Source organism: Rhea pennata, chromosome 2 (genome assembly GCF_028389875.1).
Source record: "Rhea pennata isolate bPtePen1 chromosome 2, bPtePen1.pri, whole genome shotgun sequence".
Taxonomy (NCBI): Eukaryota; Metazoa; Chordata; class Aves; order Rheiformes; family Rheidae; genus Rhea; species Rhea pennata.
In genome coordinates this window covers 60,744,278-60,816,366 of record NC_084664.1, presented here as the reverse complement: position 1 = coordinate 60,816,366, position 72,089 = coordinate 60,744,278, and the positions used below count along the sequence as shown (strand labels likewise).

Genomic DNA, 72,089 nt, shown 5'->3' with positions numbered 1-72,089 from the left:
TAAAGAAAATTTCTCATGAGTTTCTTTACCACCATTTACAAAGTTCACAGTTACGATTATCAAGTAAGTTCCTATCTTCCTTTATTTTGGCACTGCTGGTTCTCTTCCATTGGTTTCAGAGTTTCTGCTTTGTGTAGGTGGTTCTGCTTTGTATCCAGTCTCCGCTCTGTATAAATGGATCTGGTTTCTGCTTTGTATAAGTGGTTCTGGTAATATTTTGATCCAGTAAAAATAAAACAACTGATCAAAACTTCTGTTGACTTCATTGGTGCAATAGCAGGTCCTTAATTCATTTAATTACAGTCAGGAAAGAATCATAAAAATGTGATGCTATCCAAAAACCTGAACTTCATTTTTTGAGGTATAATACTGGTAATGCATTCCTATTTTCCTGGCTGTGTATTACAAACTAGCAGCAATTTAAACATTTATAATAACAATTTCTTCAAAGAAATCACTTGTGACCCACATTTGATTATCTTTGTATGTATTCTCACAGACTGCTAATGCAACAGTCCTGTGTGCTGGGGTAATACATAGGGAAAGGGCCATAAGAGGGGCCAGGTTCACATGCTTTCCATAAAATGTATCTATATCTCCTTCGCAGAGCACATGAAGGTCCTACAGAATAAGGTCACCTGGGCTTAATTTGCTATGAATTTAAAAGCCTTGTCTTAGACACTTGAAATTTGAGCCCAAATAAACAAATGTCCCAGGTCAGGGGGTTACTTGCAGCCCTGCGTGTGTACAGACTGGTACACTGCGTCTTGACAGAAATGTGCACTTTTGCTCAAATTGATCTCTGGCTTCAATTCAATTAAAAAATTCCAGGGTTAACCAGGTGATTTAGCTCTACCGCTCTCAGTGACATTAACTTATTAACATCAAGTGACATTGGCCCCAAAGTGTGCGCTTAAATTACATATTTGTAATTCACTCTTTCATCCTCATTTGCAGTGATTTATTTAATATAATGGGGATGGGCCAGAAGTTTCTCACTGCTTTCATTAATCACGGCATTCTGAAAATAACAGCTTCATATGATGATCTTTTGTTGCACAAAAAAGGTTATAATCAGTTAAACCATGTTTTCCTACTATTCTGCTCTCAGGGAGCAGGGAGAGTGGGGTTGTCCCTGGTCTGGGGAACCAGAGGCTAAGCTAGGACTGAGGACCTGAGCTTCGCAGGGCCACGCCAGGGCCTCCGCGGGTGTGAGTGAGGCTGTGGAGCTGCAGGATACAGAGGTGCTCAACTGGAGCAGCAACAGAAAAGCGTAAGGTTACTTAAACCTGAATACATTCTTGTGAGGGTGGGCAGTGTCCTCCCACCTCACCCGCTGTGGTGACCACCCTTGGGCGGTGCTGCCACATCTCAGATTAGTGCCGTAGCCCCGTGGGGAAAAGGACCAGCACGGTCTGCCTCCGATACTGGTTACATGGGCAATTTTGGAAGCTATGCACGGTTAGTAAGAGGTGGAGGCATTCTGGGGCCATACGCAGCTCTACTATGAAAAGAGGAAACCAGAAGAGATGTAATTTCCAGTTACTGAAGGGATACAGCGTGGTTCTCTCTGCTATTCAGTTTAGATTATGTCAGTAGCAACAAATGCTCCTTAACCAATGGCCTTTTTCCACAGTTTTTAGGCTGACTTCATTAGCTTCCCTTCTTTAAAAGCCAAATTCTCCCTGAATCGTAAATGCTTCCCTGAGTAAGTGGTGAACAGCTTCCTTCACCGAGGGCTTTACTATGCAAAGGCGTTACCCTCGCCGAGGAGCCAGCCAGGGTTTCCGCACGGTCTCTGCAGCTGCCCTCACTTCTCAGCACACATGAAGCAGCTCACATCTGATGAGAGGAGCCTTCCTCCAGGCTGGACTGAAGAAATGCAGAAGGACCTTGTAAAGAAGCCTTAACCATCAATGTTATCCTCAGCTTTGGTCAAGGATGTTTACTGTCCGGGATGGCCAGTAGTGCAATGCTACATTTCACAGAGTTCATATGTAAGAAGATGAGCAGAAAGCCCAACTGTATGATTTAAAAGGGGAAACCATCTACTATAAGTGACAGATTTATTCTCCATGTTAATGAAATCTATTACATAAGGGAAAAATAGGGCCAACTTTTAGTGGATGTTCACCATACTGTATGCTTGGCCATTTGTAAACTCCACCAGACACAGACAGGCATCTATTCCCTTGGCAGTATCCTCAAACACTGAAACAAACACTTCATAAGAGGCACTGTGAACCTTTTCCCCCACCCCCAAGGCTTTTTTGGATCATGTATTATAGAAAGAAGGAAAACAGTGAAACATTCAATTTAAAAGAAATATTTGGAATATCAACAATCACATTTTTCTTTCCAATTTAGTATCCCCACGAGCTAGAATAGCACATATCCAACTAAGAGAATGCAGCTTCTATTTTTGCCCATGAGCTGGGTGGTCCCGCTGGTTAGCGCATTGGTCTTTCTCCTACAAATAGTTTGATTTTAACAATAGCTTTGGGCACAACTGAGTGAGAATGTGATGGGTTCATTCTAACTCTGTACAACATTTACTTTAGTACACTGGGGATATTTGGAAACCAAGAGAAAATATCAGGGTATAACTATTTTTGCATAAATTATTTTTACCAAAATAATGAAAATTTCAATGAATAATTACATTGATCATAAAATTCATGGCATTTCTTGCTCGCTAGAGCTACTGTAAAATTTCCATTTTTTTACAAAAGTTAACAATTTTGTCGTTATATTTTCTTTTCCGCAAGAAACTTGTGAGATTCTTCTTATCTCTGTTATACATAACTATGTACATATTTATAATGTATCTATACACATTTATAATGTATCTAGAAGTCAAGATGAAGGAGGGACAGATGCATCCTGTGTGGGGTGGAAATTGACCCTAACCATTTTCATCCTGTCCTCAAATAAAATGTTTGCAAAAAGTCTAGCATTTAGGGAACATTTCCCTAAACAGATTTATGACAAGAAAGGCTTTGGTATCCTCCTGTCTCCCCATTACCACCTCCTGCAGACACTCTCTGTTGCATGGTGTGATCGTGATGCTTCCCCTTAAAACAGGACTGCCTCTGTTGCAGCTGTCAGTCATGATGATCAATGCTGTGGTAGATTTTAGATATGGACTTAGAGGTCCTGTAAGTCATGTAAGGTGGACTGTAAGTTCTAGCCTGAAATATATTTGAAGCATGACATAGTCTTTTGGTTTTTCTATGAAATAAAAGAAAGAAAAAGCCACAAAAAAAGGCAAGGAAAAGAACTGCCCACACACACAAAAAAGAGGGGGCAATTAATAAAATTATAATCTTTACAATCTCACCTGCTAATACGTTACTAAAACTAGTAATATTTTTAAAGGACCTTAAACGATGACTCTTGTATCTTTGGAGGCCTGAAGTTTGTAAGTCTGTAGTCTGCATTGAGAGCAGATAAAGGAAACTGTGGAGCAGATGTTTGGTGATGTTTGACTGACATTTGGTTAAAGCAGTTGAGCTAAGATAAAGGCTGACCTCTGTAAAGAAAGACATTAAGATAGTCATGTGCTGAGAACCCAAAGGAAAGTTCTTATTCTTTGAATTCTCCCCTCTGAAGAGTATCATCTCCATCGTTGTACTCAGAGGTATTTGAGTAGAATATTGGAAAGTATTGGAAGATCAGGAAGGATGACATCCAGAAATGCATTTCTTTGCTTCTTCATAAGAAGAGAACATAAGAGGAATGCCAAAGGATACATTTCTCTATTTCTGACAACACTTCTCTGAGAACCTTCTCTTCATGAACCTCAGAGGTGTTATTTACATGCACAGTTAATACCCAGTGGAGATGGAGACCTTCAAAAAGCATCTGGTGTCATCAGACAAGGAGCTGGTCCTCCCTGCTGCTGCTCTGAGAGTGAACAAGCTGAATTCTCATCTCTTACCATAAAATACATCAGAAGAATATTAGTATCTATGTAACAGTATACAAATATTATATATTTATCTTAAAGTAGTGGAAAGTACAGTTTGAACCTCTATAATTATCTCACCTCTAACCCAAACTTTATTTGCAAGGTTAAAGTGATAGATCTAAGTTAAAGGCAACTTGATTTTCAGAAGTATTGAGCATCTGCAATTCTTACTAACCTCTGTAACCTCTGTTTCAAGTGGCTGTTTCCAAAAAGTGAAGTAGTATGCAGGTGATGTTGAATTCTGGCCACAAAAATGCATCATCGCTAAATCATACTATTCTAGCCTTTCTAACAAAACAAAAAGCCAGACTTGTTCAGTATGGAGGCATGGGACTCTGCCAAGTTAAGAGACTTAGTAGTAAAGAAATAAAGAACTAGAACTTAGATAATTTTTTTTATTATTATTGTGGGTTTTTTTAAGAAGATAAAATAACCACAAAATGAAACAAAACAAAACCACTCACTGAGATAAAGATTACTGCAATGACTTACACGAGAGAATTTCGGAGTGTTTTCAGAATGACGGACCACAGCCAAGTGTATGTAGATGCATGCAGAAAACACCTAAGTCTGTGTATTTCTATTACATTTTATTGATTTTGTATGTCAAACTTATTATGCTCCAGAAATCTATTTTTTAATTATAGCCTCATATGATAACACATGTCCAATACTGTACACTGTTTTGCAGCAATGTTTCTCGGTAATATGGAAGATCTATATTTAGTGCACAGATATTCATGCATTGGCCCTACAAAACACTACCTGAGAAGGGATTTATGGATAGATATCAAGTGCCTACAATATGTGGTTAACTCATATGAGACAGACTGTGAACACAGCTATTGTCTGCTGCCTGCAAATATTTTTAATATGTCAAGCTGAGAGAAGGACATCTCATGTATTCTTTCTTTATCATGACTTTGCAATTTATGTAACATATACATTGCAGTTGATTTTATTAAGTCCCTCAGTCTACTCATGCAACGTTACACTGCGTATTGTCTAAGTCAGACTCAAACCTTTATTTGCAAGTTTTTCATGCTCATTAGAGAAATATTAGAGAAAGACATTCCTAATTAAACTGTTAATTATATTAATTCACTGATACATGTTTACTAGGGTTCAAGTGTTTTCAGAGGGACAGAGATTACTATTTCCATAATCCTCTTTTCATACTGAGCTGACAGAAATCAGACATTTTATGGGAGTTCTCAGTGTCTACAACTTTGGAGTCAAATGATACTTTTACCTGCTTCTTTTTTTCTTTCAGTTAACAGATCATATAGATTTTTTTAAGGAAATAATTACTGTCACCAGAATATCATAATGGTCTGACTTATAAATTGGTCTTATTGCTTTCACAAGTGCATTACATTGGAAAAGGAATTACTATTATTAATTACTATTATTATATCTTTTAGATACATACACTTTTATTATATTTTTAAAGTAGCACATAAGGGCAAATCACTGATCAGAGAAATATTGGAATTCCCTCATTCAGTTTCCACAGCTGCTGATATATTTGGATAATTTAATTTAAACTAAACAATTTTAGGTCTTTTTTCAGTATGTATTTAACTGGCACTTTTACAGACACAGTAGCAATATATTTTACAGATTCAGCAGTTATATAGTTGAAGAATATTTTTACGTTTGCATATGCAGTCTTCCAGGTAAACAGCCACTGGGTTTTGCCGTCATGTTAGTTACTGCCCTAAAGACTCAGATCTGAAGCCGGCTTCAACTTCTTCAGTTTTCAGATTTCACTTCCAGATCAACAGACATTTGGAGGCTAAAACTGTAACACAACAGGTGTCACTTGAGAAATATGAACAGCGATGTTTGGGAAAGAAGAAGCAAAAACACAGTTTCAGCAATGTGTTTTCTTAATATAGAATTAATTTTATTATGATCTCTGGAAGCTAAATTATTTAAGCTGCAACAGTTTTTCAAATTTTGCTATGTTATTGGTGTTTACTTTCACGCATCTAATGCTCTGAAAGCTTCTAGAACCCAGGACTATTAATCATAGTCATCCAAAACATTTGACAGACTCAAATATTTTGATTCTTTACATCTAAAAGCTAATGCAGGTCTAGACCTATTCTCTTTCAAATATTCATTTAACTATATTCTTGCTCTTTTTCATGTGTATTTTTGGAAAAAAAAACTCAGTTGGCACAAACTATAACACTGGTTATATGCTTGACCTATCTATGTAAAGTTTATAATACTGCTTTTTCCTCAGGAAAACCCTCCAGTTTAATTAGTATAGGCAACAAGCATCAGAAATCTTTGTAGCCTATTATCAGATATCATTTATTTCTATTTCTAAACTATTACCCTACAGCATAAATTGACAATAATATATATTATATAAGACAGTCTATCCTTCAGCTGTATAATCTGCTGAATTCATGGTATTTAGTTTGAGCCATTTTCCTTGACCTTTTGCAATTTAATCAAAATTACTCAGCCCTATTTCATAATTATTTCAGATTGGATACACACAGATAGATAGGAACCACTGATCAATCACAATAGAAGTACAAAAAATATGAAAACTGGTTTGATTTCCTTACACCAGTGTAACATATTACACCAGTAATATGTTATTGCTTATATAGAAGATTTACCAGAGTATTTTGCTTTAATATCATAGCTTTAGTTATCACCAAAGGTGTTTTTACATTTGGGCTGCCAGTTTTGCCACTCTGCCAAAGAAAGCACTCCTAAAATAAGTCATTTTTGCTAGCCAAAAAAAAAAAATGTTGAAAGATAGAAAAAAATGGGAAGGGAGCCTGCAAATATACTGCCAGCATGATCGTCAAATAATGGTATTTATCCAAAGGTTTCAAAGGTAGTTTTAATGCCCAAATTAATTCCTAAAAAGGCCAAAAATTGCTGGAAGATATTTTCATTTTAAAATAATCTGGGATAAATTAGGCAGTCCAAAAAAAGCTGGGATATACTCTCTGTGGACAGAAAAATTCATTGCTACCACCTAATAAATATTATACGCTAAGCAAATCTCTCTTCTTAAGAGACTCATGCTCATGGGAATCATCTTAGTCAAACAACTAGGAAAGGCACATAGCTCTGGAAGATGCTGTTCCTATAAAATTCCCATAAACCATGGTCTTTCTTATAAAATTTATCCTTAAAAATAACCCTCTTTGACAAAACTCGGCAAACCCAAGCCTTTCTGAGGGAGGCTTTTAAGTCTGTAGACTGACTCCGGATAGCCCCAAGCTGATCCAAGCACTCCTTTTCCAATGTCCCATGATGGATAGGAAGATTCTCTGTTTTCTCATTTCTGCTGGCTTAAAGACAGTGACCTACCACAACCATCTCCACCAGCATCTTCTAGGGATGCCCTAAGTGTCCAACCAGCAAGCAACAGCTGGATCTCACCATTCACGAAATAGAAAGCAAAGCACCTGCATTTCCAAAGGTGGCTGTGTTAATAGCTTCATGCCTTTGAAAAAGTACACGTGTTTGACCTTGCAAAAAGTAATGTACTTCGTATAAGGTCCACATTGCAGAGTAAACCCAAGCATTAATAAATACAATTATGAATTTCTTGATAGTTCAAAGAATATTTCTATTTTATTTCTTTCGTCTTCACCCTTCTCTCTTCTTCAAGGTTAAAATTCATGCCAGCAGAGATGACCCACTTAAAAACCAAAACATAACTTCACATGCATCTATTTTATTCAAAAGTGAATATTTAGTTGAGTGCATTTGCTAGAGCTCACTCAAATCTGAGCCTGTTTTCAGTCATTTACAATAAAAATGATTTAATGTGACATTTCCTATCTACTCCAAACTGGTTCCCACCCAAACAAAACTGCTGGTTTGGTCAGTTCTGATAAATGAGATATCTTTGCTTTTACAGCAGTTACCCAAACACAAAGTACCGAAAGCCTTCTCCAGCTCTAGCTAGCAAGATGAGTAGGCAACGCTGTTATGAAAATGTGATCGGACACAGAGGCGCTTCATGACCTGCATCAGTCCATGTCCCTGGAGGCTTTTCGTTCTAATGCTGCTCCTCGCTCTGTGCTCCTGCACGCGGCTGAGCTGTGCTGCAACGGCATCTGTGCCACCACGGGTACCAGAAAGCATGGTTTCATCATGCAGATAAGCTACCAGAATTTCACCTTTAAAGTAACAAGCGCCCACATAACCCTGACCGTTGGTTTAGTGTGCGTTTGTGCATTAAATAGTGAGCAGATGATACTCCGTTCTCCCACAACTTTACTTGCTCCCCATAGGATACAAATAAACTATTAGTCCAGCTGGAAAATAGCAGCACACCCTCTTGCAGCTGTGCTACAGCCCCGTTAGAGGGAAGGCAGAAATCAGTCAGTCTCTTATGCACATGACTGACATACTGTTAAGCTTTCCCTGCTCGTTTTTGAATGATTATTTAAACTGAGGTGATTCTATGAAGTGAGTCATTAAATGTATCGTAACTTCCCGGGTTTTTAAGTGAAACATTTAAAAGTAATGCACTGGAATGATCTGTGCGTTCCTGCTCTTTGCTTGTATGTTTACATACGCAGTGCCTTGGAGAGCTCTCCCAGAAACAGTTCAGTTTTAATTTCCAAGCCAGGCAAGGTATTTCAGTTCTAAGGAGCTGCGTGCTAAACAGCTTCCACTCCGCTGTCATTCTGCAGCTTCAGCGTTACTGAACCTGTCAGGCAAAAATTGCTTTTGAATTAGCTAGGAGCTGCAGCAAAATGAGGATGACAAAAGACTCGTGCTAACGTCAACCAAAGAGGGGAAATGCAGTCGCATTTTTGTACATATATCGAGCTATGCCTTAATGGATATCAGGCTGTTTACTTCTCTCTTCTAGTCCATTTATTGTTTAAAAGGAATAACTGCAAGGCAAAGAAAAACAACAACAAAGGAAAACAATTAGCCAAATGGACTGAAACATGGAAATTCTCCCAGCATCTCTTTCCCATTTTTTGTTAGTTGCTTTGTACATTAATGACTGCTGTAAATATGATCTATATACTATTATCTAAGTATCTTGTAATCATTCATGCATTTATCCTCATAACACTCCTCTGAGATTATTCCCTTTTCAGATAGGGCATTGAAGCACAGAGGACTAAGGTACTTGAGAGCATGATTACCTTCTCTATAATTTAGGTGTCCACTTTGTAGCTGAGACTACATGAAGTGAGACTATCAAAAAGATCCGGTCAATGGATCCCAGGTAACATTCTGACCATTAAAATGACCAAAAACAGGGATCTTATTTAGACTGGGGTCATTGTGAGTTTAACGAATTTGCTCCCAAGTAGATACCTATCCTCTAGCTATCTAAACTTAGAAAGAAAAAAAACAATCCCACTTTCTTAGAAATCCCCTTTCTTAGAAAGAAAAAAATAATAATTCAGATACCTCCATAACAAATGAGTAACTGCAGCTACACTGCTGCCAGCTCTGCAGGTTCCCAAACAACCAAACACATCCCAGTCACATGCCTGATACACTTGTTTGTATACATTTACTCTCAGGAAACTCTACAAAGACACATTTTCTCCAGCCTATTAGTCAGATAATTAATTGCATTAGTATGGCTCTGTGCACAAGGCAGTAGGACCTGCCTCTCAAAGCCAAGTCAAGCACAATATCACGTTAACGTAGCTCCATACATTTTACAGCAGAGCTATCTTTTTCCCCAACAGCTCTAAGCAGGTTTGCTTGCCCATTTGTTGCCCCTGCCTGGCTGGGATCCAGAAACAGCGCATTTTCCCACTACCATTCCCTGAGTGTCTTCACCCAGTTGGAATGGACAGAGCACACCCGTTGTGCTCCATTAGTGTACGTCTCCTCTCCAAGTACCTTGCTGAGTTCACCTGAAGACAAAGTAGTAGCCAATGATGTGCTCCAGAGCCACTGGTACCATCCAGCTCCCAGTACCTTAGATTTCCTATAAAGCAGATGATCTGCTTTTCTTGTCAAATTCACAGAGCTATTTTGGGGTCTCAGCTCATTCTTGCAAAGTTCTTTGTGAAGGAAGTGGAAATACAGATTGGTTTAACTAAAATTAAATAGCTTGTGCCATGTCCTGCATTATTTCCTCAATATTAAGGTAACATTGCATGTTTTCCTGTGTTTCTGCCTAAGAAGTTACTGAGCTCTGTTTTCCCCTTGGGAACAGAAGCACTGCAAATTCTGTCCAAAATGTTTAATTCTAGGAGAATTTGGTATTTTCGTATCTTTAAGGATTCAAGCAGAATTTATGGTTCACATCAGCTTCCAAAAGACCCAAATAATGTACTGGGGCAGCTAAACACCTCCTAGCGGGATCCACAGATGCCATTTAGATAGGCAGAGACATCACCATCTATAGCAGCCATGAGGAAATGCCGCCACAGAACGGGATGATCGTTAGTCTCACTCCCCGAGGTAGCTAAGGACCTAACGTCAGGCAGGTTCTCACCCATGACAAACCTACAGGATTTACCACATCAGGCCATTCCAGAGCACAAGGCATCTCCTCAATTCAAACAACTCTGTAAAGTTGAAAACAGGCTAAGGCCTATTTTCAAATCTCTTTCAAATCAAGGCTTTGGACCTTTCATCTTCAAGATAGAAGCTCTCTGGTAGGGTCTGGTCGAGCTCCTTGCTGAAACTCTTCTCACTCCTGGAAATCCAAACATTCCCTGTTCTTCCTGCATGCAAAAAAGCCCACAGCAGTGAAGCTGACTGTCTTTGCTAGTTGCTTAGCAAGGTTGTCATTTCTCTTCTGGTCCACACACTGCTAGAGAACAAACATTATTTCAAGTCTAAGATGGATTTTGGACCACTTATTTTCTTTCTGTTTGAATCTCTTACTCTCCTTCTCTGAGACTCTGCTGTAACACAAAATTAGCTTGCAATTACAAAATAAGCCAGATTCTTGGCCCCAGGCGTGATTTTCTTGGCAATGCACAAAGCTTTGGGAAAGGTAGCTCTGAACAGTAGGAAAAAAAACACTAGACAGAATTATCTCTCACCAACACATAGCATACATAATGTCAAAAGATCCAATATTTACCGTACTGGGCCCCTATTAATGTATACAGCTGTTAAGAACTGGATGCTGTGGTTGCTTTTTTCCTTACAAATACTAGAAGTGTTTCTGTAGATTTAACCACTGAGTCTGCACTAAATTAGTGATGTCTTTTCCCCTACATTGATTCAACTTCTCTGCCTTGCTATCAAATGTATCCGATAAATAGCGGAAGAACCTACGCCGAATGGAGGAGATGGAAAAAATGAATAAATTTTCACATCTAAAGCACACTGCAGCTACAGAATCCTCCCTCTCCTCAACAGCACAGGTTCATTAAGGAAAATCTACCATATTTATTCTCCGAATCTTACATTTCTTAGGCTCTTCTGAAAAATTTACATTCAATTATATTTTCAGATTATACAAAATTCACTTAAACATGACATTTGTTTAAAGCCAATAATAAACATATAGCAGCATGATGTCATTAATGTGACAGTTTCCTCTCCATATAATTTCCAGATCAATGTGTATCATAAGGAATTAAGTTAGCTGATATCACTCAGGTGCCTTTTGGTCAGGTGAATGCAGTTTCAAATAAGCCAGAACTGGTCAGAATTTTGTAATAAATATGGCAATGAGATTGAAATGAATATATTTTTGAAGAAGTCAAGATTTTTGCCATTTGGTTTTCAAATAGAAGTTTTGTCTTGAAACATGCTTAAATTTAAACTAAAGTAAGGATTTAAAAAAAGATTACATGCAGAAAAGAGAATGATTTGGTTTTGGCCAAACAAAATGTTTGAATGAATATTCTTTTGGATCAAATGAATGGGTTTATTTTTTTTTTTAGTTGACCACTGGTTTTGGTGGACCAAAATATTTTGTTTCAGAAAATAGTAGTTAAATAGAAACAGAATCCATACCACATATTTCACTCTTTTACAAAGAACAATCTTCCAATAGCTTCCAGAAAATTAGAGAGTGTCTTTGGAAAAATACACAGGAAACACCTTACAAAATGAATCATTCTACCACAAACATAATGAAAATAACAAGTAACTGTGTTCAACTCTTGGGAAAGGATGTGAAAACAAAACAGTAGAGCTACAGGTGTTCTTTATCTATCTACACATAAGCAATTTTAATAAAAGTGGCAATTCTATTTTGATTCAGGCCTAGAAACACTCCTCATATGCACAGATCTGAATCTCAAATATCAGACCAGAATCTTAAAGGAGAAAAATCTACCTCACATGGATAGAAAACATAATTATTTGGGTAGTGTAGCTGCATTTTATTTGTGAGTATAAGGTACAGAAAAAATGGAGACCCACTTCTAACAGAATTTGGTCACTCATAGTAATGGGGCATTTGACTTGAAGGCATTTTATGCAATGACAGACAAGAAAAGTTTACAACACAAACACAGAAGTTGTCTTATTTTAGGCATATGATATTTATTTAAATTGTTACATAGCAATAGTTTCATCGAATAAGACTTTTGATTAGATTTTTTTTTCTCTTGCCTCCTCTGTCCATTCCAAGAAAGGTTCATACCTTTTTGATGTTCATACTTTAGTTCCCACACTCTTCACACGACGAAAATCAATTTATGTACAAAATTATTCTCTGAAAGGCACCTCAATCAACATCACACCTTTGTGTTTATCTGTAGGGCATCACTTGCACAATTCGAAGTGAGAGTGAGGAGTGAACACAAGTCGTCAAGAATTATAAAAGAGGAAAAATAAAGAGTCTGGCATATTTAAGTTTCTTCACCAATCTTTAGTGTATCGTCCTAACTCCTCTCGTATTTTCCAGATCTGTGAAACAAGACCTATATCCTTCCCAAAGTTTGTTTGTGAGCCATTCAATTCCATCCATGGCTAGTTAGCCATGCTTAAAGGCATTTATAAGTATTTTACAATATGGCATGACCTAGTCCCTGTAGAGATAGTTACTGACCATATAAATTGTTCTTTTTGCCAATGAAATACTTCCAGTTCTTGATAATGATGTTTGTAATTAGCTTCCAGGAAAAGTTACCACTTGGTTACATCCATATTCAGTTCCTTGCTGATGATCTTCCATTCAAGTCACAAGGTTCACAGATGAAATCCTCAAGTGTCCTACATGCAAACTCAAGACATATCACCTTGCCAAAGTTGATGCTATAGCACACGTACATACAATTACATACAGTTTTGGAGAACATACTTTACCAACCAGCTTTAACTGCAGGAAAGTAACTTTACCTTTCTTGTAGCTAACAGGTCTATTTTCCTGGGGACTATTCTGCTTCTCAGAACTGCCTGTGAAATCCATGCTGATGGCTCCTAATGTTAGCAGAAAGCTTTCTATCATCAGCACTGATGGCCAGCTCAGAAGCAGTGACTTTCGGCAATGGCAGCAGCTGTTTGAACACAGGATCGTCCTCTCTCTCTTAGTATCTCACAGGTTCCATATCTGCAGATCTGAAATGTTTATATTGTTTCTCTTTTTTTCCTCCACGTTAAGTTTTTAAGGAGAAAGAAATGAGGGGGGAAAAAAAGCCCAGAGGATCAACTTAAACCAGGATATCACTTCTTTTACTGCACCATACTACCAGTGTTATCATGGCACATGTCAGCATGACTGGGATCAAGATTAGGGTTATAAGAATTTCATCTGGTGGATCTTCCCAGTGAACCTTTTCTGAAGTACAGTTTGAAAAGAATTGTTTATGGATTCCAGTGATAAAGCCCTCTGCAAGAGGGTTTGGCCAAAAGCAACTTGCGTTGTTGGCTTCACGCTCTGTGCACTGGGTAAAGTTGTCATAATACCTAGGAAAAAGAAGAAAATGAAGAGAAGTTGAAACAGAACACATCTATATAACTTAAAGAAAGCTACAATGGGTACCCTATAGAATCTATAAGATTGGTTCTATCATACAGATACTCTGCTGGAGGACCTTGAATGGAAGCTATGGGTATCAAACCCAACACTAGATGGAGAGTTAGATGGAGAACTGACTCACATGTGTAATCATACAACCAAGAGATTCCAGATAAAAGACAGGTATCCTGGAAGGACAGGGGACAAAAAGCCTTTTGGGTGCTTTCACTATGGATAGGAATTCCTAAATCCATTTAAATACTATAGAATTACAATCCCCTCAGTAGAGGTGGCTACAATATCATTAAAAATATACACACAAATGTGCCAAGAACAGTACGACTTAAGCAAAGCACAGATAACCATGCACCCTCTGTCACTGGACAGGAGGCTGTGGTCAAAATGAGGATATGATGCTGGAACTACACAGCATGCATTACCGTGTAATAATTCCAGTTCTGGTACATCCTTTGGAAATTAAAAGACAATGGGAAAATAAACACAGAAAAGTCAGCTTTTTCCCAGCTCCAGTAAGTGCCCAATAGGAAAAACAAAAAAACCCATCCTACTTAAACCTATTCTTAATACTTATGAGGGATTGGGAATCCCCTGAAATGTGTAACACTCAATTTCAACACAGCATGTGCTGGAACTTACCTGTCCAAGGATAACTTGTATTTATTTCATGAGAATTGGCTCTCCCTCAAAGGAAAAAAAAAAAAAAGAAAAGGAAAAAAAAAGGAAACAATATACCTAAATGACTAATCGGATGAGTTTTGTGGAGTTATCATAAGCCAAGGATATTCAGGAAAGGAATGAAGTATGAGGGAGGAGATAGGAAATTAAGACGACGAAGACTGTCTGGTCAGTACGCGAACAGGGGAAGAAATAAGGAAGCTAAATTATTATCTGCTGTGTTCTTAAGCGTTTCAGTTCAGTTCTGGGTGACTCAATAACCTCACTTCAAAGGGAAAGAAAAAATAGAAAGGAGAGAGAAAACAAACACATGGTGCCTCAAGGGATGGCATTCTGCATTATTATCTGAAGGTCCTACCTCCTCTTCAGTATGCATAAATACAGTAACGCCTGGTGAATGACTCACTCTTATGTTAAGTACCACAGGGGACTCATGCTGACTCAGTCCTTTGCCGTGAAGTAGTGGAGGAGAGACATTCTGTGTCTAGGTCAAGACTGCATTGATATCTACTGTGTAAAGCCTGTCTCTGAGGAGAAATGGCTGCTTGCTTATACCACCACCGCCCTGGCTGGGGACACAGCCTGCAGAGTAACCTTCTTAGGGTTGTGTTCACAAAATAGAGAATGAAGAAAGAAAATGTCTCACAGAAAGGCCCTTCTGCACCCCTCTTCTCATTCTCAGTGAGTTTGCACTGACATTGCTTTATTCATAGGCAAATACATTGCATGATCTGGCGGGTTCACATCCAGATTCTCTGTCACACAGATGCATATATGCACTATATATATATACTTTAAGCAAAGCAACTAGAAAGGAAGCTTTTGTTACAAGGTCAGCAGCCACAGGGAAACAACAGGAAATAAGCTAAAAATGAAATACAAATACTATCCGTTTGTTATTTTAATAGTGCCATTCTTCCACGTAATCCCATAGCATTCATCCTTTTTGTCCTTGGACTAAATTAGAATCTATAGATGTCCAGCTGAATATGGGAGAGACAGTCCCAAAGGACCTGAAGAATAATACATCTAAAGGCATGCCTTCGAGGCTTGACAGACTACAGAGCAGAGGCGCTTGGAGCTAGCACGGGGTTGCCCAGGCTGCTCAGTGCTCCATCTAGCACAAGCACAAGGCAGAGCTCCAGGAAGGCTCGGGCTCTGCTCCGGCCCTGCTCTGTGCCACGCTCTGGCTGGTGCTACCTGCCACCAAAGGGCACCTAGCGTCCCCACAGCTTTCGGGTCCCATCTGTTCCTGCAGAATAAAAGATACAACAAAAAACAAATCCTGGTGGTCTGTAGCAGCTTCATATAAATGGGTCCTAAATGGAAGGACTTCATGCCAGGAATTTCTTCCCTCCTGCCCCGAGGTGGTACAAATATCCTGTAGCGAGTTTACTGTTCTTTCAGGAATTCTGCAGAATTTTGTTGTAAAATATTAGCTGGTATGAACAACAAAATTTCCCACTGATACGCAATTTCAAGTACAACACAGCCATAAAAAATGGTCTTCCAAAATGCAAGATAAAAATAATGAAGGAGTTATGTTGTATTTAAAAGACTGAATCCCTGGGAGCCAAGATAGAACATAAATGTTATCTTAAAGTTTGAATTCCTCACAACACTCACTTAATACTCTTTCTCTAAAAACAAACAGAAAAAACCTGTTACACCACCATAACTATTTTTCCGACAAATGTGAGAATTTAGATAAAAATGAAAAATCCAAACTATTTGAGAACTATGCAAGTAATACTCCATTCACTTAAATATTTATGTAATTTAGTAATTTAGAGCTTTTTTGCACTGCAACAGAATGTTCACTTTAAAAACAGAAAAATCCACTGCCTGGTACTGGGTAACATCCACTTTAGAAGGTATCAACTGAACTGTAATTACTACAGCTTCAGCATTTTATAGTTGATCAATTGGTCTGCAAGGTTTTTGTTTGCTTGTTTTTCAAGAGCGAGGTAGAGTTTAATAAATATTTAATGCCAATTCAATTCTTCTGTGTTTAATTCTCTTACGCCTTATGTAATTCTCTTAATTCAAATTGTAAAGGTTAGGGAAAGAACCCCTTTCATTCCATGTAATACACTACCTCTCACAAAGAAGCCCTGGCCTCTAACTGGGGGTACTGCAACATAAATACATAAAAATCATATGTTTTGCGAAAGGAAAGAAGTAGAAATGACATTGTATACTTATTCCCAGAACAAGTAACTGGAGAGCTGGAGTACAAGCTCCAATACTTCAGCCTCAGGGATTAGAAGAAGGTGTGGGAAGGTTGTTATTCTCGGCACAGAGTCACATTTTCAGCCCTTTTTCAGGCTAGCTACAAGGGCTCTAGTTAGTCAACAAGGATATTTATTGAGGGCCAGGTACTCCACGTCTCACACAAGCTCTTTGATCAGTGGGTCAAAAAATTAATGTAGCCAGGAATTTGAACTCATTTTGGTAGGCCAGTACTGAAGCACAAACAAAAACTAAGCATAACCTGAGCACTGAAATTTGCATAAATATATCTTCTCCGCTGGTATGCTCAGGAGAACCGTTGCAAGTTTTATTGAAGAACGAACAAATTGGTCGTACTGCATATTATTGATAACATTCACTGTCAAAAGAATATTAAAAATAGCTGATTCCTTTTTGGAGCAATCTCTAGTCTGTAACATATTTGTCTTAAAAGATTAATTGCAACATTTAAGAACAATACTGTTATTTTCAAAGTTTATTTTTTCTCCTGTACTTTATATTTCCAGTAAACCAGATAATAACAGCCATATGGTTCATTTTTCTAAAAACTGTGGAAATTTTATTTTGTGATTTATTTTACCTGTGGGAAAATTTATTTATATATCTATACATATAACTAAGAACATGGACTGTGGGTAGGTATCATCGGAGACTCAAACATATGCACGTGCCTTGATGGGACAACATTTCACAGAGCCTCACTCAGAGAAACAGACAGCTGGATGTATTTCATCTCACCCTCTTCAGGGTATCCAGTCACCTACCTCTTAGGGCACAGGTCAGTCTAAGCGGGGATCTGAATCCCATCCTTAGTTTCCCACAACCCAGGGAAGTAATGTGACAAATTCTTTCTTGGTCATCCTTAACCCTCCAGCATTAAAAAACTGCAGAGACGGTTGGTTAGAAAAAAAATAGATACAGTTCGCTCCTCTAAATTTTCATCAGCAAAAATGTCAAGATACCAAATAGATGGTTTCTTTAGCAGTTTCAGCAAATGAGCACTTCCTGGAAGAAAACTTTTGTTTCAAAAGCTCTCAAAATGCAGAGCACCTTATACTACATTATTCATAGAGTCACAAAGGTTGGAGGTGACCTCTGGAGATCATCTAGTCCAACCTCCCAAAGGTGTCCTGATGCTAGTTCCACTGGGGCTTGAACCCAGGACCCTCAGCATGTAAAGCATACATGATATCCACTACACTATTCCTCTACCCCAGAAAAGCTCACAAAGTTATTTGCCAGATGTGGCCAGTGTATCAACCAGCAGTTGCAGTAAAGGGATCATGCCATCTGTCCAGCACTCATGTAGACAGGCCACCCCAGAGACTCTCTCTGGTTGCATACAACCAGGTATATACTAGGACGCTTGAAGGTTTTACCATGGCTGACTGAGATACATCAGGAATTAAAAAGCTAAAGACATCCACCATTTCACATTTATCCCTTTATATTTATCAGTTTCATCATCAGTGACATAATATAATTAAAGAAAGGTATTGTTATCAAACATCAAGATATATATATATTATCAGTTAATGTTTGTTATTTTCAGTCTAGTGAGTATTCAAAAATATGGGGAAAAATTCTCCTTAGCATAAACTGGGTTTGAGGCAACTTTGGTAATAGTCCAGGGACACTCTCTTCTGCTACTCCACACTCCTGGTCAGAAATCTAGAGGCCCTGTTCCAGGACACTAGGAGATACATGGCATATTTAAATAAATAAATACATTTTGAACCTCTTTGTATTTCTCAGAAGGGAAAAGATCCCTCTTTTGCTAGGCCTGACTTGTTACATCAGTCCTCACTCTTGACTTGTTCTGCTGCCTGTAAGCAGCTCTAAAAATGTCTTCAAACTTCTAGTTCAGTTGCTGATTACTGGAGAGAAATCTTCTTAATTGATCCCAAAACTGCAAGCCCTGTAGATAACAGCAACCCTCATGCATTGGAAATAGGTATCCTCAAAATACATGTTCAATCAAGAAATTTCCTTATACTCAACCATATATTAAATTACATTTCAAAATGAATGATCAGTCCTGTTATAACCCTATTTGCTTCCCTGAATTTATATCTGATGTGAATCTAGCCAGTAATGTACTCTTCACTGAACAGCACAGAGAATTTAAGTAACTAGACTCCCAAAGATGGAAAATTGATTCTATATCTCACTTGCTTTCAAGAAAAAGGTTGAAGTTCTCAAAAGAAGAAAGCTTATCCATCTTAAGTCAAATTACCATTAGTATACATTTCTAAATGAATTTATATATATTTTTAACAAAAAGGAATCAGCATCTTCTCAAAACAATATTCAGATAAAGGCCCTTTAATGGTAATTTTTCATTCTAGCATGTTTTCAGTACTTTGAGTCTCCACCAGGTCTGGAATGAGAAATACTGAAATAATAATAATTGTAAATATCATAGCAGGAGAAAGGCTCTTCTTACAGCATTTCCAACTGAAGTGGAAGCAGGACGTACCAAACAACCTCACAAAAAAGCTTATTCTTCTGTGATATCCAGTCAAATTTTGTAGAATTTAAGGGTATACCAGCCTGGATGAACTTCAAATAGCGATCCAAACCTTAAGATGATTATCTCTTGAGGCTTCCCCATCAGTTTAAAAGCGAAGCTTTAGTTTTACGATCAGCTATGAGCCTATAAATAAGAGAGAAGGCTTCCATGCCTTTTTCATTCAACATCCCTCCAAACATATTTGTGGCTGCATTTCACCATGCCTTTAATCCCACATCATCTTCTGCCAAGAGCAGTATTCTCACAGACACACTTGTACCTCCCTAGTCAGATCCAATCTGCTGTTCTGCATTTCCAACATAGGATTAAACCAGGAGAAAATAATACACTATGAAATGTAAGGAAGGAAATGTATGCAGAAAAGAAATGGCAAAAATCCCTTGCTGGGTTAATGAGAATATTATAAAGCATAGTTTACTCTCACGCCACTGAATAATGGGCATTGTGACAGATTTACTCACTTAGGCTGAAAATAATAAATACATTCTGGTGTCCTTTGAAATAATTACAGGACTCCACCCTTGGCTTCACATCAACAACCTTCTGGAAAATGAAAAATGGATGAATAAATCTAACTGAAAACCCCAAAATGCACAATTATTAGTAAACTCTTGTTAAATTCTTAGAGCTATAGCAAGAAAATGTAAATACAAAGATTAACTCTAGATTTAAGCAACAGTTTAGGTATCTATCTCCCATGAGCAAGAGAAGCTGCTATATTAAGCAAATGTAGAATGAGGAGGAAAATGTAGCCTGACATCAGGTTCCATGCTATAAAGATTAAAAATTCAGTAGCACGGGAATTTTACCAAGCTTTTACTACCACTCCTGAGCTATATTTTAACGATTACTTAGTATTAAACTCTATCCATTCCTTCGGGATCAGTAGTTCAGAGGAGATGTATTTTCTGCAGTCAATACTGTGCCATGGCTACAGAAGCCAACCCCACAACCCTCTCGTATCAGACAAAAATCAAAACAGTAGGAAGAGGTAAACCCTAGTTCTGCAAAAACTTAAGTATACATATGTATACCACACCAGTTAAGCGGCCATCGCTATCAGTAATGAGGTGTGGAAAAACATGTACTTAACGTACTGAAGAAGCTGCACCGGGTCTCAGATGCTGTCAGCTGCCTCACAAGTTCCCACGTCAGTGGCAGAGAGAGAAACTGAGACACAGGGAATGCACCGGGGAGGGCAAAGGAGAATGCAGGAGCGCCAAAGCAGCGTGTGGAGCTGGCCTCGGGGAAATCCTGGTAAGCCTCTGGCTTGCAAAGGTTCATCCATGTACAGCATCTTCCAGACATGACTCTGTTTTGCTCCTTAGAGATGATTACACAGTCACAGTATTATAGCATCACCCTCTTCACCGTGATCTGGCTCAAGAGCTATGGCTTTAAATTTGTTTGACTAAAGCACTATTAACTATACTATTGTATAAACAATGAATTAGGTCAGAATACATTACTTAATCACAAACTCTTCAGGGACAAAGGCAATCTAAAACGAAGAAGGCTGAACTACTCCAAAGAAACTCTACTAGAACTAGGTTTCAGAGGAAAAATACACGTAGCAATAAATGTGCCATGTGCATGTGCTATTTTAGTGTGCTCAATATTTAGAGAAAGAACATAAGAAAAAAAATGTTATCTTTCACCTTTTATAAGAAAAAATGCTGTTGTCCAGGAGTGTTTATGTATGTACGTATATCTGTATACACATAATTGAGCTTCAGTGGCCATGGAAAGCCAAATCTTTTGTCACCAGATTTTGTTGGAAGATTCTTCTTAATTTTTGAAAATGTTCATGGGAGAGATCACTGAGATGAACAACAATGCTGCTGGAAATCTTCAAGGTGAGGCAAATCCCTTCACTAGTTTGATGCAACAGATATTAAGCTGCTATGTTAATTTTTCAAATTCATATATATTGGGCACTTGGCATTTCTGGGTTAAAATAGAGCATTTCGTATGTGGCAATACGGTCACCTGTGACACATCAATCTTCAATCATCACTGGTCATTTTCTGAAGTTTACTTGAATTATAACTTTGATGACACAGCAGCTGATAGGGACCACAGTTACAGCTGCAGCTAATTTCTGTGTATGTCCCTAAGACATAGCAAAGTTGTTTGTTAACAAGTGCTGCTGTAACCAGATATACTCAGGTTTGCAGCAGCAAACCTGCTATCTCAGTTTGGAATAAGCTTAACATATACCACTGCAAACAGGACTGAGGCCTGGGTTTGGTGCTATTTTAGGAAGTCTGATGCCTGCTCTCTGTCCTGGCCCTACTCCAGCAAATGTTGTAGTAACACTTGCATTTGATGGAAAACAGAGAAAATGGCAAGGAGGAAAAGAGAAGCCATTTATTATTCATGGTAGGTTCAAAGAAAGAAGAATAATTTTTAAAATAAATTTCAGCCTGTTATTTAAAAATATAACTTTTCACTTTAGAAACATATATTATAGCGGTACCTTTCATTTTAAAAAGGTATATTATAGCTAATGAAGACAGAGTAATTCTACTATCTTTTATCACTCTTTTTGGGCTCCTGTTGATGGGTTGTTTAGGATTTGTCTGTTTAAAATTTTGTACTTAAAATTATTTTAGAAGCAGAGTTTAAGACAGTCATCGGGGTCTGGAGGGACACAAGCCTTTATGTACACGTATATACAACAAATTGTTTAGAGTCAGATTTTTAAAACTACTGAAATCCCAAAACACAATCTCTAAAAGCCCTTGAAGCCTGTTATTTTGAAATCAGTATAACATAGAGAATTTGTATAAGCCCAGGAATCTATGAAGTATTTCTAAGCCTCTTTTTCTTCCTTTTCTTTTGGTAACTACTACTGTCTCCATAGCTGAATTTCAAGTACAATCATTCAAAACTATTTGGGAATTCAGGTCATATAACTGAAAAGCAGCAACAGTTTAACTTGGCAGATGATAGGGTTTTTGCGCTATGCTGTATTCCTCCCCAGCCAGCACCGACGTACGCACTCTTTGCAAACCAGTTGCTGAACCATCACGGCGTGCAGAACGACGTGGAGCTGCCGATCTTACAGCACCACGATTTACTGTGCTGGTTCGTCCTGCAGATGTTCATGAAGGAGAGGTGCTGCCAAGCCAATCTCCGTCTGCTCATCAGTCAGACATCTCTGGCCCTTATTCGTCCTTCTGAATGAAGCTTAAGTAGCGTTGTCCAACCTCAGAAAAATATTGTGTAAGAGAAGACAACGTGGTCTCTATCGACTACCTTAATAGGGGCCATGTGTGCCATATATAAATAATTGCATCATTTCAGAAGTCTGAAAACTTTTAAGTATAAAAGAAAAATCCCTGTGTTATTTGGTTGCCTTGTAGGTGTTAAAATGAAGTATACAGTAGCTATATCTGTGTGAAACAGATATAGCTACTGTATACTTTCTCACAATTTTCGCTGTAAAAGAAGCAGACAAATGTAGCATATTTTCAATATCACTTCACAACATCTGTACTCAAAAACTTACACATGTAAGTATCCCTGCAGTGACAGTGAGAGATAGAAAGAGATAGTGAGAAATGCAAACTTTAATTCTTTTTCTGTAATTGCAACTGGGATATGCAAACCTCAGCACGCCAGCTGGACCAGACCTCTGACACGCTTCAACAGTGTCCTTCTGATTTGGGTTCCTAGCAGAGAAAACTCCTGGAGCAAAGCACAGCAAGTGAACTACAACACCATACCAGAAATTTGACACAAAATAGAGATGGGACTCATCACATTTTGTTTTGATCTCACTAATTCCCCTGAAAATACATGAAGTTTGTATTTTTTCAACCGTAGATCAAAACCCTGTCTACAGTCCACAAATGGCTTAGCAATTTTAAGTTTTTTATAGTTCTGAGAAAGCTATAGAAAATAAATTTATGTTACACAGAGCTTGCATATTCCAACAGCTTGAAACCATACTTTTGAGATATGCTACAAACAAGTTCATAAAGGTGAGGAGGTAAAACAGATTGAAGAATGCACAATACTTTTGCAGCTAAATTTTCATACTTACTGTTTCTCCCTTTCACAGTTTACCATTAAAATGGTTACCTCAAACAGCAGAAAAGAATGAGTCAGGAAATAAATAACTGCATTTAACACTAGAACAGGCTCTTGAGTTCTGGCTCACAAAAGGAAATACGTGGAATTGGAAATGTTCCTTTATGAACGCAGGCCAGAGGTCAATAGCATTTATTTGCTCTAAATAAGTTGATCTTTCAGCAGTTCAGGACACCTAAGATTATGTGAGGTTCGGTTGTAGCTGGTGTTATGGACTGATGCTGTTTTTTACTCTCTCCGAGGGCTATCAGCTTTTTTTCCCCATATTTGCAGAAGCAAACTCTGCTTTTGGAAGGACATACTGTGCTGCTAGCTTTAGAGTAGGCAAAATGATTCAGAGGAGTATCTTAAAAGACAGAAACCTGCATAAGCAGCAGCAGAGTTTGTGGTGTGCCTGGGTCAACTCTTTAGAACGACCAAGCCTCAGTGAGGAAACAAATGCACAAAACACACAGACACCTTCCCTAATACTGGGACCCCTGGCAAAACACCCAAGAGAGATGTGCAGGAGAGATGGGCTCTGCCAAACAATTATGGACTCTGCAGCAATTAATGAACAACTATTCCTTCAGGAATCAATCCCACCCCGGCTACGTCAAGTGTAGATGAGAAAGGACATTACCTGCTTTCATGGCAAAACAACATGGGAGTGGTCAGTGCTAAATTGCAGCAATGATCTCTTAAACTTAGATCTAATGAAATCAAGTATTCCCATAGGAATAGAGTTCCTCCTACAGCCAAATCTCTCAAAAATCACAACCTTCAAATTCAGCCAAAGGAAAAATGACATTACAGCTAAACCACACACCTTGCTCTACACCTTAAATGTAATTCCTCAGCAATAATATTTTATTGCTATTTAAATAATCACTTCCAGACCCAGATAAAGGAAGTGGTATTCCAGTGGGAAGGGCAGTAAAAAGCCTCAATGTAAACAGCCTATGTAATGTTTTCAAATAACTCCTACCCTCAGTATCATGAATGAAGTGGCACGGGAACAAACTATTAATCTGGCCAAGCAGCAAGACATAGTTTCTCCGCAATCATTCTCTGAAAAAAACTTAAGCAACTCTAACACAGTAATTTTACTAGTAATTAGAGCTATACAACATAGGTCCGTACTCATTATTCCTATAGCAAATGAATCACAAAGATCCTTTTTCAATCTGTAGGTCAGTTTATATTTAAGTCACTAAACCAATACAGGGCAACAGTTATACCAAATTAACTCTCAACTAGCCAACCTGAATATTAGAAACAACTTAGCCTTACCCACGTGCACCTCAGAACAAGCTTATTCCAGTTCTGCAGATGGTTTTGCTAAGCTCCGTTCTCCTGCGATTAGGCTGGTATCATCCTCAGCCTGGTTTAAAGGCGGCCAGCTGAGCTGACATTACACTGCAGCTGCTGCTGAAGCTTTTACATGGACCTGTCCACTGCGAGATGTCTGCTCTTCAGTCCTCTCCAACTCCAGAAGCAGTAACTCACATGAACAAGACAAACCCATTTACTGTCATTTGACTAATTCAGAACTTATTTGTGGAACTGTAGCCAATAGGGAGCATCCCATCTTACCAGTAAACACATATTTTTCATGCTTCTGCAAAGTCATGTGTTTTCAGCCCTTCTTGGAAACAAGAATAGCAAGACTCACATCATCTAGACAGGTGATAAGTTCCCTTCAATCAAGTCCTTTCCCATTTGTATTCAAAGCAATACCACAGAAAGTATAAGGAATGCCATAGCAACATTTGTACAAGATTACCAAGATTCTTTGTTTCAGGGACTTTTATCATTCTCCCATCTTCTTTAGAAAAAAATAAAACTGAAAATATATGCAACAATAGAGGAATGAGGACTTGGCATATTTCTTGACATCTTCAAGTAAGCAGGGCCAGAGACAACAAAACTAAAGGATCCCAAACAACATCCATGCAGGCTAAATGTCAAGTTCACATTGTTCTAAAATACACGCTTTCTTTCCCTACACTGTCACTTACTTCCTGCTCAGAGTTGTTCTTTACCTCCCAGGCACACAGCTGGCTATGTATGCATGAACAGGCATTTGCTTGCTAACAGTCTGCAGAGAACAAAAATATACCTTATGAGGTTGGTGAAAGCAGAAAATGCACAAGAGCACAAGTTAGCTCAATGGCTCAGAGCATTTAATTATTTATATTAAATAATCCTCCTAAGTGTGAGAACAAAGTTTTCTTGATCCAAAGACACTATCCTAAAAAATTAAAATTCAATACTGTTCAGTATTTTTTCTTCTTTAAGAAAAAGAAACAACCCTCCTTTACAATTTCAGCCAATTAATTGAGAGATGCGATTAGCTCTTCAGAGAGAACGGAGTAAATCAAAAGAGCTGTTGGAGAAAGGCTCTCAAGCTTCTGCCTACTTCAGGAACCTCCTAAGTTCCTGGACTTAGGAATCCAGGCTCCTAAGGCTGAGGATTTGCACCCACTTTAAGTTCTTTTGCTTCTAAAACTGAAGAGATCCTCGAGGTAACGTTGTGTTTCAGTGCTCACATGCACACCTGAAAGGCTGACATGCAACTACTGTAAAAATAAATTATGAAATTTTCCCAGAATCACAAAGGTTTTGCTCCAAAAAAGTTGCTTCCATATGGAGACTTATTTTCCCTTCTGCAATTTGCTTTCCCAAACACTTGACGTGGCTACATCAGTATGACTGGTCCTTAATACTGAGCTCTAAAAAACTGCACTTTGGATAGAGTTATCAAACAGCTCTGTCAAGACTTGTGTCCTGTGTTTCGAGGTCTCATCAGATATCTTTCCTGTTTCCACTGATCCTCAGTGTCTCACTTTCCTGTTGTTTGGTGTAAGCTTACCAACACTTTCTATGTGAACCTATGGTATCTTTAATACAAACTTTCCTCTCTGCTTCAAAGTAATGTCTGAATTTTGAGCATTTTCATTAGAAAATGGATTTTTAACTTCTCCAGGAACATGTAACCATGAGGCACCTAATATTTAAAGCACTAGTACACAAAATGTAGGAAAGGCAAGGAGGAAAAAATGAGATATGCTTCGTAATTTAACACGGTTAAGGTACGAGATTCCTGACAATTCCTGTCAACTGCACAATTAAAATATCCCCTAGGTAGGAATATAATTGGTCAGACAACATGCCAGGGCACACCCTGACCTTAAAGAGATGTGCTTTCTCCCTGATCACACAGATATATATATCAAGTAAGATCAACTGACCACATCATTACATACCTCCCCTGTAGAATCAAAGGCATCAAGCTTGTGTTTCTGTAAATGAAATGACAACTTTAAAATTTCTTACTTGTGGATAAAGTTTCAAAATTTTTGTCATCACTCTAGGCAGTTAATGAAAGGGTTTGAAATCCCTTCATCCTCGTGGGCTTCTCATGAAAAGCAGATGGCATATTTCTGAGGCAGACACGCAAACACATCACATCCTTTTGTGTCACTTCACACAAATACTCATCAGTATTTGAAATTTTACATCTAAAATTTTATTCCTTGTACCAGAACTTGTGAGGGAAAGCAGAGAGCACTTCAAAATACAAATCCAAATGACTAGATTGTCTTTCGATTTCTAATAAATACTTCTCCATGCCAAAAAACACAATCTCTGAACTACTGCTGCATCATCTGCTTTTTCTCTATTACAATCAGCTTTCTTTGTTCAACTCAGTTTATTTCAAAATATGTCCAGCCAAAGGCAAAACCAGGCTAAGATTTCGAAATTTTTCTTTGCTATCAGCTTTGCCTCTCCCTTCAGTCTCAATAAGAAAACCATTAGCATTTTCTAGTGTGTATCCTCCTTCAGAAACCCAAGCATGAAGAAGATAAGAACCCTGGGGAGGAGTGGGCTCATCTTCTCTGCTGGTCCTGCACTGAAACTTGCTTAAAGCCAAAAAGTATATGACTTGCTCCAGGGGAAAGAAAGAAGGAAAAAAGAAAACACAGAAAAAAGTAGATGCTGTGAATGTGAGAATGGTGACAATCCAAGCTACTAACACCGTTTGAAAATACATTCCACCATTTTTTGACGAGTTAGATTCAAAGCAAACTTCTCCATGTTCAGAAAATTTATAGTCAGTGGAGACAGTGAAGTAATTTTGGGGTATGATGCATCACATTAAAAGCAAATTAGTCAAGAATTACACTCAGATACACCACCTTTACTGATGGAGAAACATTCAACCACTATGCTTCTATCTACCTAAACCTGCCTCCTACCTCCAGCATAACCATTACAGTCACCACTTGTCTGCATAGTCCTTGCTCCAGTCAGCTCAAGTGCAAATGCACTAGTTACATGCTGGTATTCAGGTCTGTCATCAACATCAGCCATTTGATGAGACAAGTCAGCTTTCTCCCGGATGAATCAGCCACTTCGTTCATTCATCTCCTAAAGTCTGCTAAGAGTAATGGTTTATTGCCTCCAAAACATAACTCTCAACCCACTTCAAGCCAGTCCTGCAACATCTAGAGAGGAGCCAGAGTCAGGAGAAAACAGTGGTCCCCAGCCCAGTACTGCTCTAAGCTAGTCATTTCCAGTTTTCTTTCCTCCTAGCTGAGCCAAGTGGACATGCAAGAAGAAAAAATCTGGCTTTTTTCCAGATCAGTACTACACAGTACTACTCCTGACAACAATTCCAGAAAGGCACCTGTGAACTTAGTCATGTTTCTGACTAAGAGTCAAAAATTCAGAGGAAAAGAGATAACAAAATAAGTGGGAGCCCTCCTCATTCATTTCAGCTTTCATCTAAAAACAACTGCTTCAGATCCTATTTTTAAAAGGATATTAAAGAGTCATCTGCTGGAATAGAAGCTGTTATTAGATTCCACTTAGTCCAAATAGCACAAGCCCTTTAAAATGCCTCAGCATCATTTTTTAAGTAGAAACATGGGAGAGAAATATATGATGATATCCAGCTGTGAAATATAAATCACAGGTCAGCTAGGTTCATACTTTGTGAAATATCCACTGGTGCATTTGCACAGAGAGAAAAATAACTAAAATATGAAAATAATTCATCTGCTTCTAAGTAGAATTTTCCACCATAATTTTCACACCCTTAATTTCTGTGAGCATTCCAAAGAATGGAGATTTTGTATAATTATTCATGGAAAAGTAGATTTTACATACACAGATAAGACTCCTATAATTACAAATTCCATTTGTTTTGGGAGGAAAGCAGTAGTTGTTTTCCAATTCAATCAGAAATGAAATAAGGAGAGTCAGGAACCAGGTGACTAATTGTAGATCTTAAACTTCAAATCATGTAATCTACTAGACTAGTTAATGAGCAGATGATTTCTGCAGTTCTGAATAACAAATATTCTTAAAAATTCCAATCTGTTCCTGGACAATTCATAAACAAGACCAAAATTTATGAAAAATTATCCATAGAACCAGAGGAACAGTAATAACATTAAAAGAATTTTAAAAACAGCAAAAATTGGATGAGGAAGAGTTGCGTATAGGAAAGTACTGTTTAACTATTATTCAAGCACAATACTATATTTGAACACGAGTTTTGAATGTACGGGCTTTACACCTTGTACATCACAGATGGTGGTTTTTGCTGCTGTTTCAAGGACACTGTACACGAACACTGTAGTAAATACTTAATCAAACACTAACATCCTTTTGATATTATCCATATTTCTCCTCCAGTCATCATAATCTCTCCCCACTCCAATTTATTCCAAATGCAAGAAAAATAAGTTACTCATGGCAGTAAAGACACATGCCTTCTTCTTAAATAACTTGTTGCACTGAGTAGCTCCTCTAACCTGTGCTGACATCTCACACATACAAACCGAAGCAGATGGTGAGCCCAAAGTCCCTATCCCTTCTCCACATTTGTTTATGGAAGACATTAATGTGCAACACTCCCTGCAGTTCCTAAAGGACACGTCAGCAGCCTTGTAAGTAGGTGCAAAAAATACTGTGGCAGGAGATGTTGAATGACATTCAAATAGATTGGCTCTGGATCCGCAGGAGGAAGACACGGCTTCTTGAGAGATTCATCCGTGAGAGGCAGCTGGTTTTCAGCTCTTGACACTGCTGTGTTTACAGCAACATCTTCCTGGGACCTGCTCTACCTTAATTTGAGAAAGAGCAGTGTAATATAGCCCATCATCTATGAAAGATTACTAGCCCCTGCTGTAAGAAAACTATTATGGACTTCTGTTAATTTTTAAATACAATGACTGGCAAAGTAGTATATTTACTTTTTGAGCCTTATCTAATTCCTCTTTGTGTGATGAAAAGAATTCATCTTCTTATTTTCACTTGGAATATATATATATAAAAAAAATAGTCTTTGCATGTCGACATGTTCCTTGCATGTCAACAGTCAAAAGCAGAAAAAATTTTACTTGCAGTGAAAATAGACACATCTATTTTTGTACCTGTTTTTTTTATAATAGGTAACATTAATAACTAACATCTATATACTACATGTCAGTATAGATATGCATTAGGTATACGTACTCCCCCAAAATATGATGCAAATATCCACATGATAAATTACAGCACAATGTGACAAATTATACATAACATAGATCACTTCAAGATTATTCTGCTTTTTAACCTATTTTCCTGCAGAAAAACTCAGACTCAGGGCCCAATGATTAACTCACAATCCCATAATTTGTGAACTCAAGAGAAATACAAAATATCTGTTCCTTGGAAGTTGAAAAGAATGGTGTTCTTAATCGTTCACTTATGCACTATGTCTTTGGGACCTTTGTTTTTTCTACTCTTTATACTTTCTTTGTTCTTTCTACTCTTCCACATTCAGCTCTCATCATGGAAAAAAATCCATAACTTTATGAAGCTGCTGCACCCTTAGATATCATTTTTCTTAAGTATTTCAACCATTTCTTATGTTGTCATCAAGTTCATCAAAGAATCCAGCAACCTATCTTCCGTTTGCAAACTGCACAATAGTTTGAAAAAAAATGACTGATCTCTCTAAGAATGCAGAACACTGTATTTCTTGTCTGAGAACTGCTTTCCAACACTGAATTATATATTGTTTTGCAAGGCTAAATAGAAATGCCAGAGCCTTGTCAATTAGCAGTGTAAAATACTTCTTTAAAGTATCATTATATAATAAAATTCTATAATTGAAACAAGGTCCTGAATACAGAACAAACGGGTAGTATTAATTCATACCTCGTTGTGCTGTCAACAGTTAACCACATGACTAACACCACATGTAGCCTGAAGCAAGAAAATCCATTTTTTTTCCTCTGCTGAGTTAATCTGGGTTATTATGCATTCGTGGTTGATTCATTTAGAAAACAAGAATGTAGAAACTGTCTTGCAAAACAAAACAGAAGAACCACAAAAGTTTGTATCAAGTATTCATTTGCATAGCACAGATTTATTTTCTTTTTCATTTTCATTGCCTCTAAAAATATACTAGGCGTGATAGCTGCATGGCCTAATTGGTACCAGTCTATCAGTTATGCCGTATTATTTTACCACCAAAAAAATTTAGACAAACATCTTATGTATTGCTTATACTTAAATATGATCTTTCATAATAAGCTCCACGAAGATTGTTTTCCCTTACTGATCTTGTTATAATAAAATTCAAATAGGCCATACAAGCTGTTGAAAGGGCATATCAGCCGACAGACAGGAGATTTCATTAGGCAATGCTTTCCAGTATCAGTTCTAAATGGTTTACATTCTTTTTGCAAGCAATTTTACTCATTAGGATCACTGTATTGTTCCATTCTGAACTATTTGTTAATTGATTTGATGAAAAAAGCACCAACATGCTGATCCAACCTTGCAGGTGCAAGCTACCCGCCATTTGTCACATGCATCTACTGCGGCACATACCAGCTTGTCTTACAGAAGCCTTGCTAATATAGAAATATATCTGGTAACTTCTGCTGACCTTAACTTCATCAGTGCTGAAAAGCCTCTCAGAGCTTTAAGGAATTATCAATATTTACATGGGTGACCTTTTGGTAAACAGTATGTATCAGATTTCACTTTTTTTTTTTTTTTTTTTTTTTTTTAATAATGGTCCAATAAATGTAATAAATGTCAAAAATTGCTGGAAAAAAAACACTTGAAAAACTGGAATCTGATATTAAGAATTGATGAGTTTTCAGCTATTAGTGAAGAAGAGATCATTTTTTTTCCTACTTAGTAGCAGCCTCAGAAAATCTCTCTCTTTTCTCATAGGAGTTATAAACGCAAAAATTTGCAAAAGGAATGGAGAGAAATGGAAGAATAGGAAGGTCTGATTTTTCACTAACCTTGGAGAGACTGAGAACAGACAGTAAGAGAATACTGTTTTGACATGATGCAGTCATGATTATCACAATGTCAGAACCAGAGTACCCATAGGTTTAACAAGAAAGAAAGAGCTGTCTTTGAAGAAGACCAAAATGCAATCATTTTATCTTCTCCCCATTCCTCAGGAACAGTCTTCCTGAATTAAGGCTTCTGTAGACTGTAACTACATGTGCTGTGGTATAAATAACTAATAAAATCGTTTTGGTTCACCAAAACTGAGCTTTTGGAAGTTTGCGTGTCTAACTCAGCAGACTCCCAAAAGATTGGCCAATTTCCCTTTATTCTATTCATTCAACTCATTTAATGAGTTTCCCTTTATTCTCATTTAATTTTCCCTTTATTCTATTCATTCAACTCATTTAATGAGTTGAATGGGTAATCTCAAAGAAACTCTCTAAAGCCAATATTTTTCTTGCAAAAAGTAAGATTTCTCAGTGTCTGAACCTACAAAACTCAAAAATTAGCATCAGATGAAAAAAACTGATAAGGCTTAGTTAGTTTGTAGCATAGCTATTTCTACAATATGCTGCAGAACAAAGTGGTAATCTTGCATTTATAAGCAAAATGGTCTCTAGATTTTCAGAGGTTCATAAACAGCAGTATTCTTAATATAGCATTAAAATTCAGAAGTGATATTTAGAATAGACCATTACAACAAATCTTGGGTACTATTTCCAGATACCCGAGGGACAGGAAGGTGCTTGCAAGTAGTCAGTATGGATTTACCTTTGTAGAAGAAGAAATCATGCTCAACCAACCTGATACCTTTCTATGATGAGATGACTGGCTTGGTAGATGAGAAAGAGCAATGGATATTGTCTACCTTGACTTCAGCAAAACTTTCGACACTGTCAGCCATAACATCCTCATACACAAACTGCCAAAGCATAGGATAAAGCAGTCAGTGAGGTGGATTGAAAACTGACCGAACTACCTGGCTCAGAGAGTTGTGGTCAGCAGCACAAAGTCCAGTTGAAGACCAGAGACTAATAGTGTCCCCCAGGGGTCAACACTGGGACCAATACTGTTTAACATCTTTATTAATGACCTGGATGACAGGAGCTAGTTGACCCTCAGCAATTTTGCAGATGGTACAAAACTGGAAGGAGTAGCTGATACACCAGACAGTTGCAGTGCTATTCAGAAGGACCTCAACAGGCTGCAGAAGGGGGCTGAAAAGAACCTCATAAAGTTCAACAAATGCAAAGTCCTGCACTGGAGGAGGAATAACTCCCTTGCACCAGTATAGGCTTGGGTACAACTCCCTCAAGAGCAGCTTTGTAGAGAAGGATGTAGGGGTTCTAGTGGACAATAAATTGAACATAAGCTAGATGTGCCCTTGTGGGGTACATCACATCAACCAACACATCAAGTGAGGGGACCCTTCCCATCTACTCAGCACTGGGGAGACACATCTGGAGTGCTGGGTCCAATTCTGGGCTCCTCAGTGTTAGAAAGACATGGAGTTACCAAAGCAAGGCCAGCAAACGGCCACAAAGACAATCATGGGATCAGAGAAACCCTTATATGAGAAAGCTGAAAGTGTGAGAGCTGGGACTGTCTAGAGAAGAGAAGGCTCAGGAGGAGGGGGGTGGATCTTATCAATGTATACAAATATGTGATGGGAGGATGTCAAGAGGATGGGGCCAGACTCTTCTCAGTGGTGTCCAGTGATAGGACACGAATCAATGGGCAAAACTGGAACAATCGGGATATTCTAGTTGAACACAGGAAAATACTTCTGCACTGTCAGTATGGTTGAACATTGGAAAAGGCTGTCTAGAGAGCTTGTGGAGTCTGTATCCTTGGAGATATTCAAAACTAGACTAGACAAGGTCCTAGGCAACCTATTCTACCTGATTCTGCTTGAGCAGGGGGTTGGACAGGATGATCTCTAAAAGGCCTTGCCAACTCCAACTATTCTGTGATTTTGTAAACCACTTATTTAAGTCCTAGCCATCCAAAATTAGAACTAAGCTAAAGAGACATCTATAGAATTCAATAAACAATTGTGGAGAATAACCAAAAAAAAATATATCCATTCAGTGCTGCATGTATACCTTGTGACACTGCTTTGTAATTTGAAAACAAGTGGCTTATGTTTATAAGTATGCCTAGGAGGGACATGGGTCACCAGTTCCTGTGGGAGTGAAACAGTCAATACTCCAAAGAAATCATCATCCATTTATGAAAAAAAAAGAGATGCCAATTAATGTTCCTGTAGACATTTTGATGGTTGAAATAATTTGTCCAATAGTCACAGTCTACTGTATTATAAAATATCTTCCCCTCATCTGTGTAGTAAGGAGAAAAATTATAATTGTATTAAATAACTGTATTTCAGCCTCTGCATCTATTAGGAAGAAAGTAATTATGTGGTAATAAATAGACTATTCTTGCTATTAGCCTGATAAATAAACTGGTGTCTGAATTCAAAGTGACTGCTTTATTCACATTCATCAGGACATACTCTCATCTGTACAATATAAAACAAAGCAAATATATTTGATATGAAAATAATGGAGATTCACCTGAAAAGCAGCTCCTCTTAAAGATATTCTTATACAGCCACATTCAGGGAAAAGCTATGTCTTAACAGGAACTTCACATTTACTTTGTAGCTTGGCTAATTCCAAACAATGCGTGAATGCACATAATTTCAGCATGGTCCCACATCCAGCAAACTGGTGAGATTTCGCAAGCAGAAGAGTTCTTTTATTTCCAATTTTTAAAATAATACATGGCAAACATTATTTTTCCTGCAAAGAAAAAGTGGTATTGTCAGCCACCAGCATGATGGCAATACAATTGTTCAAATATGACATTCTTTTCCATTGTTTTACTTGCTAGCACCTGATTTATAAGCTATTTTTCTTTGCTTTTGAAAAGAAAGGCATGAATCACAGAGAGAAAATAATAGGTTTTGGGGGGTAATTAGTACCAGCCTCTGTTTGCCACTGCTACTAAGCCCTCTAGGAGTTTTTAGAGAGAATTTTTTAATACAAAATTACTCTAAGTTTTGATATTTGAAGAGGCGAATAAGGAGGAGGCAAAGAGAAAGGATAAAAGATCAGAATTTAAACTTCATTGAGTGTTGCAAAAATGCAGCAACTAGAACTGTATGGGAAGCTCAGAGGAAGACAGATGTCAGGTAGGCTCACAATGCCAAGAGCTCTTGGAAGATCCAAAGGGTGGAGGCTGTCTTTCTCCAGTTCAGCACTCCTCCAGAAACATGCATGATTAATGCTCTAGGTTTCACCACACCCAAGAATAATTCTGGCTAGCTGTGTCCACCTTAGCATGTTGCTAAAAAAAAAAAAAAACAGCTGCTTTTGCTGCCAAAGTTCGCTTTCCCATGCTACTTGCTTTTATCTGTATCCATCATAACATAAAACAAGTGAGCAGAACCAGCCTACTAAAGAAAAAGAGAATGCTAGCTAGCATCCTAGCACAACAGTCCCCATTTTTCTATACCTGAGCATCATACTTTACTGTAAACAAATCCTACAAATATGAGTCTACCTAAGGTTCAGGTTTCTAAAACTTTCCTTCACAGAGACATTAAGCTAATGAAGAAAATGTTCTTCTACAAAGTCTGGGCTGGCTAAACTGGGAGGGGCTATAGCAAGCTAAACAAGGAATTTGGGTTCGCTTCCCCCATAAGTCTCCAAGGGGGTGGGGGGTGGGGTGGAAGAGTTAGTCTTCAAACATATAGAAAGTTACTCAAAAACATTACAGAAAATAATCTGGATACCAGGCAACAACAACACAGCAAGCTCTTCTTGTGCAAGCACATTCCTCATTTGCAGTGTTTTACCATGACTTTGTCTAAGGCACAACCTATATGCTAGTTTGTCTACCTGAATATAAATCCTAATGCAAATACACACCTTTACCCCCACATGGCACAACTGGGGAAGAGAGAGACTCCTTTAACCAATACTACTCTGGATCTGAAATCATAGCATGCCAGCTACTTAAAGTCCAGCTCCAGGCAGCCCCAGTTCTACCTCCAGACCCAGTAACTAGTGTTGCCTATTAACTGAACCTGTATGTCCAGAAGTGCCTTACTAACATTAGTTGCAGGCATGTAGGTGCCAGGTGTATGCCAGACCACCAACAACACTCCACACTAGAAGAAGAGCACAGAGTGTTTCCAAAGCTCTTCGTTATTAATACCATGCTCCTGTTTAACTGAACTCTTTTGTTTCCTTCTGTCTTCCATGCCAGAAAAATCACATGCCAAAAAACAGAATTCAGGCTTCATTGCTAATGTTGAAAAGAACAAGCCAAAGCTATTCATTTTCTAACTGTGAGATATGTATGTCATTACAGGAAAGAACTATCTACACATCCGTCATTGCCTCACCTTAGCTGCAAAACAAACCCAGTGGTTTCTCTGAGATTTTCACAGTACATTTCTCTTTTACAGATGTTCTGATAGCAGCAGCTGGATGCAATCATGATCAGGATCTAAATCAGACTTCCTGCAGCATTCAATGGGGAAGATGAAAAAACCTATACAACTGACCAAGAAAATGAGTCAGTTTGGAGGGCTTTTATAACACAGGCAGCCATCAGAGGTTATTAGTTCAAAGCTTTAAGAACTGGAGACATATAATTTCATCTTGGTTTGCACTGTGTTCCTTTCAGTTTTCCAACTAACCTTAACATCATCTCACCTTCTTTTCTTTAATATTCCTCTGCAAACTAGTTGCTTTTATAATTAGCTTAGTTTATTTAAGTGAAATTGTAACTCAGGCAAAACTCCCATTGACTTTAAAATTGAGCAACAACTTTGGGATATTTTTCCAGAAGATTAGATCAAATCTGGCTCTAGTCACACACATCTTTTTCGTTAATTTCTTTTTCAAATCTTTGACATCTGTACAGAACATGGGTGGATCTCCTTCATCGTTTTCAGTATTATTAAAGCTTCTGTTTATATAACTCATTTTGATATAAAGAGTTCTGGGAAAGCTACACTGAGGCTGTAAAGAAAATAAAACGATTGATCAGCATGGGAACAAGACCTCGGATCATCCTCATAACAAAACAGAACTCCGTCAGACACACGAACCCTTACAATGACATGAATCAGTTTCGAACTTATAGCTAAAGACAGATCTTGCCCTCTCCTTTTTGGGTAAGGACCCAAATTTGAATATGTAGAAAAATAAAAATTCTATCATCTGCCAGGAATTAGAGCGCCATTCTCCCACTGCAACACGAGGGGATCTCTGGAGCCACAAAGACAGGCCTGATGAGATTGAAGGTAATGCAGGGACCTCAGGAAAAATTGTTACAATTAATTCTTTCAGCAAAACCAGTTCTCATTACATGTGTTAGTCTGCCAAAACTCTCTGCCAAAACATAAATTGTCATTTCACTCTCAGTCTTTGAATTCACAGTTATTCCTTGGCCGGCAAATGCAGAACGATTGGCTGGGAGTTCCCCTGAGAAACAGGTATGTGACTTTATAAACTTCCAAGATGACTGTTGCAGTAGCAACGTAGCCTGGAAATAACAGAATACCGTACATTGAAATAGATTACACATGACTAAATCAAAGGGCAAAGGTAACAGTCAAACCCTACATTTCTCAATTTCATCCAATAGCAAATAAATTTTCCTGGGGCTGGTCTCTCCCCTCAAGTGTTTGGTTATTGGACTCAAACACTGGGAATTGCAACTCAGAACTATTTCTTGTATCTTGAATTATTAACAGTTTATTGCATTTATCAAATTAGCTGCAGAAAAGCATGCCATAGCTTGCTTTGTTCCCATGAGAAACTGTTTGAGGATGAACTACTTACACAATGAACTCCAGGCTGGCATGCGTATGTGGAAATTCAGATTAAGAGAGGACTGTTGGCATGACCAGATGTGTGAGGATACAACTGAATAAATGTGCAGCAGGAGAATATAAGACGTACAAAACACGCAGGTGTCCTTTGCTCTTTGTTGAAAGCAATGTCTGCGAATAAAATTACCTTCTGGGCTCACTTTTAAACTATGTCTAAGGGAGATTGGTCTGCTCTGCTCATATGCAGAACAACGCTCTCTTCGCTGTCCAGAGTCAAGCAGCATCATGCCCTAATTTTTGATTTCCTGATATATTTGCTTGAGCAATGGTGGTAAGGTCACAATCTTTAGTGGCACAGCTCCATGAACAATTATATTTTGATATAAGATACAGAGCCAATTTTGCAAGATCTTTGCAAGTGAAGAGTGCCATGCAGAAATTACTGTATGAAGAAGGTGTAATCCTTACATTAGTTTTAAACCCCTATCTGTTCCAAGACGGCTAATTTTACTGCTGGAGGCTAGACTTAAAATCAGAGTAGACTATAAATTATCAAGCCTAAATATTTGAATTTTAAGTGATCATTGCTACTGATAAATTAATAAAGAAGCAGTCTCATCACTCAGTGTTCCTCCAGACAGTTGAAGACATTAGCCTATATGTTTATCATATTAGGGATGATGTCAAACCATAATGTCTGTTCTTAGCACAGTTCCTACAGTGCCATGAAACTTTATGATAAGTTTGTAGTCTGGGGAAGAAATGCCTCATCAGTACTTGATTCAGCAAATAAATTCCCAAACAAATTTATCTCTCCTCTCTCTCTTTCTTCTAAAACAGAATTTCAAATACAAGTGATAGTTTACATTTTTACATCATATATAGGTTTTCTTAAACTGCTTTCTATCTTTCTTGTTGCATTTGGAAAAGGCTGGCATTTTTTTTGGTGCTGCACAAGGGGAAAAATGAACATAATTTTTCCAAAAATGTTTAATTTTCATTTCACAGTTCTACAAACAAACAAAAAAAGTATCACATTTACAGTTTTCTTTAGACGAAATACTCTCTAGAAATAGGCAGGAATATCTGGTACAGGGATTGAAGATGATACAAAAGGGGAAGCGCAATCAGAAAGGACAAAGGCAAGGTGAATTGTTAACACTAATTGAAAGTCAAGAGAACTCAAGAGTCTTCAGTCACCTTTAAACATTAGAAGAATCTTCCAATAGAGTATTTTAATTCTTGAAGCAATTTTAGCACAAGGCTTGCAAAATGCTGCCCCTTTCTTCACCTGCATTAAACAAAGGCAGAGTCTAATATTTGACTCCTGTAGGTACCCTTGACTGCACTGCTAATAATCCAATTAGTGGAGGAAACTCATCAATATGAACAAGATATCAGCAATGAATTCAAATTTATGATTATAATACAATTATGATGGAGATCATTTCAGGGAAAATTGCAGTTCTTCCTTCAAAATGAGGAAAATAACTTGCAACTAGATGTGTTACAATATTAAAATTGTTGCTCCTAGTATAATCTAGTATTTAATTTAAATTATTTATTAAATAAATTTAGTAGCACTTGCATTCTAAGACTTTTCTTCTTGTGGTGTAGATATATTTCTTTGTCAGATTTCAGTGCAATTTTGGGCTATGTAAGAGAGAAGATATTGGAATAAACACAGCTTACGCACGCAAAATGAGAATTCTGCTATTCATTTTTTGCTTTCTGTGGTGTCGGGGCCCTGTGTTGGGCTGCGGCACTGTAGAACATCGATACATCCATGTCACTGTAAAGAAATAAATACTTCTACACTTTTTCAGTTCTGAGGGACCACTTTTCTATTACGTTTAATGAAACTGCTATTTTTTTGATGAAGAAATTGTGCAAGCAAAACAGAAATCAAAACAGGTCTTGCCTTTCCCATGACATGCATAACTAGTTTTAACAGTATGTCTTTAGCTCTAAAAAATAATCTCTTGAGCTCAGCAATATCCAGAAGTCTAATGTCAACACTGTGACATACGCTGCTCACTTCTCTGACTGAGAAGTTACAATACAATTAGCCAACATGCTGACTATCAGCTCTCCATTTCAAGGATCTTATTCTCTACTGGTTGTGTGAATACTTCGTTTTGAAAGAATTTATCTGGATTACTTATTTTGCTCGACTTGTTGCTAGTTCACTGCGAAATAATTTCTCCAGTGCTGACTTCCAATTGCAATGATTATCACAGAAAAGTTAGGCTCCAGCACATCCGACTCAGTTATCCTGACATTTAAGTATTTCTGTATAGCACAAAATCTGAACTCAGTAATACACCCAAGGCTGTAATACAACTCTACACACACCCTGAAATCTGCGCCCTCTTTTCTTGTGGATTTCTGCTTTCTCATCTATTTACGAACACTTTTCCTCTTTGCTCTAAGATTTGCACTCTTACATAACAAGTCTGCTTCTATATGGTAAGAGACTTTCAATAGCTCTGTACTAACAACGTTTCCAGGAACGTGACACATTCATTTCTTTCTTCTTCCCTCCTTGTTCTTCTCAGATGAGGAAAAAAAAATGTATTGTCAAGCATTCAGTTCCACCATTTTCTAGTACAGCCTAAAAGTATAGTAGACAGATTCGGATTCATGGTAAGAAGTTTGGGCAAGATGGAAGAAATATCTCAAAATATTCACGGAGTACTGGAAGATCAGAATAACCCCCTTGAGATTCTCAGGTCCTTTAGGCCATCCTGCTATCTACTCAAAGAGAAGAAAGCAGTAACTAGGGTTTTCTCTGTTCATAAGTTATTTTGAGTACAATAGGCAGAAATGCCAGTTATACTGCTCACATTATAAAACACACCCCACGCAGTACTGATGTCTGAGCCATCAGGGCAGGACAGGCAAATTTCCTCAATGAAAGGTAGCCAAAGAGCCCATTTTCAGCCATTCCACCACCTGCAGGAAGAGGGTTTCAATGTACTGTACATGTCCCAAAAGCTCTCTCTGACTAGATCTGGCCACGGGACAGAGACAGGAGCAAGAATCTATTGTCATCCTCAGGGCACAAAAGGGACCAAGATGCATACCAAGGAGTTATCTCCTCTTGCTTTTCTCCATAATTGAAGAGATGCATGCATGCATCTTTCACATGAGTGCTGCATAGTTTAAGAAGCTACACATAAAAGCTGAGCTGTAGTGTAATCCAGCACCAGCAAATAAAAGTGCTAAAAGGGAACAGCATCTAAGTGGTTAATGTGCTGTCAGATTATGAAATATTATCAACAGGCGGGACATTTGATACAGGAGGCAACAGCAGAGAAACACAGGGAACTGCTGCAGCGTAGCACGGAGGTCCAGTGCTTCATTATCTGTTGTGTCTATTGATGGTCAGCCAGTTAAAATCTACGTGATCAACATGAAGCGATAATAAACAGGGGACACAATCAGAGTTCATATGAGACAAGGACATATCTGGAGCTAAAGGAAATTGTAATAGATGTGGTAAGAGTGAACCTGTGGCTACCCTGCTTCAGGAGCACTCCCAAAACCAGGGCACTGCATTAGTGTAGTTTTAAATCTGAAGCTCTGTTTCAGCTTGGCTTGTATTTCACCAGAGCTAATTCACTTGAACCTAGTTTTCTGAAGTACTGAACACCTGCAGTTTCCTGTGATTTCAATCGGTGTAGAGGGTACTTGGCACTTCCGAAAACCAAGTATTATGCATGAGCAGACATGCTCTGAAGAAGCAGATGCTCCATGAAGCCAAAAAAAGCCACAAATTGCATGAACTCACATTACTGTGAGTTTCCTCCAGACCAGAGTTTGAAGTGCACAGCTTAAGATGTTTAAATACCCCCAGCAACTACAAACCAAGAATAGAGATAAGAAAATAATAATGCCTCCACCATCACTGTCTGTCTAGGGGTCTTTCTAGTCATTCAAAGAGAACAGGTGGTGCTTACTCTCCCCAGGTTATCTGGCAGGTGTAGAAACAAACTGCAACAGTATCAGTACAACAGAGCATTTTACATTTGGACAGGATAATTTCACACAAGAGGTAGATTTCTGGAACTATGCCTCGGAAAATATTATTGTCATCTTATTGAAAGAGAAATCAGGGAATGAAACTGCATTGCTACCAACAAAGAAAACAAAGTAGAATGATTCTGGAATCACATTACCTTAATGCTTTCAGAGAAAAAATGGATTTAAATAACATTTGCATAAAATATACTGAAATAAAAATGAAATATAAACACAACCGAGGTAAAAGTAATACCAAATTATATTCATTAGCCTATCAGTTAATCTCCACTAACATGATTTATTTTGTGCACTCCTAGAGTCAGGAACTGGGTTTCTTTCTGTGAGCACATGGTCATACTGCAGGGACTTAAGAGCTACTGTTTAGCCCTCTGCAATGGGAACCAAATACAGGAGGTTTTCAATTTATCTGGAACACAAACATTTTAGACACTTTAGGGAGACTGGTATACCATGGCTTTCATTAGGTACTGATAAAATAGCCATCTGGCATTGAATATAAATTGTTCTGAAAGACACTCTACGAGAAAATGCAAAAGAAAGGATTGTTAATGGAATTATTTATTTATGAAACATTTCTCTGACTTTCACTCCTGTAGTAAGTGAAAGGAGAAGTAAAGGCAAGTGAAAGACTAAGGCAAAAATTCCCTCCACTGACTTCAAAATATGGCGAACATTTTATATTGAGTAGGGTAAAACCTTTTCTTCAACAGAATTGCTAAAATCTATCAAACTTGACCTGTGAAGATAAAATACATGTCTGAACCATTCTGCTTTAGAGAACTTGCATATCCCTTCTAGGTGTTAAGGTGTCCTTGGCACTTGGGAGGATCAATTTTATTAAAGGACAGCCATTATAAGAAGATAACAATGTATCAAAATCAAAATTAACTCTTACATGATAAATTCCGTCAAGTTGCACCATTTTTTAGAGTCCACTTTCTTCATCATCTCTTCAAAGGATTTTCCACAGGCAGGCAACTTTTCTAACATGAGTGATTCATTGCAGAGATTACTCTGTTGACGTGCACCTAGGTAAAGTCAGAAAGCACATTAAATCCCAAACATTGAAATAGAAGAACTATGGATTCTTTTTTTAAAAAAAAAAAAAGAAGAAGAAGAAGAAGAAGAAGAAGAAGAAGAAGAAGAAGAAGAAGAAGAAGAAAAACCCCACTCATTCACATAATTCTGCCTTCCACTTAAATTGCTGTAAATTTAACATTCAATTTTCCACACAACTTAATATGTAAAACATAAGTTTACTAAAAAACCCTCAGTATAAAATACTGTACCTTACTATATCATCTTTTAGGCCTTGCACAGAGAAACCTACCTAGTCACTTTTCTAATCTTTCTGAATTTCTAATCTTACTAACTTCTTACTGAACACTAGCACTACTAATTAAAAGCTAACTGGAATTAGCTTCCTTCACGGCCTTGCCCTTTATTTCCCAGCCCTTCACTGTAGAAAGCACTGCTCTAGCTTATACAGATGTGTCTCATTGAAATAACTGTATACTATAAATATACTTCTCTTTCAGAAAGATTTGTATACCTTATGAACTAAACGCTTGAAAGCCCACAATCACAATTAAGACTTTTGTTTAGTATATCCATTAATGGAATTATTTGCCATTATCTGATGTTAATGTTACAAACAACCAGCTACTGGGAAAGAAGGAATTAACCTTGTCATGAGCAAGCCTGTACCCTTTGCAATATAAAATGGCAACTTCACAACAATATTTAGAGTCAAAGTTGAAAGTACTTATACAGCCCACACCTGAAATGAAATACAAGGCCAATATTTTGACTTTTGTTATAAAATTAAAATTCTGAAAAATTTTTATTCAGAGTAGCTGAAGTATTCAGTTTTGCTAAGGTTGTAACATTCTGTTTTGATTATCTAATTTGATTTGGAATATGTCTTCCTTTACCTTTATCATTTCAATTATTTTGATTCTACTTTTACATACAAAATACATAAATTTTGGAGCAAACTAAAAAATGCTTGCTTAATTTTAACTTTAATTTTTAATATAATGCCTAAATTAAATTAGTAAGCTAGTTAGAATAAAACATTGGCATTTCTTCTCTTTAAACCAAAGAAAATCTGAGGAAAAAATCCCATCTCAACAAAACTGTACTCCTAGCAAATCTGTGTGCCAGGAGGCTCCCTTTGAGAATTCTGGAGGAAAAGTTAGTTTTAAGAGAAAAGGCAGGAAGAACAGACCATTTAGTCCATTTTTAATCACTGAGAAAGGAAGTCTATGTAGAACGAAGTCTTGCACCAATTTTTGAACGAACATTTTTATCTATCTACATTGCAGAGAGCAGATATTTCTTTTCCTTGTATCAGTTACATTTTGAGAGTAGGATTCTGTCATTGCTGAAAAGCTGGTTGCCTTGTTCCTACCTCAGCTTCTTTGCCTACTGCTCCTGAAAACCTGAAATCCTGCTTCCTCCCATGCAGGGAGGAGGTGCTTTATGGTTACCCTTTTCAGAACTCTTCCTCCAGCATCTAAAAGTTACTTCATTCACAGCTGCCATATAAACAACAAATGGTAATAATCTGTGGCTGTCACTCAGGAAATTTGACTGAAAAATCAAGGTTCCTTCCAACTTTTCCCCTCCTCCTATGTTCTAATTTTATGTTGTGTTAGCAAAAAGTATTGTTAAGTGAAGTAAGGTCAAAAGCATGCAAGTCTTCATTTCATGAGAATCTAGATAGAGTCCTCAGTCTCAACAGGGTACAGATTCTTAATATTTAGCCCAATAAAAGAGACGCAAGATGATTGGTTTCAGACTTCTTAACATGATATAGTTGTTGATTACAAATTCTAACATCTCCATTCGAAATGAGATGTGTAATTGTAAAACAGCACCAGGTGCACACTACAGTGCTTAATCCATGAAGGAGACTCTTCAGAGCTCTTCTTTCAGAGCCCGAGCAGGAATGCCTTGCCAATTTAATTCATACTATAGCAGCTGATTCTTTTAGCTGGAGAAGTCACCGACTCAGTCACGCCAGGTGCCAACTAAGAGGCAGCCACCACATCTGATCAACAAAATACTCTGCTTTCATACAACAGCAGGACTATAACTGGACAGTCTATTTTACATCTAAGACCCTAAGTCTATTACTTCATACTAGCCACAAACCTCTTCAGGCCTACAGCTAATCGGGACCATCTGAATAAATCCATTACTTCTGACCCTACCTACTTCATCACATCTCATTGTTAGAGCTCTTCTGGCTGATGTTAAGACTTCAGCAACATTACAAAAATTCAGAACTGCAGTTCAGTGCCAGTAATGCAAATGGTAAAAGTTATGAAATAGGGAAAGTGTAATTTTATCCTTCGGAAGTTAACACGATAGTTAAGAAACTTGACTATTAAAATGTTCCCACCAATTCATCTAACAGATAAAAATTTATATCTTTCAATGGTAGATGTGCAGATGAACATTAAAACTGGGCAGAATAGACAACCAGATACGTATGATAGATGTATGCCTGGCAATTTGAATTCTGCAGGGATGCTTTTACAAAATTTAGGCTACACTGGCTGCTTTGGCTGAGTATTCTAAATAGCTTGCTATCACTTGATTTATAATCCTATAAATTCAATAGAATACAAGCCTTCTCATTACATAATGTACACTGACTGTTGACTCCGGCTCCTTCTCAGTGGGGTGTTTAAATGGATTTGTTATGGCCTTGGTATTTTTGGTTGCATTTCTTCAGAACTTTAATGTTTTGGAAGGTTGTAAGAAATCTCTGAAAGTCATAGTACGAATAGTATGAAAATTATCTGCCTCCTTGAACAATGCAATGTCATAAGAGTTTCTGTCTAAAACCCTGGCCAAAGGGTTTCAAATTTATGAATAATTCTGCATCTTTACCATCACTATTGAGACTGATCTTTGCAAACACTGAGCCACTCTCTGTTCACATAACCAATACACGAGACCAATTGTAAAAAAATGCATGAACCTGACTAACTGAAATGAGATAGAATGGAAGTGCTTTTTAAATAGTTACCACGAACAAATCAAATGTATGTTTGAATTTTAGAAGTAAAGCTCACCTGTTAATCCAAGCGTCATTAGACCATTCACTAGGGGAAGGAAAAATAAAAAAAAAAAGAGAGAGAGAGAGAGATTGGTTAGATATCCTTACGTTATTCCATAACAGTGAGAATTAACGTAGATACAAACAAACCTCAGCATACTTCATGTTTCAACAAAACACTGCATTTGAACATTAGTTTTATTTTTATTAGAATGTGTTTGAATGGAAAAATCAACATTTAGAGAATGTGATTTTTTTCATTGCTTTTTATTTATCTTTTAAACAGCTGAGTCATGTAGACTTTTATGGGTCTGTTGACATTGCTTTTTTCTGTAGTTTCTAAAGTTAAGGATGAGGGATAAGGGAATTCTTATTTTAGTTTTTTGATGGGCTGACATAAAAAAATTGGAAAAGCAAACACATCCACATGAAATGTAGGTCAACTACACATTCTAAAGTACAAAACAAATTCTTTTGTTATTGAAATTAAGCAAGCACAAAATCAAAAATACGTAACGTGTGCTCTAGTCATTTGGAAATATAAGACTGTGATTTATGGTCTACATCTTTTCCAGAGTGAACTTATGTATTTTGAAATATATAAGCTTAAAACCTTTATGTGTCTAATGTGGAAGTTATGTCAACATACATATGTCAGATGAGTCTTCTAATGGAAACATGGAATATGCCAACAAAAGAAATCTTCTGATCAACAATTTGCAGTACCTCCAGATGGATGAAATTAGCAGAAGCCCACTCTGTGAGCAGAGCTGCACCACACTTAGCATTTTGCAAACATAGCAAACATAGGAATGATGTGATTTCAATTATTTTTAACCTCCTACTGGAAAAAAAAAAAAAAGAAAAAAAAAACTGCTGGCAAATCTTTGCAGTACTAACCTTGTATCAGAAATAAAATGAGTAATTTCACACAGATGGGTACCTCCTGTTCCTTATTTATAACCTGTGTGTCACTCCAATAAAATAAGCCAAGATATATGGAACAAAATATCAGTCCCAATTACACTGATCTACATTCTGCCTTCACTGAAATATGCCAAACCCATGATTAAGCTAAATGCAAACTGTTGTGTATACACATCTGAGAAGAATTTAGATCCCTCTAATATAATTTTCTTCCACTCAAGCACTAATTTATGTTAATTGCTAATGAGCCAGAATGTACTGAAATTATGAAGAGTATCAGAATCCGTGTATCAGAATACTTTAGTGCCTCCAAACAGAAAGAGTTGAAAAGAGTTGAAATTCCATTATACGCTCTGATGGTTGTATCTCTTTTGTAAATAAAACATCTTTTTTCTTTTTTTTCCCAACGCTACTAACTCCTATACTAGTAAATAGAGAGTCCCTGGACAGGTTTTTCTTTAACTTGCACTTGAAAATGTGCTTCATCAATTCCATAAAACTGAAGATGAGATTAAAAGTACACATTCTAAGAAGAAGCTAAAACCACCTTTTCTGAGGAAAGTTTAGATGCACAACCATAGATGCTCCCTTGATGACGGCAGATTGCACCTGGAATTCTTATTCTATGAATTCCTGACACTAATCTCTAAATACTTTGTAGATATTTCTGTGTTAATCCTCAAAATCTTCACTGCAAGGTAAATAAAAAGAATGATTTACAATGAGAGAGAACCAATAAGAGAAAACAATGTATCCATATTTTACAGATAGCGAGATTAAGTGACTTCTCCAGGGTCACATAAGGAAGCTATGATCAGCCAAGTACAGAATAAAGGGCTTTTAGTTCTCAGATTTGTGTTCTTCTCGTAAGTCTCTCTGGTCACAGAAGAACATGTTTTTAGCATTTTTTGATCTGATCAAAACAGAGTAACACAGGATGCTTCATACCTATCCACAACCAAAGGTGTCCAGATACATTCTGACAAGGGTAAAATAACAATACAGATGACCACATGCTATCATACTTAACCATCACTATTTTCAGTGGTCTCAGATATTCAACTCATAAGAAAGGTTTAACAAAGAAATGACAGCTTTTTGGTCATGCCACTTTACACAGAAAGCAGGACCTTTCCATCAGCTCTTTTAAGAAGGGACAAGTCCAGTGTATTTCCAGTGTATCGAAACGTTTATGCCATCACATCACGTAGAAGAAATATATCAATGGGAAGCATAAGAGCAATCATAGTCGTTGGAAGATGCTGCCACAACCCCATTATAAGCAATTTCCTAGCTACTTTTCCATGCATTCTTACCTGAACCAACATTTGAAAGGAAAAGAGGAGGTTCAGTTTAACTGTACCAGCTACCTTTAGGCTTAATCATATTAATATCAGATCATAGTAACTGCCTTCAACTTTTATTTATTTCAAATACCATACGTAGCAGGAATGACTGCCCCTAGCATTAGTGGAATCAGGTATTAAAGGACCAACCAATTTAAAACTGGAGCAACTGGTACAATGACAGTGAAGGCAAGATGGGGAAAAATAGGATTGGAAAGGTATTGCAAAGAAAAATAAAAGATAAGCAAAAGAAGGAAAAAAATAGAAAATAAGTAAACCAAGAAACAGAGCAAGCTTTTATCACCAACCTACTCCAAAATCTTGTTCATTGAAAAAGGAAAAAGCTGATCCTAGATATTCACTGCAGCCTTTTATTGCTTAGTCTGTATTCTCCTTTTGTGATCAGAAATCCTACCGACATTAAGAAGGAAATTCAGACTGGACTCACAGCAGTATGTAAATTTAACAATGAGATGCATGAGAAGGACACTTTTGTCCTATAATTACTCAAGTATAGAAACTTCTGCTTTTTGTGACATGGATAAATATTTCTCAATTTTTTTACCATATATTATTATTATGCGCTGTTGTTTCTTTTCCACCAGAGGCTTAAGAGTAGCACTGAAAGTCTTTGTATCTCTACCTAATAAATTTAAACAGTATGATTGATGTGTGTTATTTTCATTTTGTAACAACAATCTTGAAACCTTGTATAAGTGCATAAGAGGAAAGTAGCAGAATATTATTTTCCCTTATCTGACCATTTCTTCAGTATGCTGCAATTAATGGCAAGATTGTAAGATTTCTCCAAGGCCACAATACTTCCTCAGAGTACAGATAGAAAGTACTTCTAGTTTTATCTGACCTATGTATGCAGTTTTTCATCAGCAATTACAGAAGTATAATCTTTTTTTTTTTTTTGCCTTGTATACAGTCAGCTTTGAAATTTGTGTTGTCTAATCCAAAAATATGTTTCTTCTTGATCATATTTCTCACAACAAACAAAAACATTTAAAGATATCAAGTTAAACCTCAAGTCTATACTGTTAGACATCCTTTTAGAAACAGCTCTGCTAACCACCATCATCTAATGCTAACAATAAGTCTGGACATCAGATCAGTACTGAGACTTACGCAAACTAAAACAACATCTGCCTCTTTCTGCAGAATCTTAAGTCTGCACAAAAAATGACTGACATAGACCAAAAAAGCAATTAAGATCACAGTCTGAAATGCAGCTGCTGCTCTGCAGTCATGTTACAATTTGTTGGAGATGTAGTAGAGAGATTAAAATTCTATTAATATCATTTGGTTGTATTGGTCAAATGCTACTACCCACACTTCTTTTGTAGGTCTTAAATGCTGAACAAATTGCTCTTACAGTACCTGTGTTCCTCCAGGTATTTAAAAGCTGTATAGATAAATCTATCAGTTGCACAGATGGTGTTAAAGATGATGTTAAATCCACTGATCTTTTATTTAAACCTAGCTTTATCTTTACACAACACTCACACTCCAAAGGTGCGTGAAGTGTTTTCTGGCAGAAATCAATAGACACTTCAGGATATCTATTGCATAAGAAACTGCTATGGACCTTCACCTACGTTCTGACACAAGGTCAAAAAGGCAGTCTGGAGCATGGTGAAAATACTGGTTACAACTGGAGTAGGACTTCTTTATGTTTATTATCTGTGTTACTGTTGCATCTCTGAGCTCAAGAGCCTCACTGCACTCAGCCTGTACTAACACAGAAGGAAAAGATGAGCTTACACTAGAACTCCACGTGTGCCTGCCAAGGATTTCTCCAAAAGCTCTGTAAAGGGGACATGTCAAACACATGGCCAAGACACTTCAGGCTACAAGGTGGCTGAGCAGTCCTGAAAGAGGATAGGAAAGCCCAAGCAGCTCTCCCACCTGAGCCCACTACAGAAGGAACCTGCTCACACCTGGGGTAACTTCAGATTCACTTTGATGTTACCCCACCCTTCACTTCAGCACAACTTCTCACTGTGGCTCACTGGACCTTGGGGAAAAAGAAAGGACTTTCCCACGACAGCCTTTAAATACAAGGAGTATAAGGCAAACAGTTTCTTCAAACATATTTCATCAAATACTCTTTTTTACTCTGCATAAGCTCTACATCTACCCTTAGTCAAATACAGAAAGTAAGCCTTTCTTTAAAGACACATGCAAGTACATCTCCCTATTCCAATTTTTTATCATTTTAGTACACAAATCTTTGTAACATCAACTCAAGCACAGAGCTGGCAGGAGAGGAAGAAGGGTGTTAGTATACGGCTATGGAGCTCAGCGAGCAGAAACTGTTCCAGGCAGCAAAAGAAATATCTGGAAGAATGTATCATTTCTGTAACTTCAGCTACAAGCCAAGGTTTGCTATGTCAGATGTTGGAGAAAAAAGGCGCTGATTCTCAGCTAGTGCAAAATAGCATGCATTGAGTTTGACCATTTCAATCTTCAGATAAAGATCTAACCCTAACATAAGTCAACCTATCAAGCCATTGAAAGTGAGAGAAGATAAAATTACAAACTATTGAGATAGATTTGGCTTAATACTCTCAGTGCCACTGTCCACAACCCAGAGAGAAGAGTCTAATGCTGCTAACTTCATACATGTGGAAGCTTGAAGATACCAGTTTCCCAACAACCTTACAACACACCTTGCTCAAGTACCCTAGGAAGCCGGCTCATCCTTCCCCTGCTGCACGCTGTGTTTAAGGATCTATGCCTTTATCCTTACCGTCTTTTTAGGTCTACTTCATACCACAGCAAACTGTAGCTCTGGGTTATTTTTTAAATTGCTTCTCTGAGCTCAAGTCTTATTTCAACTAATTACACCAGGATGCTAAACCATCAACAGAGATAACAAAGGATAATTTGGCATAAAATTGCTAAGTAGACAGGCAAAGCATCAATTTCTGGCAAGGAAAAAAACTGCAACACGCTCAGGAAAGCAAAAATTGATGATGATTGTCCATTCTGACATGAGTTCTCATGGGCAAAGCACAGAGAGAGCTCACTGAATGGGGAGGCTTGCAGGGCTGCTCATAGGCAGCACAACATTAACTGAGCATGTATCAAAGGGCAGCACAAGCTGGGTTGCTCTGCGATGAGGGCCGAGCCAGCAGTGACCCCAGTACAGGCTTTGCCCTTGCCAACAGGGTGCTGACCACCAGGGTACAAGCTGGCTGGGCAGAGCTGGTTGGGCTGGAGGCAAGGTGACCCAACACACAGCTCAGGGTCAACCCATGAATAAGGCAGAAGAGCAGGTGGCAAGGCCAGGCTCATATCTACATACAGGGGGCCCCAGCCTCAGCTGAAATGGAGCCTCTGGGCCCACGTCCTAATTCTTCAAGTCTAGAGGCTGTTGTAAAAGTACAGAACAGAAAAATAATTAGTAGGAAAAAATGAACTCGCACCTGCTGATCTTAAAAAAACCCTCACCACAATATAGATGGCTCAGAAGGTCGTCTTTCATTCTGTTGCTGATTGTGCTTTCTACGCTTGCCTTTATAACAGGAGCAGGCTGGTTGTGGGAGAAGGCAGTAGCAACTATGGTGCGGTGTGAAAGCAGCAGAGCAAATGAGGCAACCAAAGTTCACAGAGCCAGGCCATGAGAGGAACCTGGCACAAAGGAAGGATGCAGGGAATAAACAGAAGCTTGCAATAAGCAAAGTGCTTGAAAGAAATGTTACACTTGCATACAAAACTGGCCCAGAAAAAATGTACCTACAACAGAATATCAATGGGCAGAAGCAAGGTGAACTTGGTGCGGGAGTGGATTGATCTCTCACTGCATCAGTGAAGTATAACATCAGCCCAGCTCTACGGGACTTCAGCTCCATGTCAGTACTATGCTACAGGGCAATCTGGGTCTGGGAAAGACCAATGGGCTAGTCAGCAGGACATCAACATGCAGTGCAGCACATGTGAAATGATTTTCACTGAGGTGAGCTCTAAGGGAAAGTTCAGGAGTTTTATCATTGCTGACAATGAGTTGGAGATCTGGAAAGAGAGGAAGTCTTTTTTATTATTATTAATCAGAGTTAACAGTTATCAAGTCTCTGTAACAAACATAGTCAGAAGAGATATAGACAATTGATTCAGCTCGTTTGGGCTAGAGTACAACCTGGAAATTGAAAGAGGATTCCCTACGTCCAAGAAGTTTTCTAGAGATCTACAGTAACACAGAAGGCCACTTTGCTTTATCCTCTGCTTTGATGCTAAATCCTTTGTAATACCTTCTCATCTTTTTCCCTGTATCCTGTATATGGAAGACAGATATATTAGCCAAGGAAATTTAATACTTTAAAACTGGAGTTCAGTTCTGTACTGTATCATCATTTTAAGTATTATGCTATTGCTTCTGAACTGGTAAGGTAATTTAAGACAGTTAACAACTCTGGATATTAGAGTCCTTTCTCCTGCAGAGCAAGAAAAGCATGAAAAAGAAGCAATTTAAGCTTTTTGTATTTCATCAGTGCAAATCAACTGGGAACATTACTGAGGGCATCAACTGTTCAGTCTCATGATGGTTCAGAATTCCTCAACTTTCCAGAGACTGCAAAGAAGTTACCAATCATTCTGAAGTCATACTTCCACTGCAAATATTTCAGGTAAGAAATACAAATGATTGTGCTTCACATTCACTTGTAAATACTTAAATCACTGTTGGTAGTATATAAATAGCACTTGATAATTTCTGAACACTTTATGTCTACTTCCAGAATTGCTGGATGAGTTTTCTACTACTTTACTTGAAACCTGTATATTTTATTTTATCATACTAATTCAATCACAGATTTAGGCAACTTTCAGCAATTGACTGAACCTTTAGATCAGTATTATAATGGAAGTCATGTCACTCAACCTGAAATATCAAACAGCATTTTCTTCACATCTTTTCTGTCCTGTTACATTTTTGATGAAGCAGTGTATAACTGAAATATAAAATAACATTGTTTATAACTGCTGATTTTCAGATAGTATATCTTACAGACTAAATGCTCTAATAATAAGATCCATTGCTCGAAGTAAACTCACTTCATGCTCTTGAAGAGTGGCATAGATAAATGTGTTCCTCCTTGGAAAAGCCAACTCAAGATCCTTCCAGAGAGGAAAAACTGAAGAAGAGTAAGAAGAATATATTTGTTTCAAGAGTAGAAAGACAGTCACAGCATTAGAAACTTTAAAGATGACTCTCAAAAACAATACAGGGACCATGATCTGATTTAAGATGGCCAGAAGAGAGTTCCAGAGAATTGAGCCACTCAGGAAGGTGTACAGCATACAGCTAGTAGAGATGAGCAGGGTAGCTATTGAGACAAACCCAAATCACCTCTGGTTGAGTTCACTTCTGTGCACGTTCACTGGAACATGAGAAAAGATCCTTATTCAGGATGTAAGTAGCATCTGCAGGCTTTACACAAGTCCTCGTGTTCCTTGTTTTCATCTAACCTCCATCTGCATAACCTGGTCTTCTGGGTCAACGGTATGCAGAGCTGTCACACTGATGTATATCACTTCAGTATTAAGATCATAGCTCTTAATAATTTATGATTACAGACAAATATGTTTTTAATAAGAGGAGGTAAAAATCTTATTTCCCACTCTAAACATCTGCACTTCTTAAGGTTCGCTATTGCCTTGTGAGGAACTATTACGGTAGTCTCCATTTACATCAGCTATGGAAATAATGACAGAAGTGATAAGAGATTTGTCTAAGACCACAGACAGGAATCAGCATCACGGTAAGTATAGTGTGACCCAAACAGCAGTCCTGTGCCAGGACCTCTGCCTCTCAACAACCTCCTCCTGTCAGAAGCAGCTGCCAGAGCAGTTGACATGCCTGATCTTTCTCTGCCTGAAAGATCATCGTGAAATGTGACCTCTGTGTAACATAATGGGAAAGGTACATCAACAAATGAGGTAACCTCATAGTTTAGATTTGCTCCCCACAAAAGGACCAGCAAGCTTGCGATTACTGTGGAAAGTCCTCTCGCCTGCCCCAGTCCACCTGCAAACTCATGACTCAAGCAATGCAAGTTGCTCAAGTGAATCCGGGGCAGTAGAGCACCCTCAGTCTACCGCTCTACCACATTGCACCTGATTACCTACAAGCACCTATTTGACCTAGGGAGTGCTCATTGTTGCAACCTAGCTGCCTGTCATTGGCCAGAGAAGCAGGGAAAGACACAAGAAAATGTAATATGGCATTTGGTTTACCTACAATAAGGAAACAAAAGATCAGCACAATATTGGCTCTACTCAGCACCTATCCACCTGTGAATGAGATGTAAAACATCAGCCCCTTGAGACAAATAAGGACTTCAATCTGCTCCTCTGGAGAAGCCTTAGAGAGGCCAAATGGCTTTGTAATGATTTTTATATAAATATATATATATATATAACCTTAGGAAGGGGAAATGACCCGTGAAGGTTTCACAGACAGAGGTCACAGCACACTCCCTCCTGAGGAAGTGCTTAGAACCATGTGATACTTGAAGACATTAAAAGTGTCTTCTTCCCTTGACCGGCAGAAACTTTAAATCAAGATAATGCCATCACAGAAGGCTTGCAAAATTGTTTTTCCCTTTTCTGACTAGACAACAAAAATCCCTACGCTGAACGTCCACCCTCTCTTGATACTACATGTATTTCTCTCTCAGGCTCCTACTGCTGTTACTAATCAATGTCAAATCATTACATCAATATGATTTTAATGGAGTCATGTTTTCAATGAATATAGTCTATGCCTGCTATGAAAGAGTAAGTTGGCCTGAATGTGTGAAAATGGGGTTGCCTTTTCCTAAGTAGCCCAAGCCTTCTATAGATGCTTCAAAATCATGGATTCTCAACAACTGTATCATCACAAAACATTTTAAATTACATACTGGTATGGAGAACTCACAAGAGCAATAAAATTGTAATAAAATCTCAGAGCCTCATTTGCGTGCTTATACTGCTATCTATTACTGCTATTTATGTATCTACTTGGGGGCAGATTTATCTCAGTTGGTTAGAGCATGGTGCTGCTAATGCCAAGGTCGCAGGTTCAATCCCTGTATGGGCTACGCTGAGGGTTGGACTAGATGATCTCCAGAGGTCCCTTCCAACCTTATGATTCTATGGTACTCACAAAAAGTGTGCATGGCACTTCACAATAGCATCCCTCCTCCAAGGAATATACATTGAAAAGAAACCCTTGTCTAGCAGGAATAGCAGCATGATCCCTGCACACTTAGCTTCCCCTTGAGGGAAGTCCACACAGGAAACTTTGTACAGGTGCAAACACTGGTATAGGAAATTACTTGGGCTCAATCCCGAAGTAAATCATTAATTTAAGTGGATCTGAGGAGCAGAACTGAGCCCCAAAGGAGCACAAAATACCAGGCATCACCTCTCAAGATACATTGTCAAAGCTAGGTAGGATTTATATCTGTCTCTGAAAGAACCACAGCTTCTTTCCACCAGGGAAAAGTAAGTGTGGCTGATCATGTAGAAACTAAGTTCTTCTAGATTTGTACATGCTGTATTTTCTTTGATTTTGTGTTTCTTAAAACAACACAGTATTTTGCTTTGTTTTTCAAATAGTATATACCACTAAAGGAATAAGCGAAAATGACAGTGAAAGATTTAAATTTCTGTTTCTTCTCTTCACCATTGTTATCTTCATAAATTAACACCTACTGAAGGTTTATTTCAATTATGCCTAAGTAATGAAAACAAAATATTTACTAATGTGTTCTACAAAAAAAGTCTAATAACAAAGCTATACACAAAGTAACAAGACAATGAAGTACTTGACCTTTAGATTAAAGCTTTCTTTACAACTGTCAATAATCTATAAGCTGTTTTTCCCTCATATCAATATTTTTAAAGAAAAATAGGAAAAAAGATAGCATGTTTGACCATGTTTTCTCTATATGACCAGGTCAAGAGCACCAGATCAGCAGCACTTACATTTACATATGTAGGAAAACAAGGACTGTGCTAGGAATATGTTAACAAGCCTGGAAAACCAAAAAAAGTGAACATTGAACGGGAAAGTAATAAACCCTATCTTCTACTTTGTCCCTTGAGAGAACAGGGACAAAGATAACCATCTCCTCAGCTAGGACTTCTGTTCTGTAACTGGGACATGAATTAGCAGCACTGGAGCCAATTGCTTAGTTTCACATAAGCCCAACCTCCTCGCGTTGTTGCAGCTTCTTCGTAACTCTTTACTGCTGTCCCAAGGAGTAAGTGCTGTTGCTTAAAGAAAAGAGCATTCCATATACCATCCGGTAACTTACTTGTGTATTCAGATCTTTCAGCCCAGAAAACAATTAAAATGGAATCAGAGACATAATCTGACCCATATTAGTTATTCTCCATTGATCTATAGAACATAAGGGTTTGTTTAGCACAAACATCATCACTGACATTGCAAAACAGTTTATCTAAATCTGCCTGCTTTCACTGTCTCAAAAACATTCTTCTTAGGCTGAAATTTTCCATGGCTGGTTCTCATATTGAACTGAACTTTGTTTTTCTGAAGTTCAAATAAAATCTTCAGAATTTGAGTCATGTAAAAAAGCTGTAAAAGGGGAGTAGGAAAGAAGGATTTCTCTCATTGTGGAGAAATTGTGCCAGTCATTCTTTTTCTCACAAACTTAAAACTAGCTTTATTTTAAAATCCTATGGAAATACATATTTTCCAAGGTCAAAAGGAAAAAGAATGTCTACCAATAATTTCTGTATCAGGCCAATAACTTCCGTTTATATGACAGCATATTATCTACAAGTATGTCCAGTATAAATTTCAGGATTGCAAGTGATGAGGAATCCCCCAGTTCCTCCAGGAGGTGTTTATTTTGGATCGTTTCTGCCAATATCTTTTATTTCTTTGGTAAGGTCTTTGTAATTGTTACATAATAAAGTATGATAAAGTACGGAGTAGGTGGGTGGGAAAGTAAACCCAGATATAATCTAAGTATTCTCAGCTTAAAACAGCCAAAATCTTCAGCAGATCTCTAAAGGATCAAACATTCTTATGGTGTTACAATGTATATTCTCCCTGTTCCACTCTACCCCACAAGAAAAGGGGAACAAAGATAGAGTTGGAATCTGCTTTAATTAAATCCTGCTGAAAATCCCAGGCTTAAAATATAACATTACTACATATGGGGACATTTTTTCACTGCTCTTAAAAAATAATTAATTAAACACAACAAAAAAATAGCATTTCTTTTCAAAATCTTAAAATGCAGAAAGACACACAAATACAAATATTTTGAGGAGCTTCACTCTCCTTTGACCTTTCCTTCACATTGCTCTGACTCTCCTGGTGTTTCTGGTTTGCATGAGAGCTAGTTAAAGAAAAATTGGATCTGTGGTTATTCCAGCAATACTAGCCCTACTTCACTGCGTACCACTATGTATTCTACGGCAGAACACTTCCCACACCGTACCAAACACACCCATGGAAATGTGTCCGGGAGCAACATTAACTAACAACGAAGGCTGGCTTTTCTGAATGCAAAACTAGTCTAAGTCCACTGATCAAGAATAAGGAAGGAGATTTCAAGGAGTTTTCAATATGGTATAGTAAATCCTAAATCTGAGCTATTACTACAAGGCATGCATTCATCATATAGTATAACCATATATCGATTTGCCTTTCTAAAAATAAAATAGTAATAGGGGAGATTCCATACATATTGTATGACAGCTAGTGACACTGTGCAAACATCAGCTTTCAGTCTCCCTCAACTGAAAGCCAAAACAAATTACTTTTTTATGTTTCACATGAGCATGTAGAGATCTATTAGGAATAAAATTGCAATAGCTCACAAGCTCAAGCAGTGGCAAAGAACTGTGTAAAACCTCCACTGACTCGACAAAAGCAAAAGTGAGAGAAAATTCACTTCACAGGCCCATAAGACCGCTGGGCAACAGCAACCTGATGCCAAGGTTGAGAAACCCTTTGAGCAAATGGCCCCCTTCTCTCCAAAATTGCAGAACACATCCTGGTACTCCAGAGACAGCTGAATCTCTTCAGATAATCAAACTGACTGCAAGCATCCGCAAGGCCTCCTTCTGCCAGATCAGGAGGACATCTTCCTCACAACCTTTAAGATACTCTCTAGTACACAGATGCAGAGATACAGAGGGTGAGCAAAGAGAGGATTACAGCTGACAGCCAATGTTTTAACCCTTTTAGATCTCTTTTGTCCCAATATTCTAAAGCTCAAGTCCAAGTGCTTAAGTCTTGAAAGAAACCTGGGCTTTGTGTCCTCCTGATGAACACCTAAATGTCTCCTGTAAGATGACATTTCTGTCAGAGTATCTTCCAGCCTGGTCTGAATATCTTATGGCTGTGAACGCACTTTTCCTTTATACTGAAGACACAGAGGCAATGCAAACTGAGAACAGCACATCCTGTACCTCCCAAATCTAGAGTATATATCTGAGACAACAAAAATGCAAGAATATTTTCTCAAGATTAGAATCTTTAACATCAATGCCTCTGCACACAAACGGATGCAAAAGAAATTGGTCACTTAAAACATTTGGAAACAAAACTCTGAATTCCCAAGAGAAGTGACAGTCATTACCGGCCTATGTCAGTCACACTGTTTCCTCTCGCACTGCCTGAAGAATTTTTCTCCAGATGATGCTCTCCAAAATAAGGGCAAATTAGTTACATTTATTAGGGTGTGAAAGTAATAAGACAGATGCTTTATTGTAGGGTGCGGTGTTTCTGCATAGCCTTTTGCTTACTCAGCTTAATCTGGTTAGATGCGAACAAGATGTGCTTTTGTCAGTACAGTGCTGTGCTACAGTCTCAGCAGGGCCTATCATATTATCTTCAGATCAGAGTCTTGCTGGCTTGGAGCATAGGTGGAGCAAGTGAAATTCTGCCTGTAAAAGGCCATAAATCTGGCTGTTGGCTTCCCACGGATAAAATTCAATATTCCAGGGCTAAATTTAGGCCTACAGCTGTTATTCAGACATGCCCCTTGTTAAAGCAAGTAAGGCTGGTCATGTCAAGCTGTTCTCAAGATAAAGGCTGGACCCTCTGTAGCCTCTAGACCATTTCTAACAGCACCATCACCCTTTCTTTCAATAACTTTAAAGAGGAATAAAGCAGTCTCCTGTCTTCAGGATGGTTTCAGGGAAGTCAATATATTAATCAAGATCAAGCCCAAAAGTTCTAGGGAATAAAGTTTTGTCTGACTTTGCTTTGCTACCCAATTCTTTCCTCATGTTCACATATCCTTAGCTGCTCTGGCCTTCACTCACAAATGAATCAAAAAATATTCATGCATCTTTTTATACAGTCACATTAAAATAATGTCAATTTTTCATTCGCGTTTTCCGGTTTATCTCAACAAAAGCCTGCTTGTGAAGAGACTTTTATTTTAGAAAAACACATAGGTTGTTTTCATAAACTGCAAAGATAGATACTTCTATTCTGAAATAAGATGGTTCATGCAACAGCTTTTGCTAAAATAAAAAGGTGCAAATTAAAATAGACCTCATTATTTTGGTGAAAATTAATCTGTTTACAAGCCTAAATGGGAACACAATTTGCTGTCTTCATATCTCTCTCAAGCACTAATTTCAACAGCAAAGACACAGATGCTAGCAAATGGTGTTTATAAATGACCCCTCACTGCATTTCTCTCCTTGGTAGGAGACACAGGAATTTGATTTGTTTGCCTCTAATCCAAGCCATGAATCATTTCTGTTATCAGTAGAGGTGGGGGAAACTGAAATAACTAATCATACAAAAAACTCTGGTGCTGCAGTGTTTAAATACAGTTTAACCGGCAAAACCTCCCACAGTTCCCTTGAGTTGAGCCAGTCATACTCAAGAGCTGCTTCTTAAAATGCTGTGGTTTGCATATATCTGTGCCTATAGCACTACCTGTATATCTATTTAGAGATACCCATCTTCAGTTTGCAGCCTCTGATGGTTTGACTTTCATATTTAGCTAAAACAAACCTAGAAGTTTAAACCTAAGACCTCAAAGGGTTCAGAATCCTAACTACTACTTAGACAGGGAAATCTCACTGATTTAATAGCAAGCATTTACTGCCTAAATGATTTCAGAATTGGATCTCACTTACATTGGTGTAAGTCAGGAGTGATTCCACTGAATTTAATGAAATTGCACTAGTAGAGTCAAACCAGGATCTGAAAGCCCACTTTTGTCCTATCTTCAATCCGGAGTTAACTTCAAACACTGTGAATGTCATTCTTCCTGACTTCTGGGCCATGCAAGTTTGAGATGGGCATTTGATGCTCTGTGCTACCACCTACAGTCCATCTGTGGCCACTTCAGATAATTAGCTCGAACAGAAAATACTGCTGCTAATCCTGTCAAGTGCACATAGCATCAATCTGTTGCCTGCTGTCCATGCAGACTTCAGTGAAAAGTTGACAGAAAAAGGAATCAGGAGAAACAGAAAAGGTGAATGATGGTGGGAAGCACATCTGGATCCAACAACAAGTTGGAAGCAGATGTTGGTTTTACACTTGTTGCTTTGCTTCGGGAATCATGGTGTTGATGGGGACCGCCAAACATCTTCCCATTCATCTGGCATCTAAAATCATGTGTGTCTTTAGAAAATAAAGCATTGCTTTGGTAGAGTAGCATTTTCACTAAGACTGTCTGGTCTGTTTCAAAATCAGATGTTCTGCCTTCCAAAGGTTTATTTGTTTTACATGCACAAATGGCTGGGTCTATTACATTCAGCACTCCCACACTGGTTTTCCCTTTCTTCTTTCTACCCTTTGCAGCTGCAGAACAGCATGGTAGATTCAATAACAAAATAATAGAAAAATCCTTGATTTGGTTTTCAAACTTAACTAATAAAATGGTTTGTTCGTTTGTCTTTTCTCTTTAGAGCCCCAATGTGCCAGGAGTTACAGACCCTCTGCTCCACACAAGGGTAACTCAAGGTCTTACAGATTTCAGACTTTAGTACACATTTTTTTCATAATCGTTCGCAGGATGAGATATCTTCATTAAAAAGAAGCTAAGAACGAAACCTGGAGCCAGGTTCTAGTCCCTGCTTTGCAGCTGCTTGGTTTTTCAGCTGTGGCCAAGATGCTAAGCTTTATGTCCTCTGTAAAACAGTATTATGAAATGTCAACGTCCATTTAAAAATCTGTGAAATCTACATAGGAAAACTGTTCAAGATGGTAAGTATCATGCGATCTCTGTCTTTTTTCATAGGGGTTGTGTGTGTGTGTATGTGTGTGTGTGTGTGTGTGTGTGTGTGTATAAATAGAGAGAGAGAGAGAGAGACTCCTCCAGAATTTAATAATTAAAAAAAAAAGCAGCTTTAATATGATAGCATCCTTCAGCTTATATACAAACAGTACCACTGAAACGCAGACATTATCTAAAAGATGAAGGAGCAAATGTTTGGGTAAGGATGTCACAACAGCAACCACTTGTGCAGAAAACCTACTTGTTCTGTTAAATGTCATGGTCAAGCCCAGAAGTTTCTCCGTGCCTCAGTTTCCATACATAAAAAGAGAATAACCAAATCTCATAAGACATTATGATATACATGCATCATCATTTCTGAAGTGATTAAATCCTGTATTATAAGTAGTATATTAGATCCTACAGAAAGGATCTAGTAGATACCTTCTAAGTAGCTAAGATTTGGCTAAACAAAGTATGAGGATTTCACCTGACAGCTCAAGTTTCCAGCTCTGCATCTCACCCTATTTGGGATGTTATCAGCACTTCATAGGGGAATCAGTATAGATTATCTGTCTGTGTACCAGCTGCTTCGGTTCATAGCTTCCCCACACACATACATCACAGCAGATCCAACTTCTTCTGTAATTACTGAGCTTCCAGGGAGCAAACACACTGCCTGCTTTGCCATCTTGGCTGAAGAGTGATAACACTCAGCAGATGGTTCTGTGTAGTGATAATGGTTTAAGAGCTTTAGACAGAGATATGCAGAAAGCAGTAGTTTTGAGTTTAGAGAAATAAGACACAGACAGAATTCCTATTGAATTCAGGAAGAGCTAACACTGAGGAACCATGGCAAGATTTTTACCTTAAAGACAGCATTCATGAGTCTCTGGTTAATAAACAGAAGCCATTAGGAAATGTGGAGGAGAGAGTGATCAATTCAAGTGAATATCCTTCAGTAATAACTGATACAAAAGCACATTTATATTACTTGAGAAAGAACAATTTTAGTTTTCGGACACTTAAAGCTTTCTTTATTATAAACCTCAATTTCACATCATAAAACTTTCAGAACTCCCAAATGACTTTTCTACCAGGAAATTAGTCTAATTCATTTTGTTCTTGAGTGCATCTACCCTTTCAAACTTAGACCAAACTTAATATATTAATCAGGTAGCAGATAATATCAGTTAACAGCTCTTCTGCAACATTATGTTAGGAAAGCAACTAGCACAGGCAATGATGTCTAACACAACCGATTTACTGGTTAGCATCTCTCTGGTGAAAAACATTTCCTAGTTTTCTGAGCTACAAGGGACATTACTCCTCACTTCATGTATTCTCTGAAAATAAATCTTCAGTAATCAGGTTTGTATTGTAAAAGTCACAGTGACATCTTGCTCCCCAGTCAAAAAAATGAATGCTTGGTTCCCTAAATTCAACACTGAAGAAATAAATCCTCAAGCGTCAAGACCAGTGTTGGCCATTTTTTATTCCTTTTCAGATAAGAACCAAAACTTAAGTGACTAGAGTAAGATTTTAGCAATCCTTGTGCCACAAAGAATCAGAAAAGCTAAGCATTTGATATGTCATTCTTTTTACAGACCAAAACAAAGTAATGCTACTGAATCCTGTCAAAAACAACTATCCATTTATTTCTAGGGCTCTCCATACAAAGTTGTCCAGTGTTTGCCAACTTTGTACTTTGGAAGAGGTATAAAGCTAGCAAACAAAATTATAGAGTCCTCAGATAACCCTTCTAAATGTGTGAGCCTTGATCTTCTTCCCTATCTGCAAGTCACAGGGAATAAACTCACATCTCTGGGGTTACTATAGAGCAAGGAAGATCAGAATTGACTTCTAACAGCAACTTTAAACCTCACTACAATGCATTAAATCTGGGAATCCTAAAGCAAGCTACCCGGAAAGAGAAAGAAAGAAAGAAAAAAGAAAAAAAAAAAAAAAAAAAAAAAAAGTACTTCTAACAGCAGAGTTACTCCTAAATGAAAAAAAAAAAAAAAAGAAAAGAAAAAAGAAAAAAAAAAAAAAAAGAAAGCTCTGAATGATAGCTGCACTTTTACAACCGGCTGTTTGCAACAGAACACATCCTATCTGGAATCAGTCCTTCATTTGCAGCAGAAAACCATCCTCTTTCCCAAAGATCAAACCTGCCTAGAATCAGATTTGGAATCTAACAGCTCAATAACGCTAAAAATTGGCGGGGAGGAGGAGGGTGCCAGGGCACTGCACAGCGTTTTGGGGCTCATCTCCGCGGGATGCGGGACCGGCGACGAGGCAGCCGCTCGCGTCGCTGATGCTGGTCCCGCCGGCCCCAGCCGCTGCCGCCGATGCCACAACGCGGGGTGACGCCGCCGCCTCCCCGCACCATACAGCTCCGGGCACCCCCGCAAAATAAAACAAGTAAATAAACTCAGAGCGCGCCCCTCTGCCCGGCCTCCCGCCCTCGCTGCCCCGCGGACGCGCTCAGGATGCTCCGCAGCTCCCCGCCGCCCCCGGAGCGCCTCACCACGCTGCCCGGGACCCCCCCACGCCCCAGCACACTCACTCACCCCACAGCAGCAGGACGGCACCAGGCGCCTCCATCCCGGCGAGGGGCCGCGGGGGACGGAGCCCGCATGGGGCGGCCGGTCCGCAGCCGCGCAGGGCCCGGCCCGCCTCAGCCCCCCCGCCGGGGAGGCTCCTCTTCATGCCTCGGCGTCCAGCCCCGGGCGGCGGCGGCGGCGGCGGCGGCGGGGGCGGCGCGGAGGGGCGCAGCTCCCCCGCCCCCGGGTGCTCCCAGCGCCGGGGGCGGCGGCGGCGGCGGCGGCGCTGCTTGCGGGCGAGGAGCGGCCTCGGACGGAGCTGTGCGCGTGTGTGCGCGCGTGCACGCTGCACGTGAACGCGCCCGCGAGGGCGTGTGTTTGCACGCCGGTGTCCGTGCATGGGTGCGCATGGGTCAGTGTTTGCATGTGCACGTTCATGTCGAGAGCGCATGTGTGCACTTGTGTGTGCACATGTGTGCATGCGTGTAAGCGCATATGTGTGCATGTGCTCACACAAACCCCTGAGTAAGCATGAGCGTGTGCACACGCGAGTGCACATGCCTGCATACAAGCACCGCCATGCCTCCAGGCCCTCCGAGAGCCATGGCAAGCAGCAGGAAGCCCCCGTAGAGCAGCACTCGCCTCCTGCCCCAGGAGCCGGGGCAGCCTCCCCTCTCCTGCTTCGACGCCCTGGCAGTAGCGGCGAAGGCAGGAGGGGCTGCAGGCCACGGGGGTTATCCCATCTGCAGCCCAACTGGGCTACATGGCACCAACTCCTCAGCATTTTAAGCCGAACATGTGCAGAGAGCGGTCCTAAGCCTGCACTGATGCCAGCACAGAGGAGCCAGGAGCTTGAAGAAAATGCTTAATGTATTTTTCTGTTGCCATTTCATCTCTGTATGGCTCTGTCCAGAGGGAGAGCAGTACAGCTCCTTATTTTCATCAATATTTAAAGGCTGTATTCCTGGAGCTCTCCCTCTAGGAAGTTAGCATCCCTAGCAAGAACCACTAGACTGAGAAGCTGCTAATGAAGCCTTTTCTTGGCTAAGAATATTTGTACTGTTCAGTTTTAATAAGGAGCCTGAGCATATCTCTAGGTACAGGAACATTCAACCTCAAGAACTGTGTTTCAGCAGTTACTGCCATTGTTAAAGGTCAGATATACCACAAAACTTTAAACTTCAGAAAAAATGCTAATGTCCTACACAAGAACATATGCACATTTCTACATCAGCTGGGTTGTTTGCATTGGCTTTAAACCTGTCATGAACGAGTAACCTTCAAACTCTTTGGAGAGTTCCAGGTAGTATCCCCACCACGCTGCAGGATTAGGCTTTGCACACATATCTGAAAGCAAAGTACTCAATACACAGATTAAAAGCAGCCATCTAATTTATGCTGTTATCTAGGCAGAAGGAAATGGAAAAACTTGAGAAACCACAGAGAAGGTTGTGAATCCAATGTGTTGAAATGGCTCTACAGACATTTAAGTGTGTAAGCTATAATGAACCTTCTTCATTTGTGTGCCACTTCTTCCTCTTAGCTGAAAGCAAATCTGGAAAAATACTGCAGGCCATAAATAATCAGTAGGTCAGAGAGATCATCCTTCAGCTGAGGGGCTGCCACCTCTTGCTTCGCAAGGAGTCTCCGCAAGCTACCGCTGTCAAAAGGACTACAGGATGCAGAGCAGTGACAAGCGTGAAGCTCCACACACTGCAGACCCACTACAGCATCTTTCCTAAAAGGGAAATTGAAATCTTACTGTTGAAATCTGTTACAGGCAATAGCTGATGTTACAATCAGTATTTCCAAGAATTTGGATCAGTCTTCAGGAGTGTTAAGACATTGCTTCATATACTGCAAATTGTACAGTAGACAGCATACCACACAATATACATTATACAGGTATTTGTCACATAGGATATGGAGATAAGGCAGACATTTTTCTTTTAATCTATTTTCATTATCTTCACTTGTTTCAGAATTTTTAGAAAAAAAAACATACAAAATTGGCAGATTTTTAGATTCACAAGATACTGCTTTCAAATAGCAAGATTCAGCCAGCACTTCCCATTTTATATCTGTGGCAGATGCAAATAAAGACGCAAATAAAACCTTCAAGGTAGAAAAATAGCTAAAATTTACAAGCAAATGGCCCAGTTCAGAAATGGTCAAGTTATAATAAATCACAAGCAAACTATGCTATTTTCAGCAACATGTACTTATGTAAAATGAGTAATTCTGATATGCAGGTATATCTGAAGAAAATTGTCATGGGATTAGAATTATCAATAAAAGGCAACTTTAGTTGTGTAAAGGCTTTCACTAACACTGTTTCTATCAGTTGTAGTAATGCTAACCCTTTTACTCCAGAAAGGCCATGAACTTTTTTATTTTGCAAGTCTGCCTTAGCAACTTCATGTCTTTATACCAGCAGATAGCCATTTTGCCTTCAAATTAGATATCCTATAAATTCTAATCACTGCATATAACTCTAAATCTCTTCCCAGACAAGAAGCAGTAATAATATTCTCAAAAATAATACGCTTAAAAGCATAGTTTGATGTAATTCCCCAAAACACAACCTCCAGCAAGCACAGCATCTCGTTTTTAGGTACCCTGCAGATAGAGCTGTAATCACATCACTTCAGGCACTGTTTCAGAATACTTAAATCTGCTAAAAAGCCACTGACTAGAAAAATGACTAGCAACAGGCAGGTAAGTGACTGCTTCAGTGTTTAAAGTTCTCAGGGAGTTTGAAACAGGAAAAGTAGATGGAGTCAAGCCAGACAGGACAGGTATTATCATGAGCACCCGATCATTCATAGTTGTGTGAGATAATGTAATGAAATCTCAGGCTCCAGAGGTTAAACTGATCCAGCAGACAGAACCATTCAGAAGCAAAGTAGCTAAAGATACTACATTATGAAAAGCAACACTGCCCTTCCTTGTAGCATAAAGTGTTAGCCTGATAAAATACTCACTTGGTAGTGCAGATCGATACCTGAATCCACTATGGGCCAGGAAGTTTTCTTCTGCGGTCCCTAGCACAGTAATTTTGCATAATAGTTATTTTAAGATTTTTAAATCACATTTTAATGGAATTGCTTACTGAAATGTGGTCAGGAAGAACAGGTGAAGGATCAGCTCATCTGCTCTTTTTTTGGTTTTGATCTAAAAATAAGTCATCTTGCTTTCAGCTGGTTAGTTAATCTTTCTTCTCCCACTCAGTGGTCCTAGGAGTATGTCTTTCCTATTCCAGAAAATTAAAACACTAAAAAGGACCTGCATGTCATTAAAACTATTTCCTCCTTTGTGTTCTGCTTGCATAATTCCACAGAAATGTTTTTCCTGTATTTCTACGCCAGTGTAGAAAAAGTACAAATATGCTAAAAATATCATCATTATTAGTAAATGGCTTCTTCCTATGACTGAAAAGATATTTTTCAAAGACCAGACTGTGGTACTGAGTGCAGATAAAGATAAAATGATTTTAAGCTTGTCAGATTTCACCATCCAAAACTCTTTACACCTATGTGACCTGAACCAAAGGGGGAAAAATATTTTTCATGCAAATATCTTGATTTTCACATAAGAACAGATACAGATTAGGGCAGTACACACATACTTATGCCACTGTTTCAAAACTTTAAGTAAGACACATGTGAATTTGCTCCTTGATTTCAGAGGGGTTCTCGATACTGACAGTTAAGAATCTAACCAATACGTAAGTATTTACTGAGTTACCCATCTATTACACTGAATGGTTGAGGTCAGAAGGGACCTCTGGAGATCATCTAGTCCAACCACACTGCTGCTCAAGCAGGGTCACCTACAGCATGTTAGACACGATTGCGTCCAGGCAAGTTTTGAATATCTCCAGAGAAGGAGATTCCACAACCTCTCTGGGCAACCTGGTCCAGTGCTCCATCACTCTCACAGTAAAGAAGTCCTTCCTTATATTCAGATGGAACTTCCTGTGTTTTAGTTCATGCTTGTTGCTTCTTGTCCTGTTGTTGGCACCACCAAAAAGAGTTTGGCCCCATCCTCTTGACACCTGCCCTTAAAATATTTGTAGACATTGATAAGATCCCCCCTCAGCCTTCTCTTCCCCAGGTTGAAGAGGCCCAGCTCTCGCAGATGTTCCTCATAGGGCAGGTGCTCCAGCCCTCTGATCATCCTCGTAGCCCTATGCTGGACCATCTCCAGTAGCTCCATGCCTCTCTTGTACTGGGGAGCCCAGTACTGGACACAGGACTCGAGATGAGGCCTCCCCAGGGCTGAGGAGAGGGGCAGGATCATCTCCCTCCACCTGCTGGCAACAGTCTCCCTAATGCCCCCCAGGAGACCATTTGCCTTCCCGGCCACAAGGGCACATTGCTGGATCATGGTCAACCTGTCATCCACCAGCACTCCCAGGTCCTTCTCTGCAGAGCTGCTCTCCAGAAGGTCAGCCCCCAGCCTGTAGTGGTGCCTAGGGTTATTCCTCCCTAGGTGCAGAACTCTGCACTTGCCTTTGTTGAGCTTCATGAGGTTTCTCCCCACTCTGCTCTCCAGCCTGTCAGGGTCTCCCTGAATGGCAGCACAGCCCTCAGGTGTGTCAGCCACTCCCCCCAGCTTGGTATCATCAGCAAACTTGCTGAGGAGGCACTCTGTCCCCTCATCCAGGTCCCTGATGAAGAAGCTGAACAGGATGGGACCCAGTACCGACCCCTGGGGGACATCGCTAGCTACAGGCCTCCAACTAGACTGCACTGCTCGTGACAGCCGCCTGAGCTCTGCCTTTCAGACAATTCTCAATCCACCTCACTGTCCACTCGTCTAACCCACACTTCCTGAGCTTGCCTACGAGGATGTTATGGGAGACAGTGTCAAAAGCCTTGCTGAAGTCAAGGTAGAAAACATCCACTGCTCTCCCCTCATCTACCTAGCCAGTTATTCCATCATAGAAGGCTATCAGATTATCTGGCAGCCTTCCCACTGGCAGAACATTTTAAATATTGGTTAAAGGAATTGGAACATTCAGATATTTTATTAGTTTTCTGGTATTTTAAAGTGCATTCATGCCAAAAAAAGGAAAGAAAGAAAAAAAAATCAAGCTATTACCATATCCTATCCAGGCTACTACCTACAACTAATAAAAATGGCTTCAAAAATGTCATGATGGACATCAAGGTAAAGTAGAATAGATACTATATAAAAATGAATTTACTTACAAGAGGAAATAAAGAACTGAAGTAGTTCATGTGGATTACTGTGAAAAATTATGCCCTCTGTTTCCCCCACACACATATAAATGGCTATATATATCCTACTCTGTCCCCTAGAAATAAGAAAGATTCTTTTAAAGTAGTCTTGTTAATTAAATTACACAGAATAGCAATTGACAGTGACAGCAAAGACTCCTAATGGAGGCCTTCCAGCTTCTACCCCCCACTTCCAATGCAAGATACATAATGAAGGCATGAAACATTCCTTGGAAGTCAGCAAACACAGAACACAAACACAAAAAATCTCTGCTTTTCTAGCAGAAGAATGTAAGGGGGAAATTCCAGAGTCAAGGGCCCTCCACGAATGTGTCTGTCCCTTTACATACGCTGATACATGGAGGCCTGAGCATGGCAGGATAGCTTAAAAGACGTGACTGCAAGCTTGGGCACAGGGCTCTTACCCTGGTCTGCAACTGAGCTATTGAAGGGCTTATCTACCTCCTGCTTCGGTTTCCTTAGCAGCAGTAATATGCTAATGCCACTCATGGCACAAAGCTTTGACTGGTACAGATGGCTAACACACTACTCATTCCAACTTCTATCCCATCTGATCTGCCTTGTTTTATGATCTACGTTATGAAAAGATCTCTTCAAGATCTCTTCAGAGCTAAACTGTAGGAGCTACTACGTGTATCTGATTTCCAACTGTTTTATCATAAGAAACAGCCTAAGATTGCTCTTGAGTTACGTCATACACATTGTGATCTTTTCTTCCTGTTGCACACTGCTATTCATTTTTTTGTACATCAGGCAGAAGCGTTAGTGTAAAAGAAAGTCTTTGTGATTTGGCTCAGGCACAGGAAACAAATCATGCCTTCATTTTTAATGTAAACATTAATAAAATATGCACAATGCTCTATTCCTTCCAGACCAAATAAAGCCAATATTAATTTATGGTCTTTTAAACACTTCAGTGTAAGGTATGTTTTAAAGCCCTCATTTTTTTACACAGAAAATGCATTAAGTCCTCTCAAGACAGGCTGTTTGAGAAGCTTGGGAAATGCCAACAAGGAATATGTAGATTGTCTCCAAACATGGTTTTGTCTCTGAGAATAAGAGAAATAACTTGGCTTGGAAAATTAAAGGAAAGCTAAAAGAAGAGAGATAGAAACACACACACACACAAAACAAATATATATATATATATATATAAAACAAATAATAATGCTGTTATAATTTATCTTTATATAAAATCTCATACAAATTGAGTCAATCTAAAGGAATATTCAAAGACTTTTTTATAACCCTTGAAATTTAGCCAACTCTCAGAGACTGGTGAAATAGCACACACTAACAAACTTACCTATGACAGAAAGTAGCAATGGTTATTCTAAATCAGTTTAAGGATTTCTGACTCCACACATGTACTCCCTTCCATGACACTATGATTCATTCAATATCATACTTGCATGAAAATGGACTGATTATCCCTTTTAGATGCATGAAAGACTGACTTCCATAAACAAGTATCATTAAAAGTGTGGCACTACATAAAATGTAAAATATTGCTATAATAACTGGAGGCACCAAATAAATGCAGGACACAACATTTAATTTTTTTTTCCAGTTTAATTCCTACTGGACTATTGAAATTCTGCTTATAAAATAAGAGACACATGCATTCATCAAGGCCAGCTTCAACTACTTATTACATTCACCTACTTGTATTTCTATTGTAGTAAATCATCCTCCTTTAATTCTGTAATCTTTCCACCTCAAGGCAACTTGCACCTCTTTCCACAAACACGTCTCACAGCAGTTGCTGCATAAAATTTGAGCCCGGGGACAAAGATTGCCTTGCCATAGCTTTCTAGACCAACACAGATCTTTGCAGTGCAACTGTGCAAAGCTCCTGTCTCCGTCACTTGAGGACAAGATAAGATCCAGAGACCTTCGCCAATCCATGAACTCAGTTATACTTACAGTTATATTACGTATAACATTGTCGTCCCCGATTGAGAAACAATGCGTGCACATCTTTTGCTTCTTAATAGGAAATTCAGAAAAAAATAAGTTGGCAGTGTGCCTAAAATCACATCACTGATTGTCAGTACTATTGAAAAGGGAGAAAGAAGAAAAGCAAGGGTCACAGAGACGTTTCATTGCTCCTGTTTTCTATCACTGTCATAGATCTTTCCACAGGTCTAGTACATATCCATTCACACAGAGTTTTCTCACCCTTTGAGAGCACACTTCCCAATTGAAAAACCTTGGGATTCCCTCTAAATGCCTTAAACAGAGGAGGAGAACAATTATTTTCCCCACATAGCAGTGAAACTGTTGTTTGCATTTCCTAGTGCATCAATCACTTAAAAGAGTTACACTTCTGAGTTTACTGCATATAAAGAGAATTTATCATCCACTCAGGTCCTTCTGGCCACAAGCAGCTAAGAGCAGGTAAGTGTGCTGAATTATTGTACTTCATGAGCTGGCAGAAAAGCTACTCTGTTCTCCCCTAGTGCCACGCTACCTGTTCCTATCCTTTTGCTGCCTCTCCAAAGTGCTGGCACAAGTGTTTATGCTATTGTGCAGTAGAATAGATCAAAGTTACAATTAATCAAACAAAATAAAATAATGCATTTCAAAAATTTCAGGCAGCACAGAAAGGGAACAGGACATGGGTAGAAATGATGAATTGAGGGTTTATTTCAGTAGCACTTGCTACCTTCACTCTAAATCAAACAGCAGCATATGTTGCTGAAACTGGTGTGTTTAATCTCTGCTTCACTGAGAATTATTCCACATTTTAAGGAAATTTCAGTTATTAAGGAAACTAAAGCATGTATTTATGTATTAGTTAACATTAAAAAGCATCAATCCTTAAATAAAAGTATTGCTTTAAAACATAGTGGAAAGGAAAGAAGATTCTCTTTTTAAGTGTTCCCTGTCACAAGGGAACAATGAAATGTTTTAGTCTTCATGAAGTTACATCTAAAGGAAAATCTAGCCCTTCATATTTGTTAACTGATTTACTCACGGTTTTTAACTCTAGTAGTTCAACATTATTGCATATTATAGAAACATTAGTGAACTCTTAAACAGGATCCCTTCTTATCAGCACTCC

At 38.6% G+C, this 72,089-nt stretch overlaps 1 protein-coding gene across 1 annotated transcript; it reads right to left on the bottom strand.

Moving 5' to 3' along the window:
* Window positions 1–12,405: 12,405 nt before the first annotated feature.
* RAMP3 (receptor activity modifying protein 3) lies at window positions 12,406–63,941 on the bottom strand. The gene is made up of 4 exons (XM_062569608.1): window positions 63,783–63,941; window positions 45,730–45,759; window positions 42,537–42,669; window positions 12,406–13,819 (listed from the first exon to the last, which is right to left on the bottom strand). The coding sequence occupies exons 1-4, from the start codon at window positions 63,919–63,921 to the stop codon at window positions 13,564–13,566; spliced, it is 558 nt and encodes a 185-aa protein (XP_062425592.1). The 5' UTR covers window positions 63,922–63,941; the 3' UTR covers window positions 12,406–13,563.
* Window positions 63,942–72,089: the final 8,148 nt, after the last annotated feature.

What these genes read in the sequence shown, in the direction of transcription:
- RAMP3 (XM_062569608.1), bottom strand. Translation starts at nt 63,921, where the DNA reads ATGAAGAGGAGCCTCCCCGGCGGGGGGGCTGAGGCGGGCCGGGCCCTG. An exon ending in AATGACGCTTGGATTAACAG is followed by an intron (nt 42,670 to 45,729) that starts GTGAGCTTTACT and finishes GACTTTACCTAG; the next exon opens with GTGCACGTCAACAGAGTAAT. An exon ending in AACTTGACGGAATTTATCAT is followed by an intron (nt 13,820 to 42,536) that starts GTAAGAGTTAAT and finishes TCTTTTTCCTAG; the next exon opens with GTATTATGACAACTTTACCC.